The sequence below is a fragment of the Chelonia mydas genome, chromosome 16 (assembly GCF_015237465.2).
Source record: "Chelonia mydas isolate rCheMyd1 chromosome 16, rCheMyd1.pri.v2, whole genome shotgun sequence".
Classification (NCBI taxonomy): domain Eukaryota; kingdom Metazoa; phylum Chordata; order Testudines; family Cheloniidae; genus Chelonia; species Chelonia mydas.
Genome location: NC_057857.1, coordinates 2,723,939 through 2,794,037, shown reverse-complemented (window position 1 = coordinate 2,794,037; position 70,099 = coordinate 2,723,939). Strand labels below are relative to the sequence as shown.

Here is a 70,099-nt window from a genome sequence, read left to right as displayed (position 1 = left end):
AATGGGTCCTCAAACTAATTAACTTAGAGCTCCTACTGAGCTAGGAGATTGGTAAACGTTAGTATGCAAATAAGATATGTATGTATATTTGTCAGTTTCTGCTTTCTTTTGTCTCTTATGTTAAATTGGCTTTGGCTTAGCTGTATAAATAAGTTATCTTGGGCCTCAGAGAGGGGCTCACATCTGGGTGCATTAGCAAGGTGCTTTGCTAATAATCAGAGTGGTCTGACAAATTATGTGAGTCCTGAATCTGACTTTGACAATTTGGAGGTTCTACCGAGATGGCAACTGTCTTCACTGGGGCCGTGTGACTCCTGACTGGTCTTAGGACGGCTGTGGCAAGCTGGCACCTGGGCATTTGGCCCGAGCGGTCCTCCGCCAGAACGGAAGGGTGCATGACCACAGTGAAGTCTACTCCATCGAACCTGTTGGTTCCCACTCTGTTCTGGTAGGGATCCCGGGATCTGACAGCAGGAATCTGGTCAGGTAATTATTTCTGTGTTTTGTCCAGACTGAGGACTGTCTTGTCTCTGTGTCTATCCGTCCTCCCTGTGGTGTGTTTGAGTCTGGGCGCTGTCTCCGTCTGGGGATCGGCTGACCAAAGGGTTCCTCTCCCCACGGTCTGAGTGAGTGAAATCTGCACAATCGCAGCCTCACCGCGCCTTGGGTAAAACCCTTGGTGTGAAAGCAAGGGTGATTGAGGCAGTGGCCTGTGGGCTCCTTTTGTGTGTTGCACCGGGTATCGCTCTGACGAACCCGACTTTCCTTCTTGTGTGATTGGTGTGTAAAGTCCTCCTGTATGGGTAACCAGACGTCTAAGTTGGGACAGTTCCCTAAAGGAACGCCGGCTCAGTTTATGTATTTTAGGAAGAGTCCGGACTCCTGTAAATTTCTGGAAAAATGGTCTAGGCTAAGGGGGTCAGGTAGAGTGACTACTACCAGCACTATGCTTCTGTCCCCAGAAGCCTTTACAGCTATTCTGAGGGAAAATGGGCCTTTTCCCACAGAAATGGTCTATAAGGGACTGCTGCAGGCAGCAGGCAGAGAGAGAATCTGATCAACATTATTTGACTATTGGGTAATGTAATCAAAATCACTAAAGGATGTAAGGGGTTTCTATTGGAACTTAACTTGGCTGCTCCTGGTTGTGTCTAGTTGTACAAGATGGAAGTGTAATCAGGGTACAGTTGTGTAAAAGAGTAATCACAGTGCAAGGGATGTTAGGCAAAAGAGAATTTTGTGTGTGTGAATAGTGCTAAAATCTGAAACTGTGTCTCCGGTATTACCTGAGAATAAACGTATAGCTTGGTACAGCAGAGAAACTATTGCAAACGTGGTCTGTTGCACAAGAGGGGAAACTGAGGTACACCACCTCATGAATTTCATAAATGACCAGTGAGTGGGGTAATTCACTAGCCTGACTATAGAACAGCCTGACTATAGAACAAAATAAGGACAGCCTGGAGGTAATTCTTCTGTTTTTCCTGCAATTAGCAAGGAAATTTGTAAAAGAAAGTGGTATTATTATTAAGCAATAATCTGTCCCCACCAGGGGGGTGGAAATTGTTTCTTTTGTTTTTCAGACACTCTACAAGCAAGCTGGCGCCAGCGGGAAAAATAACCCAGAATACAATGGATCTGTGTTTTGTGTTTGTCTATGGTGTTTGTCTTGTTGCTAGCATCGTTGTGTTTTAATGAACAGAAAACCTCATGACATGGGTGGGGGATGGCTTCAAAAGGCTGACCTTGGGGGGAGGGGGGGGAAGATGTGTATGGGAATGCAAAAGGCTAACTCAGGAGAATCCCAAAATTCAGTGGCCACTGTTAGGATATTGGGACAAAGACCGAGTAGACGTCTTAAAAGACAAACTCGGCCAACCTACAACTAAATTGGCAAAAGGAGAGGTTGATTGTTTCATGCAGCGGTGGGAAGAGGCAAATCATAGGTGGACAGAATCAAAACTTGCCTCTCTCAAAGATTCTGGCTTCTATCCCACCAGATGCAACTCATTTTACTGTTGTTGATTTATGCTCTGCTTTCTTTTATCTCCCAGTTCACCCTGACTCCCAGTTCCTGTTTGCCTTTTCTTACAAGGGGCAACAGTACACATGGACCACACTGCCCCAGGGGTATACTGAAAGCCCGTCATATTTTTCCCAAGCATTAGCCCGAGACCTTGCTGACCTTGTTTTCCTGTCCAGGTCCACACTAGTCCAATATGTAGATGATCTACTCCTCTGTTCCCCTTCATTGTCTGCCTCTGAAACTGACTCTTTAGTGCTCCTTACTGCCCTAGCAAAGCTCACAAAGCTTCTCGCTCTAAACTACAACTCTGTCAAGCTTCTGTCACATACCTCGGCTTTCTCCTCTCCCAGGGTTCCCGTGCACTTTCTCCCACCCGCGTCCAAGCTATCCTTAGCTTTCCCCGACCCCGCTCCCCAAGCCAGGTCCAGAAGTTTTTAGGCATGGCTGGATTTTGCAGACAATGGATTCCCTAATATGTCTCCCTTGCAAAACCTCTCCAGGAACTCACTCGATTCTGTGTGCCTGACCCCATGCCGTGGCCCCCTGAGGCCAATTCTGCCTTTGTTTCCCTCAAACAGGGTTTGGCTTCTGCCCCTGTCTTAGGGCTGCCTGACCATTCTAAGCCTTTTACCCTTTTCTGCCACGAACAATCTGGGTGTGCGCTTGGAGTTCTCACGCAGATGCACGGAGAAAAGAACCGCCCAGTGGCTTATTTCTCTGCCACGTTAGACCCTGTTGCCCAAGGCTTACCCCCCTGCCTGTGTGCTGTGGCTGCTGCAGCGCGCCTAGTCGAAATGTCTGAGTCCCTTGTTCTCCGCTCTCCTCTTACCCTCCTGGTCCCTCACTGACCTCACCCTGCTCCAAGGCTCTGCCCCAGAAACCAAGAGAGAATCCTGGGTTGCCCAAGGTTGCTCTCTACATCCCGATTCTCTTTGGCGCTCGTCTACTGGCGCCTTTGTAGCCCCCTTTTCACGCTACCCGTTTCTGGCTGCCCTGCTACACGGTGTTTCGCATGTCGGAAAGGAGGGGATGGTCTCTGCTGTAACTAAGACAGGATGGTGGGCCCCCCATTTTAGCTCTTTTGCAGCCCGCCACTGTGCAGCCCGTACCATTTGCCAAAGCCATAATATTGGTAAACCTGTAAAAGTGGCCCAGGGGTTCCGGGGCCTGCCTCAAGCACCGTTCTTGCATTGGCAACTTGATTTTGTACAAATGCCTAAGTGTCAACAATATGAATTTATATTGGTTATGGTATGTTTATTCTCTGGTTGGATTGAAGCCTTCCCTTGTCGCAAGGCTGACTCACTGACTGTTGCCAAATGTTTGTTAAATCATATTATGCCTGCCAAGGGAATTCCTGCTACTCTGTCCAGTGATCGGGGTACACATTTTACTGGACAACTTGTTCAACACCTGGACCGTATATCGCATATCAAACACCTGTTGCGCTGTCCCTACCACCCACAGAGTGCAGGAGCAGCTGAAAGACGAAATGGTGTACTTAAGAATAAGCTTGCTAAAATTTGTAACTCTACAGGATTAAAGCTGGCCAGTAGCCTTACCATTAGCCCTTATGGACATGAGATCCACTCCACCCCAAAGGCATAAATTAAGTCCCTTTGAAATTGTTATGGGATGCCCTATGCGAGCTATGACGACCATTACTCCCGTTCCAGATTTGAACTTGACTCACAGTGCGCTCCTTCAGTATTGCAAGGGACTAATGCAAGCTGTAAGTCACTTCCATTCACAGGTTCGAGCCACCTGGCCCACGGAACCCACCTCCGACGCTTGCCACAACCTCGAGCCAGGTGATTGGTCTACGTACGGCACCATCATCGAAAGCACGCCTTGGAGCGCCGGTGGAAGGGTCCTCATCAGGTACTGCTTACTACACAGACGGCTGTTAAACTATCTGGCATCGCAGCATGGATACATGCTTCACAGTGTAAGAAGGCACCATCCCCAGAGAACAAATCATCACCTCAGGACAACGCAGAGTCAATTTTGACTCCAGAAGAAGACGTAGAGGAACAGTCTGCAATACCTTACAATCTACGCTCTCGTAAGGGTTGCCAGAAGCAGACAACGAACAACAACAAAAAAAAAGCAGTAGCGAGCCTAGCGCCTACTGCCTGGTGGGCGTAAAACCGTGACTGCGGTTCCCTCAGTTGAGGTTGCCAGAACCAGAAGAGCCTTGCCTCCAACACGCGCCTCTGCCTGTTCCTCGGCTGCTGGTATCTTACGGTCTGGGAGACCACGATGACAATTCTTTTATCCAGCAGCAGGTGTGGATAGCTCAGACCCTTAATATTTCTAATTGCTGGGTCTGCAGCCACATCCCAGCCCTCTCTCAAACTGGTGTTCCTGTCCTGGCTATCCCACTCAAGTCCCCAGACCTCACTGGAGGGCCTCGTCCGTTTAACAAAATATGGAACAGCAGTGACACTTGGGAAGTGGTGGGAATAAATGCATCTCAATGGATAAGTATGGTGGAGGGAAAAGGTCATTGGTGTTGGGTATGTAATGGGACAGGGCTGGATCTGGGGAAAAGCCGTTGCCTTCAGCATATTGTGGCCAATGGTGTATGGGATTATTCAAACAAAACTAAAAAGTGGCGGGCCGGGTATGGAGATATGAATTTTTTCTCAACCTGGGATCAAACAGAGAAATCAATCTCATGTTCCCCCTACAGTAACCTTAGTGAAAACAATACAATCTTTCAATGTCATGCAAATAACACCACTCCTCGTAAGGAGAATTACCCTGTACCCTTTGGGGGATACTACTCCTCCTTTGCAAACACCTATTTGACAAATGGGTGCAACCAACCCTTCCCGTCCTTAATAGGCCATCACTGGGTGTGTGGGACCAGAGCTTATACCGCACCACCAGCTAATTGGTCAGGAATCTGTTATCCTGCCCGACTCTTCCCACAATTCCGAGTGCTAGGAACCTTCCCTCGAGAATGCCTCTGCAATTTCAGGCGAAAAAGAAGGGACTTAACAGATGCCCAATGGTATGTAAATAACATAAGCCCTTTAAACTGGGAAGAGGCCATTGGCGGTTCCTTCATACCATTAGGGGGAGTAATACACCATGCAAAAAGGCTCCTAAGGTTACAAGCAGTAGTTGAAATAATGGCAAATGAAATCGGGGAAAGTTTAAGAGCCCTGGCCAAAGAAACAGGGGCAATCCGACAGATGGCCCTCCAAAACCGTCAGGCATTGGACATAGTGCTGGCAGCAAAAGGAGGGACTTGTGCTCTCATTGGAAAAGACTGCTGTGTGTGTATATACCAGACAACACCAATGAGGTAATAGATCGTGCTAGCCACTTAGAACAAATCACATATCTTCCCCACGAAGAGCCAAGTTCTTTATGGAAGTGGCTAAGTAACCTTTTCAATTTCTCTGGCATAGGAAACTGGTTGTTTCAGGGAGCCCTAACTCTCCTGTTTGGAATCCTAATAATTTTTGTATGTTTTCAGTTACTTTCCTGTTGTATCCAAAATTGTGTCAGGCATGCTACACAGATAGTTGCCCCAACCAGAGTGCTAATTTGATGATTTTAAATATCACTGATGAACAAAGAGATAAAGAATGCTTGATATGTGGAACCCAGTCATTCTTGGTCATTGCATAGCTTGACCAAAAGGAGGGATTGTGAAAGTAGAATGAATTATATTGAAATTATAATTCATTAAAGAAATGCTACTTGAAGGGTTTGTTGAAATCTAGTTGTCAGGAAGAGAAACATTAAGGAGTGTGAGACAATGGGTCCCCAAACTAATTAACTTAGAGCTCCTACTGAGCTAGGAGATTGGTAAACATTAGTATGCAAATAAGATATGTATGTATATTTGTCAGTTTCTGCTTTCTTTTGTCTCTTATGTTAAATTGGCTTTGGCTTAGCTGTATAAATAAGTTATCTTGGGCCTCAGAGAGGGGCTCACATCTGGGTGCATTAGCAAGGCACTTTGCTAATAAACAGAGTGGTCTGACAAATTATGTGAGTCCTGAATCTGACTTTGACACTCAGTAGAGCTGGCGGTGTGCATACCAATATTTACAATAACTGAGGTTTTTTACCAATATTCCCCCTTTCACAATTCTCCACCAAAATGTTACATCAATAAAATAAAAACCAGCAGGATCTTATTAAAGGGGAAAAGGCAAAATACCACATTTATTGTGAACACAGAAAGAATCATAGTAAGCAGTTATAGCTATAACATTCCATTCAATTTCATATTTATTCACTCATTCATACACACACACAGGTTCTGCAAGGTTATCATAAAAAGAAAAGGAGTACTTGTGGCACCTTAGAGACTAACCAATTTATTTGAGCATGAGCTTTCGTGAGCTACAGCTCACTTCATCGGATGCATACTGTGGAAACTGCAGAAGTCTTCTGCAGTTTCCACAGTATGCATCCGATGAAGTGAGCTGTAGCTCACGAAAGCTCATGCTCAAATAAATTGGTTAGTAGTTTCCACAGTATGCATCCGATGAAGTGAGCTGTAGCTCACGAAAGCTCATGCTCAAATAAATTGGTTAGTCTCTAAGGTGCCACAAGTACTCCTTTTCTTTTTGCGAATACAGACTAACACGGCTGTTACTCTGAAACCTAAGGTTATCATAGTTACCAGCCTTAGAGTTGCTCATGCCAAGCCACTGGCCAGGTGGCCTGGACACAAGGAGGGAGCAGGGCCTTGTCAGATGCCCATCTGACACTCCTGGAAATTGGTTTGCAGAATCAGACCCCAAAGTTCTGTTTCTAGAGTCCATTTTTATAGGAATTTATTCCTATGCCAGTCTGTGGGAATTGCTTCATCATGCTGTTGCTGAATCAATCAGCAGATGGCACATTCCTGACGGCTCCGTGCTGCCAGATGTTATCTTGTATCTTCAGTTCTCCCATCCTTGAGGCTGTTGGGTGGATTCCAGTCTGCCCTCTGGGGGTCCTCTGGTTGTTTCCACTTGACGCCTTCTTCGGATGATGGACACTGGATTCTTAGGCTGGCACCTCCCTGACCATTCATTTATTATCCACACCAAGCATCCATCCACATACATCCTCTATCTCTATTTTAATCACAATTGTTAACAAAGCGAGATAAATACAACAAAAGGGCGGGGAGTCTCTGTGTGCTGTTTCTGTTGTTACAGAGTATTGCTTTGAGAACAGACTCTGTCTTAGAATGTACTAACACCATTAGTAGCTTGCAAGTTTCACACAGAGAGGGAGAGAAACAGTAAAAACAAGAGACCAAAAACCAAGAGGCCTCTTAATTAGTAATACCCTGGAATTTAAACTATGGGAAATCAAAATCATTTGTGATTTTAATACAGAACTTCTTTAATATGATCCAACATCCCTGTAGGGAGCCTGTGCTGCTGGCAAACCGGGTGCCAGTTTATGCCAATGTCCCCGTGTCTCACTTGGAAACTGACAAATGCCTAGCTGGAATGAGTCGGGCTCATCTCTGTGTTAGCATTGTTTAAATAAGTATTACCATTATAAAAACTGAACTTAGTGTTTAGACTTTATTGGATGCTTGTGAGTTGCTGCCAGCATTAATCTAATTTCTAACATCTGTATCCTGTACTGTAAGGTAATATTTGAGCATTTGTGGTATAAGCCTCTGTAGTGGTGGAAATCACCAGACAGGAGAGATGTTAATTAGTGTGAAATGCTGACCTACAACAGAAGGTGTTAGGTCCTGCCTGACAGAAGACCCATCAATACCAGAGGAGCTGTTATGGAACATCAGAGGATAACACTGTGTTGATTACTTTCCCCCCACTTCCCCATGAAGAGGAGACGTGCAAGTGACTTCCTCCCAACAGCTGAGCTGAAAGTTCAGAGAAGAGAGAAAGGGAATAAAAATCCCCGACAAAGAGAAATTGTATCTCTGTGCTGCTTGGACTCTCGAGGGCAAAATTTTCCTGGCATAAGCAAGAGCTCCCCAGTGTCTAGCCTGGATTAGCCCTAAGGGACATATAAAGCTTGCTTATTACAGAAGCTTCTATTATCTTTTGAAATTTAAGATTGTAACTCGTGTGTGTGTGTGTTTCCCTGTTTTAATGTTGTAAATAACTCTCATTTCCTTGTCCTAGTTAATAAATCTTTAAATAATTTCTTATAGGATTGGCTACAAGTGTTGTCTTTGATGTGAGATCCAAGGTGCAACTAATCAGGGGTAAGTAACTGGTCCTTTGGGACCGGAAGTAACCTGAATATTGTTAGGTTTCAGAGTAGGTTGCAGAGCCATTGGCCATTGTCTTTGAAAACTCATGGCGATCGGGGGAGGTCCCAGATGACTGGAAAAAGGCTAATGTAGTGCCCATCTTTAAAAAAGGGAAGAAGAAGGATCCTGGGAACTACAGGCCAGTCAGCCTCACCTCAGTCCCTGGAAAAATCATGGAGCAGGTCCTCAAGGAATCAATTCTGAAGCACTTAGACGAGAGGAAAGTGATCAGGAACAGTCAGCATGGATTCACCAAGGGCAAGTCATGCGTGACTAATCTAATTGCTTTCTATGACAAGATAACTGGCTCTGTGGATGAGGGGAAAGCAGTGGACATGTTCTTTGACTTTAGCAAGCTTTTGACACGGTCTCCCACAGTATTCTTTCCAGCAAGTTAAAGAAGTATGGGCTGGATGAATGGACTATAAGGTGGATAGAAAGCTGGCTAGATTGTCGGGGTCAACGGGCAGTGATCAATGGCTCCATGTCTAGTTGGCAGCCGGTATCAAGCAGAGTGCCCCAAGGGTCAGTCCTGGGGTTGGTTTTGTTCAATATCTTCATTAATGATCTGAAGGATGGTGTGGATTGCACCCTCAGCAAGTTTGCAGATGACACTAAACTGGGAGGAGAGGTAGACATGCTGGAGGGTAGGGATAGGATACAGAGGGCCCTAGACAAATTAGAGAATTGGGCCAAAAGAAATCTGATGAGGTACAACAAGGACAAATGCAGAGTCCTGCTCTTAGGAGGGAAGAATCCCATGTACCGCTACAGACTAGGGACTGAATGGCTTGGCAGCAGTTCTTCAGAAAAGGACCTAGGGGTTACAGTGGACGAGAAGCTGGATATGAGTCAACAGTGTGCCCTTGTTGCCAAGAAGGCCAATGCTAAGGCTGTTATATTGCCTGCGGAGTTTACACTTAAGAAATGGTTGGTGAAAAAACTAAGTATAGAACTCGCAACCAATTTGGGGTTTGTGCCCTGCTTGTCAGCAGCCTGCCCTCAGATTGGTTCTCACTCGTGAGCCACGTTGACAGAGCCCTCTGCAGAGAACGGAGGGTTGGGGCGCACTATCTCGCAGGCCAAAGAGGAGTTTCTATTTTCTGGAGTGGGAGGGGTCACCCTTCATTTCAGGGGGTAGAAGGGGAGAAAATACATTTCACAGCTAGAGGGGAAGCTGCCATTTCAATGAGAAGCTTTCATACCTGTCTTCTGATTCCCTGCATGCCAGCAACTTAGGAGCTGCAAATGGCTAAGTGCCTTTCCTGAGGTCTCCCAGCTGTCCTCTCGCCCACTAACCCGAGCTCTGGTCCAGCAATACAGCACCACAGTTGAAAGAGCTCGCGCTGACTGGGGCCATGCTTATTACGTGGCTGCAAAGGTTGAGTCTTGGTTTAAGCATCTAAAGCCCAGAGCTGTCCGAGGAGGCACACTCATCTGGGCCTGGCAGTGCTGCCAGATCCTCCTTTCCCAACACTCTGTGACATTGTCCTAATTTTGCTGTTTTTATCCTTTGATGGTAGATCAGGCCAGTTTCAGCCTCCATTCAATGCTTGCCACTGCCAGTGACTGCAATGGTGCTGAGCCAACCTACGCTGAAGCTGAATTTGGCCCATTCTCTTCCACTGTCACAAACAAAATCCTGTCCCCTACCCCCACCCACAAGGAACTCTTGGCTGAGCTTTAAACCACTCTGGGCAGCAGTCCCACCTGTAGCAATCTAGACACCTTAGGAGACAGTGCCATTCTCTCACGAAAGCTTATGCTCTAATAAATTTGTTAGTCTCTAAGGTGCCACAAGTCCTCCTTTTCTTTTTATTCTCTCTTTGCCAGCCAAAGAACCATTTCATCACCAGATGGAGCTGCAGGGAAACACAAGAACATTAGGTAGCCACCCCAATGGGCTACAGCGCTGCCTGGAATATCCACCCTAGCATCCCTGGCATGCCCCCTACACCAAGGCATGCAAGGGAGCCCGCAGCCTGAGCCTGTCTTCCACAGCGCCTGCACCATGGGACTCCTTCCCCACACACAAAGTGGGGCTCTTGGGCCCCTTGAGGCTGCGCTGGCCCTTTGACCTGGCGTAAGGGGCTGGCAGAGGGGTGAGGGTCCCACCCACAGTCTTTAGAAAAGCCAGTGGGATGCCAGGCTCACCAGCTCATTCCATTAAAGAAACAAGGGGCATGGCCAAGCTGAGAGTAGCTGGAAACCCCACATCTGTGTTTCCACAGCAGTGCTAGGATTGCTGACGAAAGGCTCCCGCAGGGAGGCAGGGCCGTGCTTTCCTCACAAGGGTTTGGGGAGGAGATTGTGAGGCACCCCGATACCATGGTGATGGGCCCACAGAGTGTGGACGTGTCCAGCGCCCTGCATTCACCAGTGGGACTCAGCATCCATTATGAACACAGGAGGCTCTGAGGCCAGGCCAGGGCTAGAGATGATCTGACCGTCTGTCTCCCTGTCACATGCGTCAGCTTTGTCTCAGCTGCCCTGTCTCTGCTGGAGTTCCCTCAGGGAGGTGCTGGCGTCCCTCCAAAGTGCTGTCTACTAGAGAACTGGATTGTGCTGGCTGGGCGATAGAAGGGGGTTGTGCAGGATACACTTGCACTCAAACCATTTTCAGTGCCATGTTGGGGATGTAGTGTTAGCAACAGGTCAGTGCCGTCATGTAAACAGGGGCTTCTGAGGCAGGTCCTGTGCTGGTGTTTGCTGTTTTGGCTGCCACACCAAGGATTGAACTGGGGACTTCTTGAGCACCTACAACTTGAGCTAAGAAGCCAACTGGCCATAGCAGGAGCTGGAACAGGCTCCCAGGGGACCTGTGAATGCCCACCAGTGAGTTACAACATATTAGCTGCTGCCATCTTATGCCTATGGGACAGACTTGGGGTTCGGGGTCTGCGAAACCCAGAACTCTCTCCATTCCTCAGAAAGCAGGGTTAGATTAGACTGGAAACTAATTCCGACTTGTATCTAAACCGCGATCTCAGGCCAGCTCTCTGAATGCCTCTCAGCCCCAGACCCAGATCTCCAGCGAGTTAAATCCAGCTCATCTATTCATTCTGTGGCATGTACGATGTTCTGTGACCCACAGCCACACCCCCAAGGCTGGGACCTCAATAGCTAAGCCAGGCCCAGGCCGCACATGAGTGGGAGACAGGCAAAGGCAACGGAGGCTGCAATCAGAAGTGATGCTGGCACCTCAGAAGGTGGTATTCTTCTCTCCAAGTCCATACTGAACCAGTGCAGAGGGAGAGGCCACTGTGCTGCCGCACTTCTGGCTGGTGTAGGAAATCAAGTGAAGGGGTGGTTTCACTTACCCAACTCCCCCTGTAGCATCAAGGGAAGGGTACATTGTTAATGTTCTGGCTCAGCTGGGCACGCTGTGTCAGGGCTGTTGCCTGCTACCCCAGCAGTGGCTGTGGTTCTGGGCTATGTGGCCAACAGCCAGCTAACCAGCTTTCAATCCCTTTGCCAAACGCAGGGCAGCTTTGGATGAATGGTGTTTCATAAATGGTGGCCTGGATTCTATTCCCAGCTCTGCTATAGATGGCATGGGGGAGTCATTTTTCCTCTCCGTGCCTCAGTTTCCCATCTAATGAAATGAGGATAATGACACCTACCCTACTCGGTAAGGTGCTTTGAGCCCCTTGGATGGCAACATGCTGTGTAAGTGCAAAGTCAGTTTACTCCCCACCCAGGGAATGAGCTATGTATTGAGTTAGTCCCTGAGAGAAGGGAGACCTAGTCCCACTCACCCTTTGCACAGCAGGGCCAATACAAGCCTGTTCCTGGGGGGTGAAGTCTGGCAACCGCCAGACCCCACCTCTAAAGAGAGGTATCCCTCAAGACCCTTCCTGGCTAGGCACTTAGGGCAGGGAGTCTGGTGGAGAAGGATTCAAACCCAGGCTTATAGCTTGCAGGCCAACACCCCAACCACTGGACCATCCGTCTTTCTCCCTGAAGGGAGGAAGGAAGCGGATTTAAAAGCTGCAGGGTCTGGTCTCTGCACAGGGATAAGGAACACGGGCTGTTGATCAACATGCAATGTGGAACCTAAGCATGTCATGTGGAGAAAAGATGATCGTTAACTCCCTGCATTGCTGTCCAGTTCCTTTGGCTGGCGATGGGCAAAGTTCACAGGTCTGGGTAAGCAGGACATTGGTCACCAGCTGGAACCATCTGTGAGATGGACACCTCCTCTCTAGGACTGGCCTGAGACCCAGCCAGGCTGCTGACCAGTCATCCCACAGGAAGGGATGGAAGCAATAGGAACACAGACAGCCAAACTCTTCCCCAGCCAGGCACGGCTGGAGGCTTCTGTAGACCTCACTGATCAAAGCAGGGGCTTTGCAGCTTCTGCCTGTCAGTAGCCAGCTCAGCACAGCGTGTGGCTCAGCGCCCCCAAGTTCTGATGAGGGGGATATGGCTCTGGGCTAGTGTCCTAAAAATAAAGGGAAGTGTAACCACCTTTCTGTATACAGTGCTATAAAATCCTTCCTGGCCAGAGGAAAAACCCTTTCACCTGTAAAGGGTTAAGAAGCTAAGATAACCTCGCTGGCACCTGACCAAAATGACCAATGAGGAGACAAGATACTTTCAAATCGGGAGTGGGGGGAAACAAAAGGTCTGGCTGTCTGTGTGATGCTTTTGCCGGGAACAGATCAGGAATGCAGACTCAGAACTTCTGTAAAGTTAGTAAGTAATCTAGCTAGAAATGCGTTAGATTTCCTTTTGTTTAACTGGCTGGTAAATAAGCTGTGCTGTGTGGAATGTATATTCCTGTTTTTGTGTCTTTTTGTAACTTAAGGTTTTGCCTAGAGGGATTCTCTATGTTTTGAATCTGATTACCCTGTAAGGTGTTTACCATCCTGATTTTACAGAGATGATTCTCTTACCTTTTCTTTAATTAAAATTCTTCTTTTAAGAACCTGATTGATTTTTCATTGTTCTTAAGATCCAAGGGTTTGGGTCTGTGTTCACCCGTACAAATTGGTGAGGATTTTTATCAATCCTTCCCCAGGAAAGGGGGTGTAGGGTTTGGGGGGGGATATTTGGGGGGAAGATGTCTCCAAGTGGGCTCTTTCCCTGTTCTTTGTTTAACACGCTTGGTGGTGGCAGCATAGGGTTCAAGGACAAGACAAAGTTTGCACCTTGGGGAAGTTTTTAACCTAAGCTGGTAAGAATAAGCTTAGGGGGTCTTTCATGCAGGTCCCCACATCTGTACCCTAGAGTTCAGAGTGGGGAAGGAACCTTGACATAGTGGCAGAGCGCTGGGACCATTTTGAGATTTTTTTGAGATCATTTTGAACCAGAAGCATAGCAGGATTTTAACAGGTTTTGTAAAAGAGGATTGCAGCTGTAAATTCTGTGTCTCTGCCTGGGGGACAGAGCAGCAAGCATAACAAAGGGATTCTTCTTTTCTGAGCTGGAGTTTTCTCTACCTAAAGGCAGGGTAGTTAACCTCCTGCAGGGAAATTCACAAGTTTTTCACAGACCTGAAGAGGTGTTTTTTTTAAGCTAAGAGCAGCTAGAGGGTTTTCTGTCTATTTGCCTGGAGAGAGAGGTGTTAGGGGTTTTTGTTGTTGTTGTTTTTTGTTTTTTAAGGATTTTTCTGTAGGCTGAGAATAGCTATCGGAGAACAATAGGTATCACATTACAGCACAGCAAAATTTTACAAGCCAGGATTTTTTGGTTTTGTTTTATGGCTTTCTTTCTAACTCTCGGGTGTAAAGTTAGTTAAAAACAGAGAGGCTAGGATGACACAAACCAAGGCACAACACAAACTGGAGTTAACCAGACTGGAGGCAGCAAAAGAGGCAGAAAAAGGCCAAGAGGCTACCCACAGGAGAGCTATGGAGGCAAAGGAAAAAGAAATGGAGGAGAAGGAAAAAGCACTGGAGATGGAGAAGGCAAAGGCTCAGCAGAATATACCGGATAACCCTAACAATTCTTACCCAACAATCCACAAATGGGAGTGACTATGTCCACAGTATGATGAATCCAGTGATATTGCTGAATATTTTCTCACCTTTGAGGGACTGTGCATACGCCATAAAATTCCTGAAGCTAACAAGATGACCATGTTAGTCACAAAATTGACTGGAAGGGCTCTGGACATATTCAATAAGATGCCTATTGATGAGGCTTCTAACTATAATAAATTCAAGGATTTGGTTTTAAAGCAATTTCAAGTTACACCTGAAACTTACAGGGTAAAATTTAGAGCCCTTAAGAGAGGACCTGGACTAAGTAACGTGGCTTATATAAACCAGATGAAGGATCTGTTAGATAAATGGGTCAGAGGAAGGGGTATAACTAGCTTTGAAGGAATGTGTGATCTGATGACTCAGGAGCAATTCCTGAATATGTCTAAGGATGATATAAAACAGTGTTTATGGGGTAAGAAAATGGACTCAGCAGAAAGTCTTGCTTCTTATGCTGATCAATACGAGCAGTCCCAGACCACCAGAGAGGTGGGGCAAACCAGAACAAAACGGGTGGAGGGACGAGAGAGAAACAACCCTGGTCACAGTAGGCGTGGATACCAGAAGGGACAACCTCAGACCACACCATACTAGCTGGGGCAGCCCAAGGAGCACTCCAGATACGTTATCATCCCACCACACCATTCTCCAGCAACCCACCTTGCCGCAGTGACCCGTCAGCTGGACGATGTTTTAAATGTAACGAGCTGGGGCACGTAAAGGCCAACTGCCCCAAGAACCCCAACAGATTACAGTTCATTGCACTGGAATCACACCAGAGGTCCTCAGGCCCAGATACCTCGCAGATACCCTCGGAGCGGAGGGAAACTGTGAGTGTGGGTGGAAAGAAGGTCACCGCATGGAGGGACACCAGAGCACAAGTGTGGGCTATCCATGCTTCCTTACTGGACCCCAATTTAATCAACCCAGGGATCCAAGTGATGATTCAACCCTTCAAGTCAAACTCTTTTGACTTGCCTACAGCCAAGTTGCCGGTCCAGTACAAGGGCTGGTCAGGAATGTGGACTTTTGCAGTCTTTTGCAGTCCCATCCCCATGCTGTTGGGGGAAGACTTGGCCAATCATGTGAAGCTAGCCAAGAGGGTGGGAATGGTCACCCACAGCCAGACTAAGCAAGCTGTCACACCTAGCTCTGTTCCAGAAACTTCTACCAGGACCTGGTCAGAGGTGATGGACCTGGACCCCATGCCAACGTCTGCAACAGCAGTAGTGGATCCAGTCCCAGAGACCCAGACAGAGCCAGGCCCAGAACCAGAACCGGCAGCAGCAGATAACCCTACACAAGAGGCTCAGCCGGAGCCTGAACCCCAACATAGTGTCCCAGCGGAGAGCGGTTCACAGTCAACGGAAACAGCCCCACCCCCTACATCACTTCCAGAGGGACCAAGCCTAGGTGCACCATCCAATGAGGAACTGATGTCTCCAGCATCAAAAGAACAGTTCCAGACCGAACAGGAAGCAGATGAAAGCCTCCAGAGAGCTTGGACAGTGGCATGGAGCAACCCACCGCCTCTCAGCTCTTCTAATCAATCCAGGTTTGTTGTAGAAAGAGGACTTTTATACAAGGAAACTCTTTCTGGTGGACACCAGGAAGACTGGCATCCTCAGAGACAGTTGGTAGTTCCAACTAAGTACCAGATAAAGCTCTTGAGCTTAGCCCACAATCATCCTAGTGGCCATGCTGAGGTGAACAGGACCAAAGACCGTTGGGGAGGTCATTCTACTGGGAGGGAATGGGCAAGGATGTTTCTACCTAACTCCGGTCTTGTGAGGTATGCCAAAGAGTGGGAAAACCCCAAGACCAGGTCAAAGCCCCTCTCCAGCCACTCCCATCATTGAAGTTCCATTTCAGCGAGTAGCTGTGGATATTTTGGGTCCTCTTCTGAAAAAGGCACCCAGATGAAAACAGTAGATACTGACTTTCATGGATTTCGCTACCCGATGGCCGAAAGCAGTAGCTCTGAGCAACACCAGGGGCTAAAAGTGTGTGTCAGGCAGTAACGAACATTTTTGCCAGGATAGGTTGGCCCTCCGACATCCTCACAGATGCAGGAACTAATTTCCTGGCAGGAACTATGGAAAGCCTTTGGGAAGCTCATGGGGTGAATCACTTGGTTGCCACCCCTTACCATCATCAAACAAAGGGCCTGGTGGAGAAGTTTAATGGAACTTTGGGGGCCATGATACGTAAATTCGTAAATGAGCACTCCAATGATTGGGACCTAGTGTTGCAGCAGTTGCTCTTTGCCTACAGAGCTGTACCACATCCCAGTTTAGGGTTTTCACCATTTGAACTTGTATATGGCCGTGAGGTTAAGGGGCCATTACAGTTGGTGAAGCAGCAATGGGAGGGGTTTAGACCTTCTCCAGGAACTAACATTCTGGACTTTGTAACCAACCTACAAAACACCCTCTGAACCTCTTTAGCCCTTGCTAAAGAAAACCTACAGGATTCTCAAAAAGAGCAAAAAGCCTGGTATGATAAACATGCCAGAGAGCAGTCCTTCAAAGTAGGGGACCAGGTCATGGTCTTAAAGGTGCTCCAGGCCCATAAAATGGAAGCATCATGGGAAGGGCCATTCACGGTCCAAGAGCACCTGGGAGTTGTTAATTATCTCCTAGCATTCCCCACCTCCAACTGAAAGCCTAAGGTGTACCATATTAATTCTCTACAGCGCTTTTATTTGAGAGAATTAAAGGTTTGTCAGTTTACAGGCCAGGGAGGAGATGATGCTGAGTGGCCTGAAGCTGTCTACTATGAAGGGAAAAGTGCTGGTGGTGTGGAAGAGGTGAACCTCTCCATGACCCATGGGCGTATGCAGCGACAGCAGATCAAGGAGCTGTGCACTAGCTACGCGCCAACGTTCTCAGCCACCCCAGGACTGACTGAACGGGCATACCACTCCATTGACACAGGTAATGCTCGCCCAATTAGAGTCCAACCTTATCGGGTGTCTCCTCAAGCTAAAACTGCTTTAGAATGGGAGATCCGGGATATGCTACAGATGGGTGTAATCCGCCCCTCTGGCAGTGCATGGGCATCTCCAGTGGTTCTAGTTCCCAAACCCGATGGGGAGATACGTTTTTGCATGAACTACCTGCTGTGACTCACCCAGACAACTATCCAATGCCACGCACAGATGAACTATTAGAGAAACTGGGACGGGCCCAGTTCATCTCTACTTTGGACTTAACCAAGGGGTACTGGTAGGTACCGCTAGATGAATCCGCCAAGGAAAGGTCAGCCTTCACCACACATGTCGGGCTGTATGAATTTAATGTGCTCCCTGTCGGGCTGCGGAATGCACCCGCTACCTTCCAAAGACTTGTAGATGGTCTCCTAGCGGGATTGGGAGAATATGCAGTTGCCTACCTTGATGATGTGGCCATATTTTCAGATTCCTGGGCAGAACACCTGGAACATCTACAAAAAGTCTTTGAGCACATAAGGGAGGCAGGACTAACTGTTAAGGCTAAGAAGTGTCAAATAGGCCTGAACAGAGTGACTTACCTTGGACACCAGGTGGGTCAAGGAACTATCAACTCCCTACAGGCCAAAGTGGATGCTATCCAAAAGTGGCCTGTCCCAAAGTCAAAGAAACAGGTCCAATCCTTCTTCGGCTTGGCTGGATATTACAGGTGATTTGTACCGCAATACAGCCAAATCGCCGCCCCGCTGACAGACCTAACCAAAAAGAAACAGCCAAATGCCGTTCAGTGGACTGAAGAGTGTCTGAAGGCCTTTAACCAGCTTAAAGCGACACTCATGTCTGACCCTGTGCTAAGGGTCCCAGACTTTGACAATCTGTTCCTAGTAACCACAGATGCATCCAAGCGTGGTGTGGGAGCAGTTTTAATGCAGGAAGGAACGAATCAAGAGTTCCATCCTGTAGTGTTTCTCAGCAAGAAGCTGTCTGAGAGGGAAAGCCACTGGTCGATCAGTGAAAAGGAATGTTACGCCATTGTCTACACTCTGGAAAAGCTATGCCCTTACGTTTGGGGACGGCGTTTCCACCTGCAAACCGACCATGCTTCGCTACAATGGCTTCATACCACCAAGGGAACTAACAAAAAACTTATTTGGTGGACTTTAGCTCTCCAAGATTTTGATTTCGACATACAACACATCTCAGGAGCTTCTAACAAAGTGGCTGATGCACTCTCCCATGAAAGTTTCCCAGAATCAACTGGTTAAAATCGTCCTTGAGATGTGGAAAATATTGTTAGTCTTTATACACTTGGTAGTATATCTAGAGGTGCATGTGTCTTATTAACTCTGTTTTCTCCTAGAGCTCCAGGAAGAAATCACAGCCAGCGTTTCACCTTATCTGTGATTTGCAGGGGGGCGTGTCCTAAAAATAAAGGGAAGGGTAACCACCTTTCTGTATACAGTGCTATAAAATCTCTCCTGGCCAGAGGAAAAACCCTTTCACCTGTAAAGGGTTAAGAAGCTAAGATAACCTCGCTGGCACCTGACCAAAATGACCAATGAGGAGACAAGATACTTTCAAATCGGGAGTGGGGAGAAACAAAAGGTCTGGCTGTCTGTGTGATGCTTTTGCCGGGAACAGATCAGGAATGCAGACTCAGGACTTCTGTAAAGTTAGTAAGTAATCTAGCTAGAAATGTGTTAGATTTCCTTTTGTTTAACTGGCTGGTAAATAAGCTGTGCTAAATGGAATGTATATTCCTGTTTTTGTGTCTTTTTGTAACTTAAGGTTTTGCCTAGAGGGATTCTCTATGTTTTGAATCTGATTACCCTGTAAGGTATTTACCATCCTGATTTTACAGAGATGATTCTCTTACCTTTTCTTTAATTAAAATTCTTCTTTTAAGAACCTGATTGATTTTTCATTGTTCTTAAGATCCAAGGGTTTGGGTCTGTGTTCACCTGTACAAATTGGTGAGGATTTTTATCAATCCTTCCCCAGGAAAGGGGGTGTAGGGTTTGGGGGGGGATATTTGGGGGGAAGACGTCTCCAAGTGGGCTCTTTCCCTGTTCTTTTTTTTAACACGCTTGGTGGTGGTAGCATAGGGTTCAAGGACAAGACAAAGTTTGTACCTTGGGGAAGTTTTTAACCTAAGCTGGTAAGAATAAGCTTAGGGGGTCTTTCATGCAGGTCCCCACATCTGTACTCTAGAGTTCAGAGTGGGGAAGGAACCTTGACAGCTAGGAACCCATTTCGCACAGGGGCAAGGTTAAGAAGAGGGTTGGGGGCGGGTGGGTGGAGCTGGTCTGAATCTGCAGTGCTGCCCCACCCCCTCCAGGGAGAGACCAGAACCCACAGCAGGGGGAGATGAGGAATAATGTGGTTGGCTTGAGGAAATCAGTATTCCCAAGTGGTGTCACAATCATCAGCCCCATATTTACACAGAGCAGGGCTGAGGGTTTGCCCAGACAAGACTGGCTCAGCCTGTACTCTTAGCCCCAGCTTTGAGCACTGCTCACATCTTACTCCTCATTAGACTTGGGCTTGACTGGCCCTTGGGGCTGGGGTGTGAGGCTGAGTCAGGGCTGGGATTTGGATGCCATGACCCCAGACTCCACTGAGCTGTTCTGGGGAGATTTCAAATCCATAGGGTGGAAATCTCCCTGGATCATCTGACTTCTCGAGATTGCCAGGCCTTGAGTCAGACAGTTACCTCCCCCTCCCAATGGCCCATGTGCCCAAAGCCTTTCTGAGGAAACACGTGAGAAGCGACAGGCTGGTGTTTTACATCTCAGTTTTACTCAGGAGGGGCTGTTATACACAGAAGCACTAGCCCAGCGGCACACGAGGCTACAGAGCAGAGACTGCTACATCTATGCGGGGAGGATCTGCACCGGCAGGTCAGAATGTCACTTTCTTTCTGAAGGAAACCTGGAATGGTGCCTCGCAATCTCCACCTGGAAGGGAGGAGAAAGGAAATGCTGCTTAGACATCAATTGTTATGCAGATAAAATTACACAGGATTGTTTCAGGGGACAAGACACGATGTCACATTTATTATAATAACACAATTTGATTTGTTTCAGAGTAACAGCCGTGTTAGTCTGTATTCGTAAAAAGAAAAGGAGGACTTGTGGCACCTTAGAGACTAACCAGTTTATTTGAGCATGAGCTTTCGTGAGCTACAGCTCACTTCATCGGATGCATAGCATATCGTGGAAACTGCAGAAGACATTATATACACACAGAGACCATGAAACAAAACTTCCTCCCACCTCACTCCCCCGCTGGCAACAGCTTATCTTGATTATCCCACCTTGATTATCATGCGCATTATAAAGAGGGGTTTCAAAGGGGGATGGGCTGTTGCCAGCAGGAGAGTGAGTTTGTATGTGTGTGTGGGGGGGGGGGAAGGGTGAGAAAACCTGGATTTGTGCTGGAAATGGCTCTACTTGATGATCACTTTAGATAAGCTGTTGCCAGCGGGGGAGTGAGGTGGGAGGAAGTTTTGTTTCATGGTCTCTGTGTGTATATAATGTCTTCTGCAGTTTCCACGATATGCTATGCATCCGATGAAGTGAGCTGTAGCTCACGAAAGCTCATGCTCAAATAAACTGGTTAGTCTCTAAGGTGCCACAAGTACTCCTTTTCTTTTTATAATTTGATTTAAGACCAATAACTAATATCTAATACCTATGTATATACACACACACACACACACACACACACACACAAATCAAATGTTCTGCAGCGGCTAGATAGTTACCAGTCCTGAATGTAGCTTGAGTTTGTGGCTTGGGTTCGTAGCTTGTGGCGGCTAAGTGGCCAGGAAAGCCGGGCACAAGGAAGGGCTGGGTCTCTGTTGGGCATGCACCGATGCCCTTCCATGTTGGAAGCAGAATGTTACCCTCCAAAGTCTTCCATCTCATCCATCTTGTTTGTAGGCTTTAGTTTGAATCCAGAGTCTACAGGTCTTGCTGTGTCACGCTGCTTCTGGGTTCAGTGTGATTGATCACCCGTCAACTGCAGACATGACTTTCAGCCTAGGACCTGGCTTTGATGTTCCTTCCATTGTACCATTGTTCTTTTCTTTTGAGGGTGGACTCTTCTTGCTTTGTCAGGGCTGTTGTCTGCATCTTCAGCCGTTGGTGTTTACACTTTATTTCATCAGGACAGGCTGGGGCTGGAGGTTGATTCCATCATCCATCCATACCTCATTCCCACATCTACACTACACTAATCAGATTACAGCAGGGTTTTGCAAAAATGGAGTGAGCATTTTAAAATTGAGTTTGGGAGAAGTTAAAATGGAGTTTGGGTTACAACATGGACAAGTGTAAGGAATGGCAAACAGTGAGCAGAAGTTACAATATAGACAAGTACAATGAATGACAACCAGAGAGCAGACGTTACCATGTTGAAACAATGCAAGTTTTCAGTGATTTAAGCAGCAATTGGATTGAAAGTGAAACTCAGTTAGCCAGTTATTGGGGTACCTGATTTTATGAATGAATGTACTTTCATTCATAAAACTTTACTTATGAAGTTATATTAATAAAGTGAACAATTAAAAACAATTTCATTGATCAGTTCTACACAATGACCTTCCCAATGCTTACCCCAGGGCTTGTAGCATAGCCAGCAGCCTCTCCCATAGCCGCTTAGCCCAGGCCAGGACTTAGGGAGACCCTGGGTGGTGACACAGAGCCAGAAAGACCCATGGGGTCTGTCAGCATCCAGTTACCCTGAATCCCTTATTGTTCATTACAGCCCAGTCCTGTCTCTGCCACCAGGGACCCCACACGCCCTTTAATGAGGGGTCAGCCATATTTTTGGTGAGCTCCAATTTGGGCCTGGACAAAAATACTCCTTGTAAGTCACTGTGAGAGCCCTGCATGAGACTCCATGAAAGTGTAATGGCTGGCAGTGTTTGACACATCCCAGCCTGGAAGTAGGTGCTGCTCTGGCTGGGAAAGGGTTAACTGGCTTCTACTAACGCTGAGGTGGGTGATTCATTACCCCACCCAGAATAAGGGAGGTGGGTGTGGTTCTCTAGAGAGAGGATCTAGGGTGAGGGCTGAACAATCTTGAGGGAGGAACTGGAGGAGCAGCCCAGGGTGGGGAGCAGGTTGAGATAAACTTTATGTTCATTTTGCTGTTCAGAGGAGCAGAGCCTGTGGGCCATGTCTCAAGCAGGCTGGGAATGGCACTTGCTCAGAGAGCCTCTCTAAAGTCACACTCTGTATAAACACCTCTGTTGTGCTCCCCAGACTGGAGCAGTGGAAGAGAAGCCATAACCCGCTGGAGAAGTGATCCTACTCACCTACGCAGCATCCGTCATGCATTTGTCTGGGGAGAGAAGTACAAACAGAGATCAGCTGACATGGGCACCCGCCTTTGGAGAGACCCACAGGTTCAGAACCCCCGGGAGAACTCCGCAGGAGAGCCTCTGCTTAGAGCTTCCCTGGGCTGTTAGCCAGGTGCAGGAAAGCCCAGCAAGGTGTGCAGTTCCTTCTTGCTTATTTGCTGCTGGTTATAGCAGATCCAGCCCCACCAACCTTGGGAGCTGGTGTGGGCCTACCCAGCTTCCCACATACCTCAGGTCAGTTGTGGGGCAGAAAGCAGAGTGCCTTCCCCCGCGGAAGGGCTGTGAGAACAGAGAAAGCCAGTCCAACAGCACTTCCTGTGAGGGAGCACTGCTGTCAAAGACCAGCTGTCGTAGACACTGGCAGGTGCAGCAGGCAGCTGACATTTCTTTAAAGGTGTGTTGGGGGGAGCCTCTTCTGTTCCCATTAAAAAGACACAAGCACAATTTGAGGCACAATTAAATGTCCCTGCTCAATACAGGATTGGAATAGCAGAGAGCTGCAGGTCCTGGTTGAGAGGTATCGGCAAAGCTGTACATGGGGCCGGGCTGGAAGAGCAGGGGGTCAGGACGGAGGGGCATCGGCTGAGCTGTGCATGGGGCAGGGCTGGAAGAGCAGGGGGTCAGGACGGAGGGGCATCGGCTGAGCTGTGCATGGGGCCGGGCTGGAAGAGCAGGGGGTCAGGACGGAGGGGCGTCGGCTGAGCTGTGCATGGGGCCGGGCTGGAAGAGCAGGGGTCAGGACGGAGGGGCGTCGGCTGAGCTGTGCATGGGGCCGGGCTGGAAGAGCAGGGGGTCAGGACGGAGGGGCGTCGGCTGAGCTGTGCATGGGGCCGGGCTGGAAGAGCAGGGGGTCAGGACGGAGGGGCGTCGGCTGAGCTGTGCATGGGGCCGGGCTGGAAGAGCAGGGGGTCAGGACGGAGGGGCGTCGGCTGAGCTGTGCATGGGGCCGGGCTGGAAGAGCAGGGGGTCAGGACGGAGGGGCGTCGGCTGAGCTGTGCATGGGGCCGGGCTGGAAGAGCAGGGGGTCAGGACGGAGGGGCGTCGGCTGAGCTGTGCATGGGGCAGGGCTGGAAGAGCAGGGGGTCAGGACGGAGGGGCGTCGGCTGAGCTGTGCATGGGGCCGGGCTGGAAGAGCAGGGGGTCAGGACGGAGGGGCGTCGGCTGAGCTGTGCATGGGGCAGGGCTGGAAGAGCAGGGGGTCAGGACGGAGGGGCGTCGGCTGAGCTGTGCATGGGGCAGGGCTGGAAGAGCAGGGGGTCAGGACGGAGGGGCGTCGGCTGAGCTGTGCATGGGGCAGGGCTGGAAGAGCAGGGGGTCAGGACGGAGGGGCGTCAGCTGAGCTGTGCATGGGGCAGGGCTGGAAGAGCAGGGGGTCAGGACGGAGGGGCATCGGCTGAGCTGTGCATGGGGCCGGGCTGGAAGAGCAGGGGGTCAGGACGGAGGGGCGTCGGCTGAGCTGTGCATGGGGCAGGGCTGGAAGAGCAGGGGGTCAGGACGGAGGGGCATCGGCTGAGCTGTGCATGGGGCCGGGCTGGAAGAGCAGGGGGTCAGGACGGAGGGGCAATGGCAGAGGGACTAGCAGGGGGCAGGGCACTGCAGTGCTTTGCTGCTCCAGGAAGCTTTGCAGTTTGCCCACACTGCCTGTCCCGAGCCAGTCCCATTAGTCCCAGACATTGCTGGGCTCTCTGTCCAGGGAGTAGGACCTGGCCTGCCTCCTTTCCAATGTGTTTGCCTACTTTAAACATATTTGGTGACTAGACGTCACCACTATTGCACATCCCCCTGCCGTCAGGAGACGGCTGGGCTGCTGCAGCTAGGGCTGAACCTCACAGCTCGGTAAAGTGGCTGATGACCTTCGCCCTGGGCAGCGCCATAGAAAGGCCACTGGGAAAAGACCTAGGGAGCTGATGGGCCTTAAGGCAGGACTGTTCCACACAGGCTGTTCCCCAGTGTTCCCTGGCCAGGCTCTGCCACAGCCTGCGGAGCCCACATGACTGTCCTTGTGCTGAGCTCCACCCCAATGCAGCTAGTGGTCCCCCTGCCATTCCCTCCCACTCCAGACTCATAGCCTTCCCTCACCCGAGGGCAGTTCTCATGCCCCCTCCGTCCCTTGCGGGACTGAGCCTGAACAACCCTGAACAGTGACTTAATTTCCATCCAGAGGTCTCCATTGGCTCCTTCTTGTCATGGATATATCCCATAGCCCCAGCTTGAGCTGCAGGTCTGAGACCCTGGAATGGAGGATGGGAGGTGACCTCTACTCAGCTCCACTTGTTGGGAGTGTGCCAGGAACCCATGTGCCATGCAAACACCAGGCCTGCAACGGAAGGGTAAACTGGGTGGCCTCCCCGTGAAACCTCAGCCCAACAGTGCCGTCCTCTCACTAGTTGCCCCCTTGACTGCTCCAGGGTGACACAGGTAATGGTCAGTCCTGCAAGCAAGAGCTAGCAAGATTTTTTTGTCTGCTGTGGGGGGGCAAGTGCAGGTGCCGGGTGCTCTGGGCAAATCCCTTCCTCGGCCATCTCCTCTGCCCTCCAATGTGTGCAGTGAGCTGAGCTCCCATGGAACCGGGTCTGGGGGCTGCCAGACCTGCCAGCAGTGAGGATAGGCCCTTGCTGCTTTCTGCGCCTGATTCCCCTAGCACAGCTTGGGTGCCTGAGGGGCTGGCACTCACAGGCCGGCATCCTTCCCATTCCAGGCAGGTTAAACTCCAGACAGAAGAGTCATCGTTTAGCTGAGGGTTTGCAAAGAGATGAACGCTGCAGTCCCCTTGGACGCAAAACCATTGACTCAGAGGGATTTGCACCAGTGTCAATGAGCGCAGCAGCTAGTCCAAAGTGAGGATCATCTCTTCGGGAGAGCTTGTGGACCTAGTTCCCTAGCACCAGCTAGCCGCTGCGGACATCACCTCACATTAAATCCTAGCCTTGGGCACAGGAGCCCTGAGCTTTAGATTGCTCAGACAAGCTGGGAGCATTTCCTGGCCCTGGAGCCCCCATTTGCCTGGCCTTATGTGTAAGAGTCACACGCTCCTTCACACGATGGTGCTTGGCCAATGCTGCCAAGTGGCTCAGCAGTTTCCCCTCTGGTGCAGAGCAATGGAGGCACCGTCCAGCACGGCTGGAGTTACTGGATGATTAAGGGACTGTGCACAGTGCCAGTGAGTTTCAGGGGCACTGACCGCCCTCCATTTCCAATCAAGTCTGTGGGGGCCAAATTTAGGAGCCCCTCTTTGGACACAGATGGCCAGATTGAGGCACCTACATAGGATAAGGCTGGGCTAGAGCCTAAGTTCCCTCTAAACTGTGTGGCCACCCTGCAGGCTACCAAGGGCCATGCAGGTGGGGAAAGGTTCCTCTCCCTCGGCCCCGGGCTGCTGCAGCAAGAGAGGGCTGGGAGGAGTCCTCTCTCCATGCTGCAGCCCCACGGAAGCCTGCAACCCTCATCCCTCATCCCCAGCCCCACCCCAGAGCCCGCAACTCCAGCCAGAGCCCTCACCCCCCCGACACACACCCTAACCCTCTGCCCCAGCCCTGAGCCCCCTCCTGCACCCTGAACCCCTCATCCCTGGCCCCACACCCTAACCCTCTGCCCCAGCCCTGAGCCCCCTCCCACACTCCGAACACCTCAGCCCCACCCCTGTCACATATCACCTCCATATTGGTGCACATGTACTCCGCACATGGATGTAAAAAATTAGAGGGAACATTGGCTAGAGCTACATGGCTGGGAACACAGCACACAAGCAGTTTGCATTACAGACAGGCTTGCCAAGTGCACCCTCAGCTCCTGAGCTCCACAGGGCATTTCTCCCAATCTTATCTCTTGTCTTTTTACCTATGGTTTGTTCTTACCAGTTTTTGGCAGGAGGAGAATAGTGTCCTCTGGGAGCCCCTGCGCCAAGGAGAACTGGGTGAACTTCTCCTGTAGTTCAGGGTTCAGCTCCATGGTTCTGCCTGCAGCCAGGGAATCAAGACACTCCGGGTGAGAGTGAGCCCCTCTTGCTACAATCAGCCCCATCCATGACAGCCCGTGTGTTAGCACTAGGCACCACTGACCCACAACACAGGGTCTGTGTCCAGCAGCCTCACCAGCAAATCCCCTTTCTATGCATCACAACCAGCCTTGCCTCAGCGCGGGGCACAACAACCACTGCCCTGCCACTGGGCTCTGGGGCAGAGCCTCAGGTTCTGCAGGGCCCCACGACGCCACCCAACTCCTTCCTGGGGGACGAGCCCCCACTTCTTCAGGGCATATCCTGCAGAAATTCAAAACAGAGCCATGTAGAGTGGAAGGAGGGTGTCTCTCAGATGGGGGCTGAAGGGGAGCCCTGAGTCTCTGCCGGCAGAGTTCCCCAATGTGCAGGTCAGAGGTGCCACCCCTGGGCCTTGGATCCAGGTGCCACGTACCATACAGAGTCACCATGATGAAGGTGTCGGTGCCCTTGAACTTCTTGGTGTACAGCAGGGCGTACTCATCGTAGTTGGTCTCCACCACACGGATGTCGTGCTGGCTGCCCCAGCCTGCAGGGGGCATGGACAGAGGCGCAGGGCAGAGATGAGCAAGCACAGATACCAGATACAGATACCATATATGGAGCAGGGCTCCCCCGCAGGCCTGCTGTCCCCAGCTTACGAGCGGGGCTCCTCCCCCCGGGCCCGACACCCCCAGCTAACGAGCGGGGCTCCCCCCCAGCCTGCCGCCCTTCGGCTGGTGTAAACAGGCATTGACTCCAGTCGAGCGGAGCCAATTCACGCCAGCTGGTAGGAGGGCTGTGCCCCCGATTCTGAGCCCCACAACCCTCTCTTTGGGTCGTTTGTCCCCTGTCTGGTACCAATATTGGACTGGGGACGCCATTCTGAAGAGCACAGGGTTGTGCCCTACGGGACGGGGCGCTGGCCGGAGCAGGGCAGTGCGCTCTTCACAATGGCTCCCCCATGCGGCGTGACTTTGAACTCCCCAGGCAGCGTTTGGTTCTAGAGACACAATTTTGTCCTCCTAAGAGGCGAGTTAGGTGCCCCCTGCTCAGCCAGTCCAAATGGTCCTGTCACTCTCCCCGATACTCAGACACAGGATGGGGGGGCTCTGCAGTGGTGACTCGTAGAGACCAGCACGGTTACTCGACAGATCCATGTCAAAAACTGCAGACATGACTGAAACTCAGGGCTCTGATTAGCCAAGGTGCCCTGCACCTCCCGCCCCCACTGACTTCACAGTTCTCACACCCCTGAGTCAGGCCATGGCAGAGTGGGGGTCAGCGGGGACAGGAACCCAGCCCTGATGGCACTCGTTCTGGTGCCCTCTGCCCTGGCCCATTGCACACACCTTTTTCAATGGCAGTTGGACGCCTAGCACAGGAGCCATTCCCAGGCTGAGCTCCTCAATCTCTTTTCTTGCACAGTTAAGTGCTAACAGCTCTAAATCCTTGTGCTAAATCTGCTCCCATTTTGGGCTGGGCTGGAGCTGGAAGGTGCCTCTCAGGAGAAAGCTGTGAGTTTATTTATCTAGTGACTCCTGGCCATCCTGGCCAACAACGGGGCAGACTGTCCTGCTCTCAGCTGCGGGCACTGCCCAGGGCGCGGCGTGCCAGGGCAGGGAGGGATGCAGCAAGCACATGCACTCACGTGGGCTGGTGTAGCTGAATCGGCCTGGCTGGTCTGTCTTGATGAAAAGGCTGGTCCTTTTCTCGCACCGATCAGACCTGGGCAGGGTGTGGGAAAGGCAGGGAACAAGCACGTTAGCAGGCTGAGGGAAGACTCCGATTTTCCCATTGCCTCCAGCAGCGGAGGGAGATCCAGCGTCCAGCTGGTGAGCAATGCCTGACGCCATACGGCCACTGCGGGGAGAGCTGAAATTCCCCCAAACTCCACCAGCCAGCAGGGCCGCCCCAAGCTCCAAGAGCACAACTGCCCAGGCAAAAACAAAAAAACAAAAAAAACAGGGGGGCCGGACGCCGCCCCTGGAATTGTGCCACCCTAAGCCTGTGCTTGCTTTGCTGGTGCCTAGAGCCGGCCCTGCCAGCCAGACCCCACCCTGGGGTGTGCAGCAAGCTGAGAGGTGCGACCGCCATGCTGCTGCCTTGCACAGACTACAGAGAGAACCGAAAACCCCCTCCAGGGGGCACAAGAGCCCAAGTCGGGATCCTCCAGCACTGGCCCTGGAAATCTGCTCAGACAGCAGCTTCACTAAGATCAGCTCTGCTTTGTCACCATGTGCTGAGCCTGCTTGGCAAGGACTCCGGGCACCTGGCCTTGCTGCTGGAGACCAGGACTCTGTACGCTGGTAGAGCGTGATCTGGAGCGAGCCTCCGTGTCACCCCCAAACCGGCAGAGTCACATCAGCCCTTATTGCCCCCCCATTACCAGCTCCTACAGCCCCATCTAGAGAGCCAGTCAGCCATCCCATCACCTGGCATCCACATCACATGGTAGGGACAGGGAATCAAGGAATCAGGTCTCCTAAAATCTATTCCCAGCTCTGACACTGACTCACTGTTTAACCTTGTCCCATCCCCTCTCTGTGCCTCAGTTTCCCCATCTGTGAAACAGGGTGACCCTTACTGACTTAATGGTTATGGGAGCTAATTAATGGCTCCAGAGTGCTTTGAGAGCCTTGGTTGGGAGGGCAAAGCATTCTTTGGACCCCCACAGGAGAGCTTTCTGTCTGACCCACAACAATCCATGTGGGCGGCAGTAGAAACAGAGCCTGCTGGGCTAAGCTGGGAATCATAACTGAGAGGAGCAGTGGGGTGGAGACCCAGTCGGAATCCTGGGGCTGGGGCAGTACGGAGTGTCAGAGGCGGAGTATTCCAGGGAAACCCAGCCCCTCCCTCCCATGGCAGGGACAGGATGCTGTGCCTGGCAGCCCTCCTCCACTCCCCCCGGAAGGAGGTCGCAGCACTCTCCAAGGGCTCCTGGCTGGGGCCTGCTGCTTGGACAGGGCCAGGCTGTGACTGACACCCTGGAGGCTCCAGGAGGGGCTGAGCCACACGCAGCCAGATCTCCCCGCAAGAGCCCGGTCAGCTCAGGGAGGCCGGGCTTCCCTCGCATAGGGCAGTTTGCACCCCAGAGGTGCTAGGAGGGAACCATCGCTGCACGCCCTGAGCCCCGGCCCTGGGACTGAGCCCTGCCCTTGCTCCAGGGCGTAACAGGGAGGAGAAGGCTGCTTGTGCCCGGCCCAAGTGGCCCCCCACTGCCCAGACCTGCAGGCAAGGGGCACCAGACACCCCCTGTCCATGTCAAGATGGGGACAGGACCCCAAGCCCACCTGGGGTCTCCCTGGGACTGGTGCGGGGGGAGGGGACGAGAGCATCCCTTGGGTGAGGGACCCCCAGCGCCAGCTGGGCCCTGGGAAGGGGGTGGGATGAGCCTTTGTGAGGTGGAAATGGCGCCCTTCCCCCTCAGGCAGGGCAGGGCTCCAGTGGCACCGGCAGCCTTACTTGGGGTAGGTGGAGGTGACATTCAGGTTCCCATCTGCTGCGGGCGTGATGACCGTGGTGCACATCTTCAGCACCTGCTTCTTCTCCTTGAACCACCTGGAGTTGGAGGCCAGGCCAATGCTATACCACTTCCCTGTGAACTGCACACAGACCCCAGTCACCACGGGCACTGCCAGGGCGGGCCAGACCTGGCTGCAGCAAGCCCAGGGTCCTGCCTTGGGCCAGACCTGCTTCAGAGGAAGGTGTAAAAACCTTCCTACTGGCTAATTATTGGGAATAACCTGCCCACCTGGCTCTGCTCAGCCTGCCCTGACCCTGCCAGCCCCCTCTGTGCCCGGACAAGTGCCACCCACCACTCTAGAGGTGACCAAGCCGCTCTGCGCTGCACAGCCCCACACACTGGAGGTTCAGCATCTGAACCTGGATCCAAATGTTCCAGCTCTCCTACACTGGGCTGAATCAGAACCCCAGATCCAAACACTCTCAACTGGGGGGAGGGGAGTTCAGCACCCAAATCCAGCGTGGGACCCCAATTCTCAGCTGGGCACCAGCCGCCTTCATAAGGGCCTGAACCACCCTCTGCTCTGAATTGCCCTGCTCTCGGGACTGGTTGGAATCAGGATCCAGATCCATCCCTGCCTCTGAAAAGAGAAGGAAGGGAGCCAATCCTCGGGGCATGGGCACACACAGATGGGCCAGGTTACCTTCTCCTGCTGAAAGTCGGGTTGCACAGTGACTTCCTCCTGCCCATGGAGAGCACCAAACAGGGCCAGCCCCAGGAGGCTGAGCAGCGTGGCCTGCATGCTTCTGTCTCTTCCCTTCCCTGTGGCCCTTTGGAGCTGAGCTCTGTGCAGAGCGGAGGGAGAGAGGCAGGCTGTGTGTGAGCAGGAGCCCCAGTGCAGCCCCCTATTTATTGGGAGGCAGCTGACATCCCAGGGTGGGAAAACATAACACTAGCAAATGCCAGCCCTCATCACGCCCCTGCTGAGCTGGGTTATGCAAGAGGGAGTCAGCCAGCGAGCAGCAGACTCTGAAATGCAAAGGGCAGGCTGGGGGCTGGGTACCCACAAACTGCTCCCTGCTGTTGACTTTAGCTGTTTGCTTTCCAATGCCAAAAACTCTCACAGCAGAAACAGTGGCTCCTACCCAGTTTTGCAACCCTCCCAGCTCCCCAGGAACAGCAGAGAGTTTGGCTTCAGCTGGCGGAGAATGAAAAGATGTAAACTGCAACTAACAGATGAGCAAGAACACCACTGCCAAATCTATTCCTAAGGGAGAGTGGGGCTGGGGGAGCAGATGGTTCCAGCCTGACCCGGGCAAAGGGTTTGCCACCTTTCCCCACATGCACAGAGCAACCGGTGTACTCACCCTTTGAATGGTTTGGCCATAGATTCAGGAAAACAACAAAAGCAAGACAAGTATCAGAGGGGTAGCCGTGTGTCTGTCTCCACAAAAACAACGAGGAGTCCGGTGGCACCTTAAAGACTAACAGATTTATTTGGGCATAAGCTTCTGTGGGTAAAAACCCACTTCATCAGATGCATGGAGTGAAAATTACAGATACAAGCATAAATATACTGGCACATGAAGAAAAGCAAGACAGGAGAAAAACAAAGCACCTAGTAGAGAGAGAGCGCAGATTGTGTGCCTCTCCCTGACGTGCTGCATGTCTCAGGTCCAGGGGCTCTTTAAAGCTGGATCATATGGTTCAACTTATATCAGAATCCAAGCCCCACAAAAGTCTTCTAAATGCCGTGTGACAGTCTCCTGTCTACCAGCCACAGGTTTGCAACTAAAGCTGTGTCTACACTGGCAATTGAATGACAAAACTTTTGTCTTTCAGAGGTGTTAACCCCCGCCCCCGAAAGACAAAAGTTTTGCCGTGACAAGTGCCGCTGTGAATAGCACACTGTCAGCGGGAGCGCTCTCCTACCAGCAACACAAAGGCCGCTCGTTGGGCGGGGAAGTTTGTTGTCGGCAGGAGAGCCAACAAACAGCGGCTACACGGCACGACTGTAGTGACAAAGCCATGTCGCTAAAAGCTGTGTAGTGTAGACATAGCCTAATTAAATGTTCCTGTCGCTAATACACCTCATAGCTGGCATACACCCCTTGGTCATTCCCTCCACTGTCCTTCTCTGATACCTGAGAAAACTTTCTTGTTGCAAAAATCACTTTTCGGTTTGCGTTCCACGGCCTCCCAGCATGCAGCTGCCCTGGCAGTCAGACAGACTCCACTGCATTTTAACATGCAGAGAAAACAAACTCGTGGCAGCCCCAGAGCAACGTACAGCACAAAGTTCATGGCAGAAAGCTAGGCCTGGCATTCCCTTCCCGTGATCCACAAGGACCAGGTCTATGCTACCTGCTCTCTCGGTTGAGTGCTCCCTGTGACCATGTCCGTAGATGGTTTCTGTGTCTGGACCCCAGTCAGGAATAGCCTGCTAGGGCTTGCTGGCCCAGCAAAGCAGTACAGCATAAGCCCAGCCCCTTGAAGTCATTGGGGTGGCTCAGGTGCTCAGAGCCTTGAGGGATCAATTCGCAACACTTGGAAGTGGCTCTTGAAATAAATGGGTGGTTGGGGTTTATGCTGGCAAGGATCCTTCCCACAATCCAGAAGAGCAAGTTCGTGGCTGCCACTGATGTGATGCACAGCAGTAATGTGAGGAGGGTTGTATCTAAGCATGGCCTTCACAACCCATGCTCATTGCAGCTCCATTGAAATCCGGCCCAGCCAGGTTTGACTTGAGCTCTTCAGCCTTGATCCCTTCAGCCTTGATCCCAACTGCTCCTAAAGCTGTTCTTATTCCCTGGATGATTCCATGGGCTGCCCTAGATCCCAAGCCAATGATCAGCAAAGTGAGTACCAGCTCTCCATCCTGCCTGTAACGCTAACATGCACCAACTTGTGCTCATCCACAGAGCTCTTAGGGGCCCCCAGTGCAAATGCAGTAATGAGCCTGGCTTCTGTATGCATTTCTGAGATACTTCCAAAAGGGTGTGTCTGCACTGGAATCAAAAACCCAGGGCTGGCCCGGGCTAGCTGACTTGGGGTGTGGGGCTGTTTCATTTGTAGGGTAGGTCCTGCCTGAGCTCTGGGACCCTCCCACCTCACAGGATTCTAGAGCCTGAGCTCCAGCAGGAGCCCAAACGGCTGCATCACAGTGAAACAGCTGACTCAGCCTGACTCAGCCGGCACAGGCCAGCCATGGCAGTGCACAGACCCTCAGAGGCTTGCGTAGCCTTGCCCAGCTGTTTTGTGGGCTGACGAGGGCAGATTTTGTATGGTACATCTCACCAGAGTTCTTGGGGACAAAGAGTTTACTTCTTCCATGTCTTTTGCAGGAATAGCAGAATAAATTCTAGAGGTGAAATCCTGGCCAAACTCGCATCAACTTCAGTGAAGCCAGAGCCCTACAGTCTTATCCCCACCCCACAAACCCACCTAATGCAGAAAGTTTCTCATGCCTCCGACAACAGACACAAGCCATTTCCTCTCCCAGACATGGAGCCCCAGGGTATTTCGCTTTCCATGAATCTGGCCTGGGAGGTGCCTTTACACCTACGTTTTTTATGTTCTTTAGCTCACTTTTCTGTGCCTTTCCCTATATGCTTCATTGGCCAAAGGCCTTTGCTGCTACCTTCTGAAGTGTCTATTTTTACCTCAAGCCCTACAGCATGGTTCAGTGTGTTGGAGACATTTTTTTTCTGTCCTCCTAACCTTGCTGTGTGCTGCAGGGCGATGCTCTGGCCCCGCTGAACAAACTGGCCCCCCTGAACGAGAGAAAAGCATGACTGGCAAAGCATGCCCTCCCCTTGTGACTCGTGGCAACAAATCCAAAGCGCAAAGGACACAGTTCCCCTGGCACAGAGCGCCCAAAACAAGCCTGCCCCTTCCTCCTCATTGCCTTCACACAGGGCTTGCCTGGAACATGGAGCATCGTGCACTGGGGTGAATTTCAACCTAAACTGACTAGCATTCTGTTCCCGTGTTCATTTCTACAGAAGGCTCCCGTGTTTGCTAAAAGCAGCAATCCTGCTTGGCTCGGTCAGCCCAGTCTGAGCTCTTGTGATATTTGGGGGTTTCCTAAAGCCCCAGCTTCTGGAGTTGCGGGACTAGGTTTGAATCTCAGCTTTCAGTTAAAAAAACCTACATGGCAGTTTCTTGCTCTTGTGGTTGTGGAGAAAAGCTTGAACATGTGACCCCGCCTCCCCGCCACTGCCAAAAGGCTCAGGAAGCAGAAGAATAAAGAGCCCAGTGGTGACTGGTTTTAAAATCTCATGATTTTTAAGCCACTCTCATGGTTTTGGGGGCCTGACTCATGATTTTGGTGGAACTGCACCCCAGCTAGTCACCAATCTCTGTCAAACAGCGCCTCCTGCATGGGACGTTGTAACTATGAATGTATGTCCATGTATATATGTCCAGTTTTGGGCCCCACACTACAAGAAGGATGTGGAAAAATTGGAAAGAGTCCAACGGAGGGCAACAAAAATGATTAGGGGGCTGGAACACATCACTTGTGAGGAGAGGCTGAGGGAACTGGGGATGTTTAGTCTGCGGAAGAGAAGAATGAGGGGGGATTTGATAGCTGCTTTCAACTACCTGAAAGGGGGTTCCAAAGAGGATGGCTCTAGACTGTTCTCAGTGGTAGCAGATGACAGAACAAGGAGTAATGGTCTCAAGTTGCAGTGGGGGAGGTTTAGGTTGGATATTAGGAAAAACTTTTTCACTAGGAGGGTGGTGAAACACTGGAATGCGTTACCTAGGGAGGTGGTGGAATCTGCTTCCTTAGAAGTTTTTAAGATCAGGCTTAACAAAGCCCTGGCTGGGATGATTTAATTGGGGATCGGTCCTGCTTTGAGCAGGGGGTTGGACTAGATGATCTCCTGAGGTCCCTTCCAACCCTGATATTCTATGATTCTATGCCCCCTAGCTCTGGCCTCCTGTCCAGTGACCTCCAACAGACCAGGTGCCTTTGCTAGTTAAAGGATTTGAGTGAGGACAATTCTCAGTTGTCTGCACTGAATACTAACAATCCCAAGGTTGTCAGTGTCTCCACATCTATAAACTCCTTTGTCCTGTTTGTCAGCTGAGCTGCCCTGCTCTTTACAAAGGCTCTGGCCAGTCTGAGCTTGCATGGCAGAGGGAAAGGATCTGGGCTTTGGTGAAATTCCGTGTCTTCACTAAATTGTATCAGTAGAAACGAAAACACTAATTCAAGCAATGAGCTACCATCAGCCCATTGTGCAGCAGCTAGAGAAGGGACGTGGTCTTGGCTTGTATCCACAGAGATGTATACATCCAGGAGTTTCTGCTGTCGCTGTGTTTAAGGAAGGCTACAGCAGTCAAAGATTTCGATCTCAAGGGCAGCACTGTAGCTCCCAGCCCATTGCCTGACCTTATCTCTGGAGGTCACCCTGTAAACCAGCCACATGCTAATCACTCCTACATTGGGATTATTTTATCTGTAAGATTTGAAAACCCTAGGCAAAGCCCTGCCCGGCCTCTCTATTCCTACTCCTCCCATTCCCAATCCAGTCCTGCTCTGGGCACCAGCTGGGTTTGGTACAGTGTCACTGGGAGCAGGAGCTCTCTCCATGCAAGGAGCTGAGGCAGGAGGAGCGCTGAGTGAAGACAGCACGACATGAGGCCTGGAGGGAAAGGGACAAAAGTCCATGAAGATCAGGGCAGTGAGTGGAAGCCTCCCAAAGAGACCCCCGCACCCATAGGCCTGCTCCCTGGAGGAGTGAGGATGTCTGGGTTTGCTCACCTCATTGCTAAACTGGAGAGAGATGATGCGCCCCAAAGGAGGGGCAACGTGCTCCAGTGAGTCGGGCCTCAGCCTGGCAGTCCTGAGGCCTGGCTTCTGTTCCTGGGTTGGCTAGGTGCCCCTCAGTTAGTCAAGCCACCTCTCTGTGGCCAGCTTCTACCTTTGCACATGTTTATAATAAAACCACTGGCCTTTTGCCAGGATAAGAGGTGCTATGGAGCAGCCCTCTTCATAAAGAGAAGACAGAGAGCCCTGAGGCTAATGCACAGTGCTGGAAGTCAGGGCTCCCGGATTCTAATCCCAGTTTTGCTGCTAGCTGACTTTCTGACCTTCAGCAAGACCTGTGCCTCAGTTTCCCCATCTGTAGTACACAGGTTCTGCCAGGGACGTGTGGGGGTAATGCATTTGTATTTGTGAAGCACTTTGAGATCCTTGCAGGGGGAGGGCTGTGAACGTGCAACATGTTTTTAACACAGGGACTTTCCTGAATACTAGTGCATCAGCACACCAGGAACGGGGGCTGTGCAAATGCTATAGACAAAGAGACCCTTCTAGAGTCCTGCCCTGCCCTGGCTGGGGCTTCCTCACCAACATGCTCCCAGCTCCCAAGCCCAGCCTCTCCCCACAGGTCCTTCCCTGCCAAGGGAATTTTATGTAAGGTGCCTGCTTTCGTAACAGCTGCTTTTTCTGCCCCAGGCTCCCTGCACACATTCCCCATGTCCAGCTGCGGCCGGTTTCTCCTGCAGAAAGAGGGGGCTTTATCCTTTATTAAAACAACACCAAAGCCAGGCAGGGCAGAGGAGTCTTGTGGAGGTGGGGGCAGAGCGGGGCTGGGGTCGCAGCCTTTCCCCACCCAGTATCCCACTGGACTGGAAAAACCCGTCCATAGAGACAGGCATCACAAGCCAGCCGCATCTATTCCCATGGCCTCCATCCTGGCCACGGGAGTAGAGTCTGGCAGCACACACATTCCTGACTTCACTCTCAAAGCCCCACGAGGGGGGAAGGATTAGCCACGTTGCACCCATTGCCACTGTGTCAGAGGCCCCACTGCAGTTGGGGCTGTACGGGAACAGAGTGAGAGACAGGCCCTGCCCTGAAGCATTTACCGACTAACTAGACAAGACAAAGGGTGGGATTGTTATCCCCAGCTCACTGGTGGGACTGGAGGTGCAGAGTGGGGATAGGACGTGCCCCAGGTCACCCAAGAGATCTGGGGCAGACCCAGGACAGGATCCCAGCAGTGTTGACTCTAAGTACAGATGGTGTCTGGAAACTGACACACCTACTCCTGACCTTGCGCTTGCAGGCTGGCGTCTGGTGTCATTTACCCCCATGAAATGTCATTGATTTCAGAAGGTGTGAAAGAAACAATCGGACTGAAATCTCTGTTCCACTGCAGCACCATGTGTTGGCTTCATGTGCACGTGAATCAGATGTGCTGTTGCTTTTCACTGGCTGGGCTGAGACAGATAGGCTAAGGGACCTGAAATTAGCACTGCTAATAAAAGAGGATTTCTATTAGCTTAAGCAGCAGGGGTCTGTGGGTGAGGGGCAGAAGTACTGGGGTTCTAGGCTAAGCTCCCCACGTGGCTGTCACTTACAGCGTGTGGGTCCCCAGTAGGCTGAGCCCCTCAGAGCTCTCAGTGGTTTTGAATCCAATTGTTGAAGGCTTGTTGGTTTGGCATCAGATGTTGACTATCCAGAGTCTAGACCCTGGTCCACACTAGGAGTTGAGGTCGAATTTAGCAGCGTTAAATCGATTTAACCCTGCACCCGTCCACACGATGAAGCCCTTTTTTTCGACTTAAAGGGCTCTTAAAATCGATTTCCGTACTCCACCCCCGACAAGGGGATTAGCGCTTAAATTGGCCTTGCCGGGTCGAATTTGGGGTACTATGGATGCAATTAGACGGTATTGGCCTCCAGGAGCTATCCCAGAGTGCTCCATTGTGACCGCTCTGGACAGTATTCTCAACTCATATGCACTGGCCAGGTAGACAGGAAAAGACCCGCAAACTTTTGAGTTTCAATTTCCTGTTTGCATGGTCACCTGCAGCTTGCCACGTTGGCCAGAGCTCATCAGCAGAGGTGACCATGATGGAGTCCCAGAATCGCAAAAGAGCTCCAGCATGGACTGAACGGGTGGTACGGGATCTGATCGCTGTATGGGGAGAGGAATCCGTGCTATCAGAACTCCATTCCAGTTTTCGAAATGCCAAAACCTTTGTCAAAATCTCCCAGGGCATGAAAAGGACAGAGGCCATAACAGGGACCTGAAGCAATGCCACGTGAAACTTAAGGAGCTGAGGCAAGCCTACCAGAAAACCAGAGAGGCAAACGGCCTCAAACATGCCGCTTCTATGATGAGCTGCATGCCATTTTAGGGGGTTCAGCCACCACTATCCCAGCCGTGTTGTTTGACTCCTTCAATGGAGATGGAGGCAACACAGAAGCAGGTTTTGGGGACAAGGAAGATGATGATGATGAAGTTGTAGATAGCTCACAGCAAGCAAGTGGAGAAACCGGTTTTCCCGACAGCCAGGAACTGTTTCTCACCCTGGACCTGGAGCCAGTACCCCCCGAACCCACCCAAGGCTGCCTCCTGGACCCGCCAGGCGGAGAAGGGACCTCTGGTGAGTGTACCTTTTAAAATACTATACATGGTTTAAAAGCAAGCATGTGTAATGATTAATTTGCCCTGGCATTTGCGGCTTTCCTGGATGTACTCCCAAAGCCTTTGCAAAAGGTTTCTGGGGAGGACAGCCTTATTCTGTCCACCATGGTAGGACACTTTACCACACCAGGCCAGTAGCACATACTCGGGAATCATTGTAGAACAAAGCATTGCAGTGTATGTTTGCTGGCATTCAAACAACATCTGTTCTTTATCTCTCTGTGTTATCCTCAGGAGAGTGATATCATTCATGGTCACCTGGTTGAAATAGGGTGCTTTTCTTAAGGGGACATTCAGAGGTGCCTGTTCCTGCTGGGCTGTTTGCCTATGGCTGAACAGAAACGTTCCCCGCTGTTAGCCACGGGGAGGGGGGGCGGGTCTAGCCACGTGGTGGGGGGAGGCAAAATGCGACCTTGGAACGAAAGCACACGTGCTGTGTATGTAATGTTAACAGCAAGGTTTACTGTGAAAGAGTGTAGCCATTGTTCTAGAAAATGTGTCTTTTTAAATACCACTGTCTCTTTTTTTTTTCTCCACCAGCTGCATGTGTTTCAAGGATCACAGGATCTTCTGCTTCCCAGAGGCTAGTGAAGATTAGAAGGCGAAAAAAACGCGCTTGTGATGAAATGTTTTCTGAGCTCATGCTATCCTCCCACATTGACAAAGCACAGACGTATGCGTGGAGGCAGACAATGTCAGAGTGCAGGAAAGCACAATATGACTGGGAGGAGAGGTGGTGAGCTGAAGAGAGTAAGTGGCGGGCTGAAGAGAGTAAGTGGCGAGCTGAAGAGAGGGCTGAAACTGAAAGGTGGCGGCAGCATCATGAGAGGAGGCAAGATTCAATTCTGAGGCTGCTGGAGGATCAAACCAATATGCTCCGGCATATGGTTGAGCTGCAGGAAAGGCAGCAGGAGCACAGACCGCCGCTACAGCCCCTGTGTAACCAACCGCCCTCCTCCCCAAGTTCCATAGCCTCCTCACCCAGACGCCCAAGAACGCAGTGGGGGGGCCTCCGGCCACGCAGCCTCTCCACCCCAGAGGATTGCCCAAGCAACAGAAGGCTGGCATTCAATAGGTTTTAAAGTTTTAAACTTTTAAAGTGCTGTGTAGCCTTGTCCTTCCCTCCTCCACCACCCTTCCTGGGCTACCTTGGTAGTTATCCCCCTATTTGTGTGATGAATGAATAAAGAATGCATGAATGTGAAGCAACAATGACTTTATTGCCTCTAAAAGAAAAGGAGTACTTGTGGCACCTTAGAGACTAATCAATTTATTTGAGCATAAGTTTTCGTGAGCTACAGCTCACTTCATCGGATGCATACTGTGGAAAGTGTAGAAGATCTTTTTATATACACTCAAAGCATGTATATAAAAAGATCTTCTACACTTTCCACAGTATGCATCCGATGAAGTGAGTTGTAGCTCACGAAAACTTATGCTCAAATAAATTGGTTAGTCTCTAAGGTGCCACAAGTACTCCTTTTCTTTTTGCGAATACAGACTAACACGGCTGTTACTCTGAAACCTGTCTTTATTGCCTCTGCAAGTGGTGATCGAAGGGAGGAGGGGAGGGTGGTTAGCTTACAGGGAAATAGAGTGAACCAAGGGGCGGGGAGTTTCATCAGGGAGAAACAAACAGAACTTTCACACCGTAGCCTGTCTAGTTATGAAACTGGTTTTCAAAGTTTCTCTGATGCGCACCGCGCCCTCCTGTGCTCTTCTAACCGCCCTGGTGTCTGGCTGTGCGTAACCAGCAGCCAGGCGATTTGCCTCAACCTCCCACCCCGCCATAAACGTCTCCCCCTTACTCTCACAGATATTGTGGAGCACACAGCAAGCAGTAATAACAGTGGGAATATTGGTTTCGCTGAGGTCTAAGCGAGTCAGTAAACTGCGCCAGCGCGCCTTTAAATGTCCAAATGCACATTCTACCACCATTCTGCACTTGCTCAGCCTGTAGTTGAACAGCTCCTGACTACTGTCCAGGCTGCCTGTGTATGGCTTCATGGGCCATGGCGTTAAGGGGTAGGCTGGGTCCCCAAGGATAACTATAGGCATTTCAACATCCCCAACGGTTATTTTCTGGTCTGGGAATAAAGTCCCTTCCTGCAGCTTTTGAAACAGACCAGAGTTCCTGAAGATGCGAGCATCGTGTACCTTTCCCGGCCATCCCACATTGATGTTGGTGAAACGTCCATTGTGATCCACCAGTGCTTGCAGCACTATTGAAAAGTACCCCTTGAGGTTTATGTACTCGCCGGCTTCGTGCTCTGGTGCCAAGATAGGGATATGGGTTCCGTCTACGGCCCCACCACAGTTAGGGAATCCCATTGCAGCAAAGCCATCCACTATGACCTGCACATTTCCCAGGGTCACTACCCTTGATATCAGCAGATCTTTGATTGCGTTGGCTACTTGCATCACAGCAGCCCCCACAGTAGATTTGCCCACTCCAAATTGATTCTCGACTGACCGGTAGCTGTCTGGCGTTGCAAGCTTCCACAGGGCTATTGCCACTTGCTTCTCAACTGTGAGGGCTGCTCTCATCTTGGTATTCTTGTGCCTCAGGGCAGGGGAAAGCAAGTCACAAAGTTCCATGAAAGTGCCCTTACGCATGCGAAACTTTCGCAACCACTGGGAATCGTCCCAGACCTGCAACACTATGCGGTCCCACCAATCTGTGTTTGTTTCCCAGGCCCAGAATCGGCCTGCCCCATTAGCACCACGATGCCCGCATTGCCAGGGCCCGTGCTTTGAGAGAAGTCTGTGTCCATGTCCTCATCACTCACGTCACCGCGCTGACGTCGCCTCCTCGCCCGGTATCGCTTTGCCAGGTTCTGGTGCTGCATATGCTGCTGGATAAGGAGTGTGGTGTTTCATGTGCTCCTAATTGCCAAAGTGATCTGAGCGGGCTCCATGCTTGCCGTGGTATGGCGTCTGCACAGGTAACTCAAGAAAAAAGGCACAAAACGATTGTCTGCCCTTGCTTTCCCGGAGGGAGGGAGGGAACGGGGGCCTGACGATATGTACCCAGAACCACCCGCGACAATGTTTTAGCCCCATCAGGCACTGGGATTTCTACCCAGAATTCAAATGGGCGGCGGAAACTGCGGGAACTGTGGGATAGCCACCCACAGTGCAACGCTCCGGAAGTCGACGGTTGCCTCGGTACTGTGGACACATTCCACCGACTACATGCACTTAGAGCATTTGTGTGCGGACACACACAATCAACTGTATAAAAACCCTTTCTACAAAACCGACTTCTATAAATTCGACCTAATTTCGTAGTGTAGACATACCCTAGGTGAGTGAACTAGGTAGGTCACCTGTGAACAAGGGCCTGGCTTCATGTGAGGGGGGGTTCAATAATGAGATTGACATTCATGTGTACAGCACCTTTCATCACGAAGGAGTCCAAAGTACCCATATTAGAATCACTGAACGACAGCCGTCTCTGGGGAGGAGCAAGGCAGCTGTTTAACAGGGCACAGCGAAATGATGCACATGTGGACAGAAAACGAAGCAAGCCGTAACTGTCTGAAACTGCAGGGGGGAAGATTTGTGGGGTGTGGGCCAGGTCACCAGGGCTAGCATCTTGACTCTCCAAAGGGTGTCGACAAGACATAGGTGCCTCTGCTGGCAGTGATCCTTCTGCTGCTGCGGGACAGTGGTGCCCAGCAGGACACGGGTCCCAGGCATTTTGCTCTACCAGGGCTGGAGCAGTGGGAGTTACTGCCAGCTGCCAGCTGAATGTGACTGCCTGACACATGGGAAGCAGGAACAATGAGCAGAGAACACAGTGGAAGGGTCAGTGGGGTTGCCTTACGTAAGCTCCCCCGATAAACAACATGTGTTAGGAATTTCAGACAAGATTGCAAAACCCCAGTGGTTGGGCGTGGGCGAAAACAGTACTGCTCCCCTGGGCCTCTCTGCAAACTACAAGCCCACCCTCCCAGCAGGGTCCTGTCAATCCCGGTGTCCACTCAGCAAAAGCACGGGGCTCATGCAGGGGCTTCTCTCCCTCCTGAACATTCCTGCCAGTCACCACTCTGCATGGCCTGGAAACATCCCAGCCCAGGCTGCACGGGATGAGCTCCCGACACAGCACACATCAAACATGGCTCAGCCTTGCTAAGCAGGTATATTCCTCAACCCCAAGGTCTCTATCCCTGTCCACCTTTCAATCCCTCTTACAGAGCCAGCTCTGTGGGGAACGACGCATACTGGTGTCAGAGTAGCAGCCATGTTAGTCTGTATTCGCGAAAAGAAAAGGAGGACTTGTGGCACCTTAGAGACTAACATATTTATTTTAACAGATTTTAACAAATACATTTGTTAGTCTCTAAGGTGCCACAAGTCCTCCTTTTCTTTTCTTTTTGCGCATACTGGTGTGTCCTCTCACTCTCCCCCATCCCCCTCCTCGGCGTGTGTCCAGCCCGAGGTGTTTGGGAAGCCCCTGGCACACAGGGGGCTAGTATGTATCAGTAAATAACAACAGCACAATTGGGGAACACGGTTCCAAGATGCTTTGGTTGCATCTGCCCTGCAGGACTGGAGCATGTGTAACCACGTTGCCGTGCTGTCATGTCATAGCTAGGTCCTGTGACACAGTAAACGGGACCAATGGGTGGGAGATTTGAGTTCTGTTCAGTGCATGCTCCTGGGCTCACTGAGCTGTGGCTTGTCCACATGGGGAGTGTTTTGTAGATGATCATATGGACTTTTGCAGAATAACGAACCCAAAAGAAGTGGGTCCGCGCAGCCAGCCTTGACCCATCTCTCCCTGCATCAGCGCACAGCATTCTGGGCAGGAGTCGCAGGGTGCATTGTCCCACTGATGGGCGCTGTTACTCTGGGATTCTTCTCGTAGGGTATTGTGGGATACCTTCACTGGAATTCTGGGACTTCGGGTTAAACTAGCACAGTCAAGTGATCCCACTGTCTCTTTGGGGAGGAGGAGAAAGGCCTGGGCTGGAAGGGCACAGTGGCAGGTACGTGGGTGAGCATCTGGGACTGGAATCCAGCACTGGGTGAGCTGTAACTTAGGGCTGGTGACTAGGGACACAGGGATGGCGCCAAGTTGTGTGCAGGGGGGCAGGATGTGAGTGGCACCGTCATGCTGAATCGGGCTGGTGCCTCCACGTGCAATGCTGGGTCTTCTCGGCTTGCCCGGCAGGTGGCTGGTGTCTCTGCGGAGGATGTGGCGCGTGGCTGGTACTGCCCAAAGCAGCTGGTGCTGCTGTGGAGATGGCACAGAACAACTCGCTGCATGTCTGCAGGAGATGCCCCATGGGACTGGCACCTCTGTGGATCCAGTACAGTGGCGGAAGGGCTGCATATGTCTGGAGCCATGGAGCAGGGGACTGTGGCACTTCAGGGGAGGGGGCTGCACATGGCCAGCACCACGGTGGGATCTGCACACAGGGGAGGGGGCTGCATGTGGCCAGCACCATGGGGGGGGGGGGCTGCACATGGCTAGCACCCCCAGTGCAAGGGGCTGCACCTGGTTGGCACCATGGTGGAGGGGGCTGCCTGCAGGGGAGGGGGCTGCACATGGCCAGCACTGCAGCCGTGGGTACAGGGTACCGGTTACATGCCTGGGGTTGCTGCAGATGCTCTGATCTAAGTGGCAGCAGGGGTCAGAGTGGTAGAGGGGTCTGTGCAGCGCACAGAGGCCCAGCTGGTTGGTTGAGTGGGGCCCTGATGCCACGGGGTTTCTCCTTTCAGCTTCAGCCCCTTGGCATTTAACCCCGCGTGGGACTCTGGCTGAATGGACGTGTGTCCCCGAGCCCCGGCTCTTCCCCAGGTCAGCTGTTCAAGGCGTTGCTGGGAGAGCGCAGGGTGCCGCAGATCAGCCATGTTCAGGGACTGAAGCAGTGATAAGGGGACAGGGCTGGGGCTGGGACCCACACAGCCAATGGGGCAAGGGGCAATGGAGACATCGCCAGCAAAGCGGATTGTTGAAGGGCTGCAGACTTGCTCATGCCTCCTGCCCCACAGGGTGAATGGCACTGAATGGCACAACGCTCCTGCAAGGAATGTCCTGCTGGGGCAGCAGGAATAACTCTCACCACAGGAGCTGGAACTGTATGGGGCCCCTGCAGTGGAGAATCCCACCTGCCCAACCCTCCTGGCACACTTGTGTCCTTTTCCCATCTGCAAGGAGCACAGGGGCCTTCCCAGCCTGGCCAGCGTTTATTGTGGATTCCAGAGAGAGAGCGTGAGCTGGGCATCTGCTCCATGTCAGTCTGCACTGAGCCCAGCACAACGGGCACAGCCAGGCCCTGAGAAATTGACAGGGGCAGCGCACAGGAGGTGGAAGCTGAAGGGTTGCCCGGCCGCACTGCGTCAGTGTCAGGAGAGCAGGGCTTCCTCATGGGGGCTCACAGCCCGTCTGGGGACAGCAACAAGAGCGAGCACCGAATCAGGTAAGAGGAGCGAGGCAGTAGCAGTGAGGGGCAACTGGGCAGGGGATCCCGCAGAAGGGCATGGGGGCAATCATGGATTAGCCACTGGGCCAACGGGGCCTGTGCCCAGGGGCCCTGGCCAATTTGGGGTCCCCAGAAAAACGGGTGCCCCCGTACCCTGAACCACTCTGCCTGCCTGGCGCTCTTGCTGGCCGCACCCCAACCCCACTCCTTGGCAGGAGCACGGAAGGGGTTGGGGAGGACTGCAGGAGGAAGGGATGGGGAGCGGGCCCCACTGCTCTGGCGCAGGGCCCCACAAAAGCCAAATCCGCCTTTGTGTGGTAGTATCATGTGGAAGAGACATGAGCCTGGGAAGTGAGGGGGAGCAAGGGCTGGGAGTGAACAAACACTAGGGTTAGGGCTACAGAGGAGACCCCAATCCCACCCCTTCATCACTCCCTTGGCCCAGCATCCACCTGGAGCTCCCCAGCCCTGGCTGAATAACTGGGCCACAGAATTCACTGGCAGCTCCCGTGGCCAAGCCCCTGCGCTCAGTATGCCTGCAGACATGGCTGGTTGGCTCCCGCAGTCTCTGGCATTTCCCTCTTCACCTAAATCTTCGTTTCTGGAAAGCAAATAGAGAGGGGCTGAGGGGAGGGGCACCACCTGGGCACTGCCAAGGGCCGCAGCCACCTTCCACTGCCCTTTAGTCAGCTTTCCTCTGATGAGATAAGGGACGTCCTTCAGAGCCAATGATGGGGACTGGAGAAATGCCTCCTTATCCCAAAACATTAATGAGAGGGGTATGAGCCCGCTGCCCTGGAATGGACCCCATTTCCCCCCTGCCAGGGAGCCCCCATCCCATGTGATCCTGTCCCCCAAGCCCCAAGGAGCCCCACCTCTTCTGACCCTGTCCCCCAAGCCCCAGAGAGCCTCCCCATCTGACCCCATTCCCCACACCCCAAGGAGCCCCACACCTTCTGACCCTGTCTCCCATGCCCCAAGGAGCCCTCCCATCTGATCCCATCCCTCACACCCCAAGGAGCCCCACGCATCTGACCCTGTCCCCCATGCCCCAGGGAGCCCCCAGCCCATCTGACCCCATAGCCCAAGAAGCCCCACCCCTTCTGACCCTGTGCCCCATGCCGCAGGGAGCCCCTCTTGACATTCTATACCTTGGGGGCAGGGCCGCTCTTAGGATTCATGGGGCCTTATGCAGTATGATTAAACTGGTGCCCCTATGCTCCACTGAAGGCCGTCCCCAGCCAGCACCGCTGACCCCAGTGTGTCGAGGGGGCACAGCCACCACCCCCGGCCGCGGACCCCCAACCCCCCACCTCCACCATTGCTGACACACACAGAGCTTCATAGGCAGCAGATGCTGCGGCAGAGGCTCAAGGCCGGCTTCGCGCTGTCACATGGGGGCTGCACCTTGCCAGAGCCCACGTCCCTCCTGCAGCCCCTTGCCACCTGGCTCACCACAGCATTTTGGCAGGAAGTACCAAGCAGTAATAACAACAACAATAATATGTGTGTGTGTGTGTGTGTGTGTGTGAGAGAGAGAGAGAGAGTGTGTGTGTGTGTTGGGGAGTGTGAGACTGTGTGTGTGTAACAATCTGTATTGGGGGACTGTGACTCTTGTATGTGGGTGTGAGAGCCAGTCTGTGTGAGAGAGACAGAGTGTGTGTGTGTTAGGGAAGTGTGAGAGACCGTGAGCGCACTGTCACTTTAAGTCTCCCCCTGACTAACATGGAAGTTTCGCCCCTCCTGTCCTGGCCCCGGGCCGGAGACCCAGCGGTGCAGGCAGGCAGGGTCCAGGGCGCACTCCTCCAGGCGGCGGTGGGCCGGGGCCGGGGCTGGGGCCGGGCTGCTGAGGAGCGAGGGAGGGAGCAGGGGAGAAGCCCGCTGGCCCAGCGCAGGACAGGGGCCGGAGAAGGGAGGATTCCAGCCGCAGCCAGTGAGGGGAATGGGGCCCCAGATTTTCGGATGCCCTCTGCAGCCGTATATGCTGCGTATGCCGAAGGCCGGTCCTGCTTGGGGGAGAGTCCTGTAACCCCCGTAGTCCTCATTTATACATAATTTTGATCTTGCATACAAAGCATGCCGTGTAAGGTATCAGGTATCTGCTGAATGCCATTGTTCTATCTAAATCCGTGTATCATCAATGCATATATGAACTGTGTTGTATGGTTGTCACTAAAACACGCTGTGGTTTGGGAAGTGCCCCGATACTAGCTCTCCAGGGTCAATGACAAGGGAAGAGGTGTGTGTGTGTGTGTTGCTTCACTTTGGGACTCAGCAACGCCCCCCAGACATGCCTGGACTTGTGTTCTCCAAGCACGTGAACTAAGGATGTAAAACAGAACACAGGGGTCCACTGCTGGGTCTTTCTCCTGCCCCCAACTTATAGGGCCGTCCCTAGATATTGTGGTGCCTTACACAGCCTCCCTGCAGGGGGGAAGGGGGCTGGCCCCATGCATCTGCAGGGGGGCATCCCCAGGCCTCTGTGCGGGGGGGGGGGCTGCACCCAAGGTCTGTGGGGGACAGGAGCAGGCTTGGGGGGCACGGGGGAACCGCCCCCCAGCACGAGCTGGCGGAGCGGGTTGGGGCCGGGTCGCTCCACTTCCTGCTACCCAGTGTTTGCAGGGCGCACCCATCTCCTGCTGCAGTCCCCCGCGGGCTGGGGAGGAGCAGGGGTGGGAAGAGGCGGGGCGGGGGTGCGGCAGGAGTGGGGGCAGCTTTCCTGGCGGGCTCCGCCAGCCAGGGGATCAGGCTGGCCACTGGAGCAGCATGCAGCTGCATAGGGCACCAGGAAATTTCGGGCAATTTGGTCCCCCAAATTTCCTGGTGCCCTGTGCAGCGGCGTAGTTTGCGTATGGGTAAGGACGGCCCTGCCAACTTATGCTGCAAGCAACAAGGACACTCTGAAGACTGAAGACTCCAACAGAGGAGACTGGCCCCCCCATCTGACCCCATCCTCCATCCCAGACAGCCCCCCCATCTGACCCCATCCCCAGGGAGTCCACTCAGACACCAGTTTGTGGTCCATGGGGGAGCTGCCTGAGGCTGGCATTAGATGACGGGAAGGAGACTTTTCCACTTCCTTCCCTCTGCCCTCCCCCTGGCCCCTCTCCCTGCTGAGCTGGGGCTGCACAATCCCATCCCACCCGCTAGGCCTTGCAGGCTGATGGGGGACGTGGGGGGCACTTGTCCTGCCGGCCGGGCCTTGGGGGGTTGTAACTCACCATCAAGCAGATGAAATTGATCTGTGGACTCACAGAACCCTGCAACAAAGGCCACATGTCAGTGTCCAGCACCCCACCTGTCCCCAAAGCACAGGGTGGGTCCACTGCCCCACACCTTGCGCTGATGTGAACAGGCATCACTGCATTGAAGCGAATGGATACCAGCTACACCCATTTACACCTGGCCCATGGATGTGAGGGGCACACTGGGCTTTCATGTCAAGAGACCTGGTGTCAACTGATATAGACCACAAAGCAAAGTGCCAGTGAGTTGTCCCTAGCTCATGGGCACACATCCCTTACAACTCGGGCACACTCAGCAGCTCCTCTCCCTGGGAATTCCCAGGCTGGAGCAAATCCTGCTGTTTCCTGCCCACGCCTGCACTAGCGGGCCAGGGCTCCTTAGCCCACACCTCTCACAACCGCTCACAGCAGCCTCTGGGCCTGCTCACCTGCTGCTGCTAAGAAATCACCGTGCCGCCCCATGCAGGCCTCGAGCACATCCTAAAAGGGCACAGTAGCTCAGGGCCATAGGACCTTGGGGGCTCTGCTTTACCAGCACCTCCTAAAATCTGCGTCCCAGCTCCCTGACCAGCTGCCCTGCCACAACCTCCTTCTGCTTCTGTCTGGAAAGATGCCCACCAGCGATGACAAGTTCCCCAGTGCCCCCCACCCCATCTGAGTCTACACAGTGCCCCACAGAGCCTGCCCTGCTTTAGACTCGGAGCTCTGGCAACCTTCTGTTTGGCCAGGTCCAGCATGACCCTCACTGGGGCCTTTGGGTGCTACAGAAATAATGCTTTACAGGGTGTTTCTGGGCTTTGATGACTCCCAAGCTGCAGGTGGCCAAGCTAAGCTAAGCTGCTTTGGCAAGACAAGACAAAGGGGTGGGACGGGATGGTGGCGGAGCTGTGCCCTTAGCCAAGAACACCCTACAAGAGCATTGGAGCAAACACCATTGTCCCTGGATCAAATGCACTGGGAGCTATTCCCCAGCTGGGAGTTAGGCCAGGGGGACAGCCATTTGGGCAGACTGCAGCACCAGGGGGTCCTCAAGCCCATCTTCATAGACTCACAGACTAAGGCCAGAAGGGATCATCCTTGTGATCATCTAGTCTGACCCACCGCTAATCACAGGCCACAGAACCTCACCCACCCACTCCTGTAATAGGCCCAGAACCTCTAGTTTGAAGCAGCAAATCACTCATGCCATAGGCACAAACTCCGTGGGTGCTCCAGCCCTGGAGTACCCACGGAGAAAAATTAGCGGGTGCTCAGCACCCACCGGCTGCCAAGCTCCCCCCTCTCCCACCCGCCCCCCCAGCACCTCTCCCCTGCTGGCGGCCCTGCTGATCACTCCTCCCCCTCCCTCCTAGCGCCTCCCGCCCACCGTGAAGAGCTGTTTCACGGTGTGCAGTGCAGGTTGGCTTCTGGAGAGAGGGGGAGGAGCAAGGATGGGGGGCGCTCGGGGGAGGGGGAAGAACGAGGTGGGGAAGAGGCAGGGCGGGGGAGCAGGGGTGGGAAGAGGTGGGGCGGGGCCTTGGGGGAAGGAGTGTAGTGGGGTGGAGTGGGGGCGGAGCAGGGGCAGGAAAGGGTGGAGTGGGGGTGGGGCCTGGGTGGAAGCGGGGTCGAGCACCCTCCGGGTAGAGGGGAAGTTGGTGTCTATGACCCATGCCCTAAGTTCCCTCTAAGCTGCGTGGCCGCGCAGCAGGCTATCAAGGGCCGTGCAGGTGCATAGTGGGGAGAGGTGCCTCTTGTCCAGCCCCGGAGCTGCCTCGGCCAGGGAGAGGCACCTCTCATAAAATCATAGAAGATTGGGGTTGGAAGAGACCTCAGGAGGTCATCTAGTCCAATCCCCTGCTCAAAGCAGGACCAACCCCAACTAAATCATCCCAGCCAGGGGCTTGGTCAAGCCGGACTATAAAAACCTCTAAGGATGAAGATTCCACCACCTCCCTAGGGAACCCATTCCAGTGTTTCACCACCATCCTAGTGAAATAGTGTTTCCTAATAGCCAACCTAGACCTCCCCCACTGTAACTTCAGACTCCTTGTTTGTCATCTGCCACCATTGAAAACAGCCGAGCTCCATCCTCTTTGAAACACCCTTCAGGTAGTTGAAGGCTGCTATCAAATCCCCCCTCATTCTTCTCTTCTGCAGACTAAATAACCCCAGTTCCCTCAACCTCTTCTTGTAAGTCACGTGCCCCAGCCCCCTAATCATTTTCATTGCCCTCCGCTGGACTCTCTCCAATTTGTCCACATCCCTTCTGTAGTGGGGGACCTAAACTGGATGCAATACTCCAGGTGTGGCCTCACCAGTGCCGAATAGAGGAGAATAATCACTTCCCTCGATCTGCCGTGGCGGGGAAAGACACTCTACCCCAGCCCCGGGCCGCTGTGGCGAGAAAGGGCTGGGGGGAGTCCTCTCTCCCCATCACAGTCCCAGGGCATCTCGCAACCCAACCCCCTCATCCCTGGCCCCATCCCAGAGCCTGCACCCCCAGCCAAAGCCCTCACCCCCGCCCGCATCGCAATCCTCTGCCCCATCCCTGAGCCCCCTCCCACACTCCAAACCCCTCGGCCCCACTCCCGCCACACATCACCTCCATATGAGTGCACATAAAATTCTTTCCACACATGAATATAAATATTAGAGGGAACATTGCCTGTGCCCCAGGCTGCAGAGGAAGACGAAACCCCCCCACATTGCACTGAGCAGGACGACTAGGACTCACCATAAGTGGGGAAGTAGTAGGTGAAGTCCTCATTCAAGTTCATCTCTGTGATGCGCTGCTCGAATTTACCTATGATGGCGTCACTGACCCGGATGCTGCGTCCTTTGGGAGGGGTGAAATAAAGAGAATCCAATGGCAGGCACTGTGTTCAGCCCCAGGACACCAGTGACTGTGGAGAGTGGGTCAGGAACCATTCTATGGAACGTTTCTTGTCGGAAATGCCAATTTGTTGAAAGCGAAACTTTCCCAGGGAAAGGGGCAGTTTTGAGAAATATTTCCACTCAGAAATTTTTTTTTGAAATTGTTGAAATGTTTCATTTTGATATTTTCTAAAGAAAACATTCCAGTTTCTCTATTTCAAAGCAACTCTACATTTAGAGGTGTAAGCTACTTATAGTAAAGAAACCCACATTTTAAATAGTCAAAATTTAAATGAAACATTTTGATTGATGCAGTCGACATTTTTTTCTGATGTTTAGTTTGTGAACATTTTCGAGATTTCGATTTTTTATCTCTGTTCTGGATGGGGCCATTTTTCAACATTTCAAACATGTTTGTGGGGCAGGAAAAGCATTTCAAGCCCAGCTCTAGCCCTAGGCTGGTGATCTTCCATCCAGTGTCTGGAGCCACCAGACCAAATTCAGCCCTCACATGAGCAAGTGTGATTCCTACCGCACAATTGAGCCTAGCCTCAAACCAAGACATTTGCAGCCTCCAGGAAGCGTTGCTGCCACCTGAAATAGAATCAGCCCCAAAGCCCCACTGCCCTCACATTGTCCCACAGCAGAGCCCTACCCCCCGGCACAGTGCCACCCCTATGTGTGGGGAGCAGCCGGAGCACAAACAGTGCTGGTTCTGGACCCCATGGCTATAGCCCTGAACTAGGAGGGAGCAGCCTGGAGGAAATGCCCTATGACACAAGCTGGGGCGCTGAGCAAAGTCACCCCAATCTAACCTGTAAGCAAACAAAACTTGGGGCAGCTTGTCTGGGCCCTACCCAATGAGGGCCACTAGTGCCCGCTGGGTCCAAACATTCCCCCCAGTCTGACAATCTGCCCCACTGTGCCTCAGTGCCCCGCCATGGGGAGGCAATTCCCCAGGGAAGCTAATGGCAAGGCCATGAGCCTGCACACCCACCATAGAGCTTGATGGAGATCTTCCGGAGCTTCTGGTAGTACAGGATGGCGTAGCTGTTGTAGTCTGTCTCCCCCACCACCACATCCACACTGCTGCCACGGCCTAGGAGCCAAAGCCATGGGATCGCAAATTACGGACTGGTCTCATGATAGTGTGTAGAGACCCCGGGCAGGGATCAGGGCACCATTGTGCTAGACTCTGTACTAACTGCAGTGACACTAGCTAGACAACGAAGGCTGGCCAGAGAAAGAAAGGGCGGTTCAGTGGTTACGGCATGTGCCTAGGACTCAGGACACCTGGCGGGCGTTGAGTCCCCGCTCCACCCTATGCTTTGTGGGTGCCCTTGCACAATACAAGTTAGAGGCCTAAGTACTTTAAAACCCTGGTCCTCAGCCTGTCTGTGCCTCAGTTCCCCATCTGTACAATGGGGTAATAGCCCAGCCCTGCCTCCCAGGGGTGTGTGAGGAGAAATACACGAAGGACTGTTGCAGAGTTGTTGCAGCTGTGTTGATCCCAGTGTATGAGAGAGACAAGGTTGGGGAGGAGATTTATTGAACCAGCATCTGGTGGTGGAAGGGACAAGCTTGCGAGCTTCACAAGAAGAGCTCTGTGGAGCTCGAAAGCTTGTCTGGATAAGCCCATCAGTGGATGGAGGATATGGCCATCAGTGGCTATTAGCCAAGATGGTCAGGGACACAACTCCATGTTGTGGCCGTCCCTAAGCCTCTGACTGCCAGAAGCTGAGAGTGGACGACAGGATGACTCAATGATTGTTCTGTTCATTCCTTCTGAAGCAACTGGGATTGGCCATTGTCGAAAGACAGGACACTGGGTTAGATGGACCACTGGTCTGACCCAGTATGGCCATTCTTAGGTTCTAATACGAGCTACCACCTTGTCTCTTCCATTACAGATTGTGAGATGTTCACATACTATGCTGATGGGGGCCAGAGAATTAACACGGGCCTCTCCACCCACAAGCTACGCCCTGATCATCAGCTGGAGTCCCTATGGGAGCAAACATCAATAGAAGGGCAAACAACAGCTTGGCGAAGCAGAATTGCCCCATGCTCACCAGCCTCCATATTTCCTGCCATGCTAATAACGGGCAGATCTGGGAGCTCAGCCAGCTCGTGCCTTGTCGCTAGCTTGGTTGTTTCAAAGTCCTGCCTAGGAACACGCCAAACACACCCAACACTAACCTCCTCCAACCCCAGCTCCTCACTCACCTTTCAGGAGGAATCGCCCCTTGGTCTTGGTGGAGCAGTATCGCTGCTTAATCTCCCAGCATACTCCATCTCTGTGCATGTACAGGGAGAAAGACAGCATGTGTGTTAGATTCCTCCAACCCAGCCAGAGAAAAGCCACCGCTTGGCGAGGACCTATCAAAGAGCAAAGGTTTCAGATGTGATGCATTCCACTTTCGTGGCTGCACCTTGCTGCTGTTTTCTTTATTACCCTGGTTTACGTATTACTCATTTGCTGGTGTTATTTTTACATGCTCAAAACGTGTTACAGGGAGAGGTCAATGCAGGGGGCACAGTTTGTGTTCTAATATTGACTCAGCGCTGCGGGAGCTTGGGTAAGTTACATAGGGCCAGAGTTTCATCTGGGTGCTGAGCTCTTTGGAAAATGTGTCTGTGTCACAGTGGGAACTGCTGGGGGCTGAGCACTTGAAAACTCTGGCCCTGAGTTCTGAAATCTGGCCACACTGACCTCTAAGTTAGTTCCCTCCAGCCTGGGTGCCCAGCTTTAGACACCCAGGTATCTAATATCAGACACCTAAAACTCACCCAAAGTGAGGATGTGCCTGATCTGTAAACAGAGGCTGATAAGCCTCCCCCACCTTGCGAAAGGGCCTCATGGGCTATGGAGGCAGCCGTGCAATGAAGTGTTAATATGAAACATTGTTACGTTCCTCCTTTCTAAGTGCGTAGAGCACTGGGCTGGGACTCAGGAGACCTGGGGTCTGCTGCTGGCCTGTTGCATGACTCTGGGCAACTCACTTCCCCACTCTGTGCCTCAGTTTCCCCCACCTTACAATGGGGACAATGATACTGACCTTCTTTGGAAAGTGCTTTGAGCTCCATGGATGACAAGTGCTAGATGGCAGTGAGGTGGTATTACCTACCTGTCAGCATTACCCACACGCTGTGGGCAGCCTTCATTTAAACAATGGAACTGAAAGTGCCAAGAAATGTGGGTTGCTGAAGCAGCCATCATTCTGACACTCCTTATGGGGTGGGGAAGGGGGCTGGGCTAGGTGTCTGGTGACAGTTTAGGTGAAGAGAGTCATAGAATCATAGAATCTCAGGGTTGGAAGGGACCTCAGGAGGTCATCTAGTCCAACCCCCTGCTCAAAGCAGGACCAATCCCCAACTAAATCATCCCAGCCAGGGCTTTGTCGAGCCTGACCTTAAAAAACTCTAAGGAAGGAGATTCCACCACCTCCCTAGGGAACCCATTCCAGTGCTTCGCCACCCTCCTAGTGAAAAAGTTTTTCCTAATATCCAACCTAAATCTCCCCCACTGCAACTTGAGACCATTACTCCTTGTTCTGTCATCTGCTACCACTGAGAACAGTCTAGATCCATCCTCTTTGGAACCCCCTTTCAGGTAGTTGAAAGCAGCTATCAAATCCCCTCTCATTTCTTCTCTTCTGCAGACTAAATAATCCCAGTCCCCTCAGTCTCTCCTCATAACTCATGTGTTCCAGACCCCTAATCATTTTTGTTGCCCTCCGCTGGACGCTTTCCAATTTTTCCACATCCTTGTTGTAGTGTGGGGCCCAAAACTGGACACAGTACTCCAGATGAGACCTCACCAATGCCAAATAGAGGGGAATGATCACATCCCTCGATCTGCTGGCAATGCCCCTACTTATACATCCCAAAATGCCATTGGCCTTCTTGGATACAAGGGCACACTGTTGACTCAGATCCAGCTTCCCATCCTCTGTAACCCCTAGGTCCCTTTCTGCAGAATTGCTACCTAGCCATTCGGTCCCTAGTATGTAGAGGTGCATTGGATTCTTCCATCCTAAGTGCAGGACTCTGCACTTGTCCTTGTTGAACCTCATCAGATTTCTTTTGGTCCAATCCTCTAATTTCTCTAGGTCCCTCTGTATCCTATCCCTACCCTCCAGCGTAGCTACCTGTCCTCCCAGTTTAGTGTCATCTGCAAACTTGCTGAGGGTGCAATCCACACCATCCTCCAGATCATTTATGAAGATATTGAACAAAACCGGCCCCAGGACCGACCCCTGGGGCACTCCACTTGACACCGGCTGCCAACTAGACATGGAGCCATTGATCACTACCCGTTGAGCCCGACAATCTAGCCAGCTTTCTATCCACCTTATAGTCCGTTCATCCAGTCCATACTTCTTTAACTTGCTGGCAAGAATACTGTGGGAGACCGTGTCAAAAGCTTTGCTAAAGTCAAGGAATAAGACGTCCACTGCTTTCCCCTCATCCACAGAGACCTGTTTCAGGGCCCAGCAAGTCATACACTAGCTGGCTCTAAATTAATATTCACAGCTACATGGTAGTGAGTTCCAAGCTAAACTCCCTCTGAGGTCAGGGTCACTAGGGAGCATAGGCTGTTCGGTGAAGTTCTGGGCCCATTGAAGTCAATGGTTTTTTCATTGACCTCAGTGGGCCCAGGATTTTAGCAATTGTTTTTATTACATTACATCAAACATCCCAGGGAAAGAATTGACCAAATGCAAAGCCAGGTAGCTGCCTGACCCCTGGCTCACTTGCCAGCTCCGAACCGAAGGTGAGCCAGAAAGTGCCCGGAGGCAGTGCCCTGTGCGCTCACGCAAAGAAAAGGGAAAGGTCAGAGAAAGACATGTTTGGGGACACTATGAAAGGGAACGTGGCCAGGAAATAATGAGCAATCCCCCTCCCCACCCCCAGCCAAAGCACTGAAGAGAGTCAGCCTGCAAGGCTTGTGGGTGGGTATGACATTCTGTACCTTGGGTGAGCACCCTGTAACCCCCCTCCTTATTCCTCATCTGTATATAATCATGATCTTACATCTAAAGCATGCCTTGTAAGGTATCAGGGGAAAGGTTATGATCTGCTGAAAGTCATTTCTCTATCCATAGATGTGTATCATTAACGCATATGGAGTTATGAGATTGTGTTGTATGGTGGTCACTAAAACATGCTGTAAGTTGGGGAATCAGGCAGATATTAGCTCTCCAGAGGCAACAGCAAGGAAAGTAACCAACCCCTGGGCAGGGTGTCAAACAACCCATCAGCAGCCATTGTCCAGCAAGGGAGCTACAATTCAATGACTCACCTGCATGAGGCCACACCAGGGATATTGCTCAACCTTGCCTGGAGACTCAGCAATGCCCCCCAGACATGCCTGGACTTGTGTTCTAAAAGCACATGGACTGAGGGTATAAAACTGAACACATGGGGCCCAGGCTTGGCCTTTCTCCTGCCCCCACCTACGCTGCAAGCAACAAAGGCACTGCGAGAAAGACTGAAGACTGCAACAGAGGAGACTGGCCCAGATTTAAGGGACAAATCTGTATATTAAGGACTGCAATATCCAGTGGGGTGAGAAAAACTTCTTAAACTAGTTGCTGCCCAGTCTAATAGGGTTGAGAGGTTAGGCTGCTTGGTTATATTTTATTTCTTTTGGTAACTAACGCTAACTTTTTGCCTATCACTTAGTATCACTTAAAATCTATCTTTTATAGTCAATACATTTGTTTAACTGTTTATCTTTACCAGTGAGTCTGTATGAAGTGTGTGGCAAATCTGCTGTTTTGCAAAGGCTGGTGTATGTCCACTTTCCATTGATGAAGTGGGGAACCAATTAACAAATTTGCACTATTCATCTTGAGCAGTGCAAGATAGTATATTCCTGGGGTACAGTGCTGGGAGCTGGGGGATTTGACTGGTGCCTTTCTCTGTGTGATTCATGAGTGGCTCTGGGAGCATTCATGCAATCTAGCTGGGTGTGGGGTCTCCACATGCAGTGGTGCTGAGTGATAACAGCACCTGGAGGGGTTTGCTGCTGGTCACCAGCAAGGAGTGTGAGAGACAGCCCAGGTTGGAGAGAGTTCAGGGAGCACAGCAATCCCACGGTCCCAGGCTGCACCCAGGGATCCCATCACAGTGGGACTGTAACTTCAGGTGTATGCCTCAAGGGGACAGATGCCTGCCTGCAGCATCACCACACTACACACAGGAGTAGGCTGAGGCTTTGGGGGAAGGGTAGTGCAGTGACTCCTTTGGGCCTGAGTTTTCAATGTGTGTGCCTGTGTACATATGTGTGTTCATGTGAATGCGTGTGTGTGTGCACCTGGGTAGCATCGTTAGGCCCCCCAAGCTGCAGTGTCTCCTCCCTTACCAGGGATAGTTTTTTCTCTCTCCTCATATTCCAGGTTCTCTCTGCAGGCAAAGGGGCTGGGAAGTGACTGAGATTCTCCTCTCCATTTCTAATCACACCAAAGCAGCCTGGTGGAGTGGGGGGGAAATCTTGCTTTAGCAGGGTTGGCAGCAGGTAACACGTTGGCCCAGTGCTCCTGGGCTGCAACGCACTCTCTGCATTACCAGCTCAGCAGTGACCCCATGTCTTGCCTTCAGCCTTAATGGAGGGCTTTGTTGCTGTGGGCCCCGAACCAGCCCAGTTCTTAGCCACGTGTGCTTGAGCCCACTGAAGTCAAGCATGTGCTTTGTAAAATGGGGCTGAGTCCTTTTGCTTAAAGCCAAGTATGTGCTTAATTGCTGTGCTGAATCAGGGCCACACTTCCAAACCTCACCGCCCTCCCTTCCAGGTTGTTCCTCTTTTCCTTGAATGAGGAGCTCCCTGCTGAGGAACTGCAAGGGCAGGCCAAACCCTACACACTGGGCTGGAATATCTTCTGGGTAGAGCCGGGCAGAAGTTGTTTGCAGGCCCTGCCATGGGGCCCCCAGACTGCTGACTTCACAATAGAGGTCTCTTCGCTGCAGAGCCGCTGCCACCCACAGGAGACTCAGAAAAGCTGACTGGAATTAAGAGCTTTAATTACAAGCTTTATTTTCAAGCACAGTTCACAGTTTTCCCTTGGCACTTGTGCGAGGTAAGGAGGTAGCCGCCTGTCTTGTAGTAATTGAATGGAACAGGTGAGCATACCTGCAGTACCTACTTGAGAACACTAGGGGGTGCTAAGGGAGTGGCTCAAAGGAAGCAGAACAAGCTGCAGTGGAGACGGGGCCCTGGGGTAGCAGGGCACCTCACACTGACCGGCATCAGCACCACTGAGCTGTCGGAGCTCTCACACGGGGAGTCAGGCCTGGTCGCCTGGGGTGAGGAGGGGCTGCAGCTGAGCCCCAGGGGTCGTAAAGCAGGTCCTACAAGCTGGGCTCAGAGCACACAGCACGGGAGGTCAGGGCGTCTGATCCCAGCTCAGCCTCCCAGCCCAACACGCATTCCTCGATGGGCCACTTACAGTTTCCGGAAGGTACTGACAGCCAGCGACTTCCCTTCAGAGGCAGACACCGCCATGGTTGTTGCTTCCAGCTGGTGATTATATTCTCTTAGGTAGTCACATTTGGAGGCCACACCAACCAGCAACCACTTCCCTGAAAACTACAAGGGGGCGGGGGTGGCACAATGCAGTCACTTTTGCCCCATCCCTCCCGCAGCAAGGGCAAAACTCCGGCTGCTGCTGGGTCTTGAAGCAAGGACCCTGAGGAGCCAAAGGCAGGAGCTGCAGCATCTGAGCTGGTGGAATCCCTCCCTCTCATGGCTGATGGTGGCAAAAGTGCTTATTGGTGACTATCCACCAGGGGCAAGACCCTGACATACAGGCTCCCCGCTCAGCTCCACATACATACACAAGGAGCGGTTTTAGGGCACCGTACTTTTGGCGCAGGTGCTGTCCCCATGGGCTTAACAAGTGCCTGCTTCCCCAACTGCCAAATGAATTACACAAGGAGCAATGGATTGGGTGCAGGTTACAGTTAGGCAAAAATGCAGCATTCTTTTGGGTGACATTTACAAACAATATTTATAGTTTTGTTCCTGGCTACTTCGCAGCCCCCCAAATTTTGTTTTTTGACCCCGCACCTCCAACATGCTCATGAAATGACACTTCTGGCATCAAAACACATAGACTTGCCGCTGGACACTGAACCATAATTTCTACGTCTGTTCTTTGAAATGCTGCAGTTTTTGTTTGATTGTCTAAATTACAGAACTGACCAGATTCTGAGCAAAAAGGTTACGTTTTGTGAGATTTCAGCTACATTTATCCTATTTCTCAAAATAGAAATTAAATGCACAGATCTGATGTTATGACACATACATAACAGTAGCACCTGATACCCTCCCTGAGACGAGGCCCCATTGTGCACGGGACTGTACACGCCCAGGGAGAGGCAGTCCCTGCCTCAAAGAGCTCACACTCAGGGAAACGGGGACAAGAGCTGCCTAAGCTCACAGGACACAGTAGGAACTAGCACCTGGGTCTGCTGTCTCAGAGGCTAGTGCCCTGCCCACTAGCCCTGTGGAGCATGCCCCCCCTCGGGGGTGATAAGGTTATTGGGGGGCCCAGGGCCGTGGCCAGCCAAGTAGGGCAGGGCAGCAGTGGGGAGAACGTCCAGGCCTGGAAGTCCCCAGTAGTTGGGGCAGGGGCACAGCCCAGCCCTGCCCCAGCAACAGGATTCCCTGCACTCTCCCTGCTGCTGCCCTGGCCTGGCCCGGACACCCAGCCAGCCCCAGCCCCAAGTATTTTAACCCTCCGCAGCCTGTGGGAGCGAGAGGCTCTTGGCAGGGGGGAGGGCAGGTGAGGAGCCCCAGGCCGCTCTGCACCGTGCTGCCATGGGCTCCTCCAGGGATGGAGCCAGCCAAGTCCTGATGCTGCCCTGGGTGTGAGCTGTCTGCACCCCTTGGTGAGTCACTTTCTTCCCAGATTTGAGGAGGCTGTTCTGTGACTCCCATGGAGAAGGGGGCGTAGCAGAAAAAAGTTGGGGAACCTATGCTTGAGGCCAGTCTGCTTGATAAGACAGGCCTGATCAGTATGGCGCTGGGGCCCCAGTTATCAATGTGGCCCTCTGGGTGGTGGTGGGGGTGTCTGGGCAAAGGGGGGTCCGTGGCTGGGCTCTGGTGGGGAGGGGGTGCCGGTATCTGGGCAAGGGGGGGCTGTGGCTGGACTTTGTAGGGGAGAGGCATGGGTATCTGGCTCGTGGGGGCCCTGCAGCTGGGCTCTGGGGGATATGGGGTTGGGTGTATTGGCTGGGGGGGCATGGCTGGGCTCTGGGGGGTGGACAAGGGGGCAGAGAAACAGGAACTGGGTTGTCATAGGGTTTTCTTTAACTCTCTGCTCCTGGGGAGTTGTTGTGTGTGTGTGTGTGTGTGTGTGCAGAATTTTTAATTTTTTGACCCAGAATGCCCCCAGGAGTAGGCACATAGTATGGCCAGTGCCTGGGAAGCCTACTGCTTGGGCTGGTGGGCCAGTCCCTGGCGTAAGGGCATCACAGTGGCCACAGGGCAGCTTGTGGGGACTTGGATTCCCTTCCTCCACCCACAGCTCTCCAGCACAAAGCCCTTTCCCTGTGGCTTTGTGGAGAGAGGTTGGATCTGGCCCCATGTTTCTATAGCATCTCCCAGCTGTAGCTTTCTAGGCACTTTAGCAATCACACAGGAGCTCCCCAGGGACTGCAGCAGGTTAGCTGTTGAGAGCCAGAAGCTGGGGCAGGGGAAAGCGCTGTCTTTCTGCATGTCCCTTCTCAGTTTGTCCTCAGGGGCACTGCACCCAGCTGCCCGCCTAAGGAACACCAGGCTGGATCAGGAGTGCTGGAGACTGGGCCCCTGGCTGGGGTTCTCTGCGGATGGGCACACCACAAGCAGCAGCAGAGTGAGCTCCCCTCCTAACCAATCTCAGACCCTGCGGCACGCACACACACCTCATGGCCCCCTGAGTACTTAGCGTCTCTGCTGAGGCTACGGGGCGGGGGGAAACTGGAGTGAGACTGCAGACCACTGAGTGTTCAGCACATTCAGCTCGAGGAGCCTTGGGACCCTTCACTGACACCCTGCTGAGGTACCCCCAGTGCGTCACAGCCACAGAGGAGATTTCAGCCCCCCTAAGCAGCCCAGAATCTTTAGCATGCACTGTAGCAGCTTGTGCTTTTCACTCTGGAGGTCCCCGGTTCAATCCTGATTGAATATTGGCCAAGGTAGCAGCGATCACCCAAGCCCGTCTCTTGGGGCAGGGCACCAGAGCAGAAGGGCAAACCCAAACACCTGCCTGGCAAGTTACGGAGCAGGTGAGCATCTCTAGGACAGAGGACCCTCCAGGGAGCTGTGCCAGTGCCTGGGATGCCCAGCGTTCCCTAGTCCCTCCCTCACCTGCTGGAGGTCAAAGTTCTCCTGTATCTTGATCTTCTCAAAGTGACTCTCCAGGGCTGGGGGCCTCCTTTGTCTCTTCCCAGGAGCAAGTGAAGCAAGAAGGAGCACGAGGAGCAGGATGGGTGCGGCAGACGCCATGTTCTCTCCCCAGGACCATCTAAGCCCCTTGGTGAATCCGGCTGTGGTTGGTGGGGCCCTGAGGGAGGGGAGGGCTGAGCTGGTTGGTTATTAAGCCACTCTGCTTCTCTTACTGGAAGTGACCAGAAGCAAATCTCTAGGCTGTTTACATAGTGGGGGACCGTGTTACTAAAGCTCCCCCGCCCCCGCAAACTATGCCCCGCACAGGGGAACAGCCGTGCAGTCCAGGAGTCCCTGAACGTCCAGGCAGCTCTCCCAACCCTTGGTCACGTGTCTCAGGGCTCTCCCCAGCCCAGCATGCCAAAGGTAACATCCCATAATGCACCTCCCTGTGCAATACTCTGGTCGAGCCAGAACCTGAGTTACCTCATGTGCAGAGGGAGGGCTGAGCAGGGAGAGCCGTGCTGCTGCGCACTGCGAGAAGGCCGGGAAGAGCCGGCATTGACCTCCTACAAATGACAAGTGACAGAGAGACCACCTGGGGAAAGGGGCTCACCTAGCAAAGCCAGAAACTGGGCTGAATTCCAGCAAGCCTAAGGCCCACACTCAGCAAAGCACTTCAGCACATGCTTCAATCCAACCCCAGTCAGCACTTAAGCACATGCTTAACTGTAAGCACTGGAGGTAATGGGGCTTCTTTGCTGACTGGGATCCTTCTGGCCTTGACTTCAGTAAAGCAATTTTTGCTCCACCTTCCTGGTATTTTCCTATATTACTTCCTGATGTCTGGTCAGCTTTATGCCAGGAAACAGGAGGACTGCTAACCCGGAGACTTATCACTCAGGGGTGGCAGGTTTGTAGAAATTTTGGTGGTGCCCAGAACCCGCCCCCGCCCAAACTCCGCCCCCCACCTGCCCAAGGCTTTGGGGAGGAGTTTGGGTGGAGGAGGAGGTCTGGGGTGCAGGCCCTAGGCTGGAGCAGGGGATTGGGGTGCAGGCTCTGGGAGGGAGTTTGGGGATGGGAGGGAGTGCAGAGGTGAGAGCTGTGGGGTGTGGCTGCAGATGAGGGGTTTGGGGTGTGGGATGGGCTCTGGACAAGAGTAGGGGTGTAGGGGTGAGGGCTCTGGAGCTGGGAATGAGGGGTTTGGGGTGTGGGAGGGGCTCAGGGTGAGAGTAGGAGTGTGGGGGTGAGGGCTCTGTCTGTGGCTAGGGAGTTTGGGGGTTAGAAAGGCTCAGGGCTGGGGCAGAGGGTTGGAGTGTGTGGGGATGAGGGCTCTGGCGGGGGCTGGAGATGAGGGGTTTCTGGTATTGGAGGGAGCTCAGGGCTGGGGCAGAGGGTTGGGGGGATGAGGGCTCTGGCTGGGGCTGGAGATGAGGGGTTTGTGGTGTTGGAGGGGGCTCAAGGCTAGGGCAGAGGGTTGAGGGTGCAGTGGGGGGGTGAAAGCTTTGGCTGGGGGGTGTGGGCTCTGGGGTGGGGCAGGGCTGGGGATGAGTTTGGGGTGCAGGCAGGCTGCTCCGGGACAGGGGCCAGAGAGGACGACTCCCCCCAGCCCTTTCCCTGCTGGCAGCAGCGAGCTCTGGGGGAGGAGCCCCCCTTTCCCACCCCCCGAGCAGCACACTCCCCCCCACCACTGTCAGTGCATGTGGTCCTAGGGCCCCTCTCAGGCCCAGGAATCTCCCTCGCCTCCCCCATGGTGGGTGCCAGGGGGAGCTGCGTGCGCCTCCTCCCCTGCTGTTGCCCCTGCCTGTAGCCTCACTGGGGGAGAGGGATGGGGCTGCGCCTTGCCCAGCGTGGGGCAGGAGTGGTGACTGCGGGCGGGGGGGCCCCCTTTGCTGGTGGAGGGTCCCGCCGGAAAAGGGAAGGGTCTGAGGTGGAAGGGCAGGCTCAGCGTCAGTCTGCCCTGGCAACGGAGGGCGGGGCACTAGGACCCTGCGGCAGCACTTGCTGCAGGGGGGCAGCATGGAGCTGCTGGGCAGAGGCAGGGATGCGCTGCTCCAGGGCCGGGGGGGGGGGGGCCAGGGGCAGCAAGCGGGGGCCAGGAGACACTCAGGGGCAGCAGGTGGGGGGGGGGGACACCCGGCCCCAAATATGGGTGGAGCTGGGCCCCTGGGCTCTGAATATTGCTGGTGCCAAGGCACCACGTGCAGATATAACTCGCGCCCCTGCTATCACTGTTATATTTTGACAGGTTCAGAGTAGCAGCCGTGTTAGTCTGTATCCGCAAAAAGAAGAGGAGGACTTGTGGCACCTGGGAGACGAACCAATTTATTTGGGCATAAGCTTTCGTGAGCTACAGCCCACTTCATCGGATGCATTCAGTGGAAAACACAGTGGGGAGATTTATATACACACAGAACATGAAACAATGGGTGTTACCATACACACTGTAACCAGAGTGATCGGGTAAGTGAGCTATTACCAGCAGGAGAGCTGGGGGGGCAGGGGGAACCTTTTGTAGTGATAATCAAGGTGGGCCATTTCCAGCAGTTGACAAGAACGTCTGAGGAACAGTGTGTGTGGGGGGGAATAAACATGGGGAAATTGTTTTACTTTGTGTAATGACCCATCCACTCCCAGTCTCTATTCAAGCCTAAGTTAACTGTATCCAGTTTGCAAATTAATTCCAATTCAGCAGTCTCTCGTTGGAGTCTGTTTTTGACGTTTTTTTGTTGAAGAATTGCCACTTTTAGGTCTGTAATCGAGTGTCCAGGGAGGTTGAAGTGTTCTCCGGCTGGTTTTTGAATGTTATAATTCTTGACATCTGATTTGTCCCCATTTATTCTTTTACATAGAGACTGTCCAGTTTGACCAATGTACATGGCAGAGGGGCATTGCTGGCACGTGATGGCATATATTACATTGGTAGATGTGCAGGTGAATGAGCCTCTGATAGTGTGGCTGATGTGATTTGGCCCTATGATGGTGTCCCCTGAATAGATATGTGGACACAATTGGCAATGGGCTTTGTTGCAAGGATAGGTTCCTGGGTTAGTGATTCTGTTGTGTGGTGTGTGGTTGCTGGTGAGTATTTGCTTCAGGTTGGGGGGCTGTCTGTAAGCAAGGACTGGCCTGTCTCCCAAGATCTGTGAGAGCGATGGGTCGTCCTTCAGGATAGGTTGTAGATCCTTGATGATGCGTTGGAGAGGTTTTAGTTGGGGGCTGAAGGTGATGGCTAGTGGTGTTCTGTTATTTTCTTTGTTAGGCCTGTCCTGTAATAGGTGACTTCTGGGTACTCTTCTGGCTCTGTCAATCTGTTTCTTCACTTCACCAGGTGAGTATTGTAGTTGTAAGAATGCTTGATAGAGATCTTGTAGGTGTTTGTCTCTGTCTGAGGGGTTGGAGTAAATGTGGTTGTATCGTAGAGCTTGGCTGTAGATGATGGATCGTGTGGTGTGGTCTGGATGAAAGCTGGAGGCATGTAGGTAGGAATAGCGGTCAGTAGGTTTCCGATATAGGGTGGTGTTTATGTGACCATCGTTTATTAGCACCGTAGTGTCCAGGAACTGGATCTCTTGTGTGGACTGGACCAGGCTGAGGTTGATGGTGGGATGGAAATTGTTGAAATCATGGTGGAATTCCTCAAGGGCTTCTTTTCCATGGGTCCAGATGATGAAGATGTCATCAATGTAGCGCAAGTAGAGTAGGGGCATTAGGGGACGAGAGCTGAGGAAGCGTTGTTCTAAGTCCGCCATAAAAATGTTGGCATACTGTGGGGCCACGCGGGTACCCATAGCAGTGCTGCTGATTTGAAGGTATACATTGTCCCCAAATGTGAAATAGTTATGGGTGAGGACAAAGTCAGGAAGTTCAGCCACCAGGTTTGCTGTGACATTATCGGGGATACTGTTCTTGACGGCTTATAGTCCATCTTTGTGTGGAATATTGGTGTAGAAGGCTTCTACATCCATAGTGGCTAGGATGGTGTTTTCAGGAAGATGACCGATGGATTGTAGTTTCCTCAGGAAGTCAGTGGTGTCTTGAAGATAGCTAGGAGTGCTGGTAGCGTAGGGCCTGAGGAGGGAGTCTACCTAGCCAGACAATCCTGCTGTCAGGGTGCCAATGCCTGAGATGATGGGGCGCCCAGGATTTCCAGGTTTATGGATCTTGGGTAGCAGATAGAATACCCCAGGTCGGGGTTCCAGGGGTGTGTCTGTGCGGATTTGTTCTTGTGCTTTTTCAGGGAGTTTCTTGAGCAAATGCTGTAGTTTCTTTTGGTAACTCTCAGTGGGATCAGAGGGTAATGGCTTGTAGAAAGTGGTGTTGGAGAGCTGCCTAGCAGCCTCTTGTTCATATTCCGACCTATTCATGATGACGACAGCACCTCCTTTGTCAGCCTTTTTGATTATGATGTCAGAGTTGTTTCTGAGGCTGTGGATGGCATTGTGTTCCACACGGCTAAGGTTATGGGGCAAGTGATGCTGCTTTTCCACAATTTCAGCCCGTGCATGTCGGCGGAAGCACTCTATGCAGAAGTCCAGTCTGTTGTTTCGACCTTCAGGAGGAGTCCACCCAGAATCCTTCTTTTTGTACTCTTGGTAGGAAGGTCTCTGTGGGTTAGTATGTAGTTCAGAGGTGTGTTGGAAATATTCCTTGAGTCGGAGATGTTGAAAATAGGATTCTAGGTCACCACAGAACTGTATCATGTTCGTGGTGGTGGAGGGACAGAAGGAGAGGCCCCGAGATAGGACAGATTCTTCTGCTGGGCTAAGAGTATAGTTGGATAGATTGACAATATTGCTGGGTGGGTTGAGGGAACCGTTGCTGTGGCCTCTTGTGGCATGTAGTAGTTTAGATAGTTTAGTGTCCTTTTTCTTTTGTGGAGAAGCAAAGTGTGTGTTGTAAATGGCTTGTCTAGTTTTAGTAAAGTCCAGCCACGAGGAAGTTTGTGTGGAAGGTTGGTTTTTTATGAGAGTATCCAGTTTTGAGAGCTTATTCTTAATCTTTCCCTGTTTGCTGTAGAGGATGTTGATCAGGTGGTTCCGCAGTTTCTTTGAGAGCGTGTGGCACAAGCTGTCAGCATAGTCTGTGTGGTATGTAGATTGTAATGGATTTTTTACCTTCAGTCTTTTTGGTACGATGTCCATCGGTTTGCATTTGGAAAGGAAGATGATGTGTCTGTATCTGTATGAGTTTTTTCATGAAGTTGATAGATTATATTTTGTTAACATTACAGTTCAAATTCTGCTCTTCAATACACCTGTATAAATTCAGCATAACTCCCTGGGCTCCAGTTCAGGCCAAACTTGCTTTTTAAAACATATTCAGCTATTTGCTCAAGCATATCCAGAGGTGCTGGGACAATGTGTAAGGGGGCGGGGGGAGTGCTGAGAGCCACTGAACCAAGCTGTAAACCCTGGATTAAATTGCAGCAAGGGCGGTTTAGGTTGGTCATTAGGAAAAACTTCCTAACTATCAGAGTGGTTAAGCACTGGAATAAATTGCCTAGGGAGGTTGTGGAATCTCCATCGTTGGGGATTTTTAAGAGCATGTTGGACAAACACCTGTCAGGGATGGTCTAGGTAATACTTAGTGCTGCCATGAGTGCAGGGGATGGGACTATATGACCTCTTGAGGTCCCTTCCACTTCTCTGAGTCTATGATATGATGGAAACCACTTCGAGCCAGAGGGGTGCTGCAGCAACCCCCGCACCCCTAGTTCCAGCACCTCTGAGCATATCCTGTTGGAGTGAGTTCTACAAATTAACAAGAAGGAAGTGGCCACATGACATCTCCCGCTCTTGTGGGTCCAGGGAGTGAGAGCTGGGGTGGGCTGCAGATTGACCCCAGATCTCCCAGGGCAGGGTAGAGCAGAACACTAGTGCCAGACCAGCCTGGCCTGCTTGATGAGAAACAAGCTCCCAAGCCATTGTTTGGGCTCTGTTTTCTTTGGCCTCTGCAAAGCTCTGCTGCTCAAAAGTCTTGTCCATACAGAGAGCTTGGGCTTTGACTGATCATCTCTGGCCCAAAAAGTGTTTACGGTCTGGTTTTTTAACCTTATAAAAGTGTGGCAATTCTCCAAAAAGGGTAATTTTTTTTAGTTTAATGTACCCCCGCTACCCACAACCACATCAGACATCATCAGAAAGCTTGTTTTAGGGATGTTGAGATGAAGCACGATGTGCATTGCCAAGTCTGGCATAAGCCTGTAGGCGAAGTGAAACAGCAGCCACATGAGAAAGTGTCTTTGTTTTGCCCAGTTCCAGAAACACTGCAACAGGACTTGGACGACAACTTTTACTGTTTAGGGTAATTTCAGCAGCTTAATGTGGTGGGTTTTGGTCAAAGCTATCAAACAACAATAAATTAAAAGATTTGTATTGTTTTGCATGGGCAAGGGTGTGTTTTTTTTCAGAAATGATAAATCTGTTTAGAAGGTGGCAAAAACAGCAACTATCAACATTTTGCACTATACTACCATGCAATGTTTTCACATTACGTATTCTGAATTGCCAAAGTATCTCACAAGTGATTATAATCAGTTTTGACTTTTCCAGTATAAATTTACTGACCAGATCAATCTCCCACGGAAGGCTGGGCACCAGTAGCAGTAGATTGCATGCCCATACTTTGTGCTGCATAGTGGGTAGATATAAATGTACATGAAATCCTAATAAAATGTTTCTCCATTTGTAAGCTTTTGTACGTACAATGTAGCATCTATTCTGCCTTGTAGAAGGTTTTAATTTGTAATTGCTTATGCCTGCAGTACTAGCTGTTGAACTATTCTAGAAACTAGCTTTGTAATTCAGTGACACTATGCACAGGTCAGTATCAGAGTTACAGATGACAACACACAGCTTCATCATGGGCTTCAGTCAAAGTGCTCACAGAACAAAAAGGGCCATTTTGTGTACGTGTAATTCATGACATAGAAACCTTTGAGGAAGCAACCAATCTCAGGGGGGCAGCACATCAAAGCAGAGATGATGACACGTTGCGCTGAACATCTGTGGAAAACTTGATTGCTAAGGATGCAATTTATCACTCACCTGCCTTTCTTCCTACTTGCGTAAAACTAATCTTAAAGTAAAACCAGCTAGTTGCACAGCAACAATACAGTCATAGAATCATAGAATATCAGGGTTGGAAGGGACCTCAGGAGGTCATCTAGTCCAACCCCCTGCTCAAAGCATGACCAATACCCACTAAATCATCCCAGCCAGGGCTTTGTCAAGCCTGACCTTAAAAACCTCTAAGGGTATGTCTACACTACGGAATTAGGTCGAATTTATAGAAGTCGGTTTTTTAGAAATCGGTTTTATATATTCGAGTGTGTGTGTCCCCACAGAAAATGCTCTAAGTGCATTAAGTGCATTAACTCGGCGGAGTGCTTCCACAGTACCGAGGCTAGAGTCGACTTCCGGAGTGTTGCACTGTGGGTAGCTATCCCACAGTTCCTGCAGTCTCCGCTGCCCATTGGAATTCTGGGTTGAGATCCCAATGCCTGATGGGGCTAAAACATTGTCGCGGGTGGTTCTGGGTACATATCGTCAGGCCCCTGTTCCCTCCCTCCCACCGTGAAAGCAAGGGCAGACAATCGTTTCGCGCCTTTTTTCCTGAGTTACCTGTGCAGATGCCATACCACGGCAAGCATGGAGCCCGCTCAGGTAACCGTCACCGTATGTCTCCTGGGTGCTGGCAGACACGGTAGTGCATTGCTACACAGTAGCAGCAACCCATTGCCTTCTGGCAGCAGACGGTACAGTACGACTGGTAGCCGTCATCGTCATGTCCGAGGTGCTCCTGGCCACGTCGGCCAGGAGCGCCTGGGCAGACATGGGCGCAGGGACTAAATTTGGAGTGACTTGACCAGGTCATTCTCTTTAGTCCTGCAGTCAGTCCTATTGAACCGTCTTATGGTGAGCAGGCAGGCGATACGGATTGCTAGCAGTCGTACTGTACCATCTTCTGCTGGGCATGCAAGAGATGAGGATGGCTAGCAGTCCTTCTGCAGCGTCTGCTGCCAGCCAAAGATGTAAAAGATAGATGGAGTGGATCAAAACAAGAAATAAACCAGATTTGTTTTGTACTCATTTGCTTCCCCCCCTCCCCTGTCTAGGGGACTCATTCCTCTAGGTCACACTGCAGTCACTCACAGAGAAGGTGCAGTGAGGTAAATCTAGCCATGTATCAATCAGAGGCCAGACTAACCTCCTTGTTCCAATAAGAACAATAACTTAGGTGCACCATTTCTTATTGGAACCCTCCGTGAAGTCCTGCCTGAAATACTCCTTGATGTAAAGCCATCCCCTTTGTTGATTTTAGCTCCCTGAAGCCAACCCTGTAAGCCGTGTCGTCAGTCACCCCTCCCTCCATCAGAGCAACGGCAGACAATCGTTCCGCGCCTTTTTTCTGTGCGGACGCCATACCAAGGCAAGCATGGAGGCCACTCAGCTCACTTTGGCAATTAGGAGCACATTAAACACCTCACGCATTGTCCAGCAGTATATGCAGCACCGGAACCTGGCAGAGCGATACCGGGTGAGGAGGCGATGTCAGCGCGGTCATGTGAGTGATGAGGACATGGACACAGATTTCTCTGAAAGCATGGGCCCTGGCAATGTGGGCATCATGGTGCTAATGGGGCAGGTTCATGCGGTGGAACGCTGATTCTGGGCTCGGGAAACAAGCACAGACTGGTGGGACCGCATAGTGTTGC

The 70,099-nt window shown here is 52.0% G+C and overlaps 2 protein-coding genes across 2 annotated transcripts; both read right to left on the bottom strand.

Annotated features, from left to right (window-relative positions):
• Window positions 1-19,996: 19,996 nt before the first annotated feature.
• On the bottom strand, window positions 19,997-30,941 carry PTGDS (prostaglandin D2 synthase). The gene is made up of 7 exons (XM_007067656.4): window positions 30,730-30,941; window positions 30,026-30,165; window positions 28,212-28,288; window positions 26,997-27,110; window positions 26,442-26,543; window positions 22,543-22,568; window positions 19,997-20,176 (listed from the first exon to the last, which is right to left on the bottom strand). Exons 1-6 carry the CDS (start codon window positions 30,826-30,828, stop codon window positions 22,543-22,545), a joined length of 558 nt encoding a protein of 185 aa, XP_007067718.2. The 5' UTR covers window positions 30,829-30,941; the 3' UTR covers window positions 19,997-20,176.
• Window positions 30,942-44,256: 13,315 nt separating this feature from the next.
• On the bottom strand, window positions 44,257-61,774 carry C8G (complement C8 gamma chain). The gene is made up of 7 exons (XM_037879954.2): window positions 61,363-61,774; window positions 58,460-58,599; window positions 53,235-53,305; window positions 52,006-52,107; window positions 50,869-50,970; window positions 48,132-48,170; window positions 44,257-45,511 (listed from the first exon to the last, which is right to left on the bottom strand). The coding sequence occupies exons 1-7, from the start codon at window positions 61,498-61,500 to the stop codon at window positions 45,498-45,500; spliced, it is 606 nt and encodes a 201-aa protein (XP_037735882.1). The 5' UTR covers window positions 61,501-61,774; the 3' UTR covers window positions 44,257-45,497.
• Window positions 61,775-70,099: the final 8,325 nt, after the last annotated feature.

Excerpts from the sequence above, each read along its gene's own strand:
- PTGDS (XM_007067656.4), bottom strand. The coding sequence starts at position 30,828 with ATGCAGGCCACGCTGCTCAGCCTCCTGGGGCTGGCCCTGTTTGGTGCT. Across the intron at positions 28,289-30,025 it reads GTCACCTCCACCTACCCCAA|GTCTGATCGGTGCGAGAAAA; the intron begins GTAAGGCTGCCG and ends CACCCTGCCCAG. Across the intron at positions 26,544-26,996 it reads CATCATGGTGACTCTGTATG|GCAGAACCATGGAGCTGAAC; the intron begins GTACGTGGCACC and ends CCCTGGCTGCAG.
- C8G (XM_037879954.2), bottom strand. The coding sequence starts at position 61,500 with ATGGCGTCTGCCGCACCCATCCTGCTCCTCGTGCTCCTTCTTGCTTCA. Across the intron at positions 53,306-58,459 it reads GTCAGTACCTTCCGGAAACT|AGATGGAGTATGCTGGGAGA; the intron begins GTAAGTGGCCCA and ends GTACATGCACAG. Across the intron at positions 50,971-52,005 it reads GATCTCCATCAAGCTCTATG|GACGCAGCATCCGGGTCAGT; the intron begins GTGGGTGTGCAG and ends CCCCTCCCAAAG.